The sequence below is a fragment of the Notothenia rossii genome (assembly GCF_949606895.1).
Source record: "Notothenia rossii genome assembly, chromosome: 8".
In the NCBI taxonomy this organism is placed as follows: Eukaryota; Metazoa; Chordata; class Actinopteri; order Perciformes; family Nototheniidae; genus Notothenia; species Notothenia rossii.
Genome location: NC_136906.1, coordinates 53,185,526 through 53,257,614, shown reverse-complemented (window position 1 = coordinate 53,257,614; position 72,089 = coordinate 53,185,526). Strand labels below are relative to the sequence as shown.

The 72,089-nt window shown below is 41.9% G+C and overlaps 1 protein-coding gene and 1 long non-coding RNA gene across 2 annotated transcripts; one reads left to right on the top strand and one right to left on the bottom strand.

The window, feature by feature from the left end:
* The first annotated feature begins 14,340 nt into the window (after window positions 1–14,340).
* Window positions 14,341–15,075, top strand: LOC307017264. The gene is made up of 2 exons (XR_013802101.1): window positions 14,341–14,640; window positions 14,777–15,075. It is a non-coding gene; the product is annotated as an uncharacterized lncRNA (long non-coding RNA).
* Window positions 15,076–23,322: 8,247 nt separating this feature from the next.
* On the bottom strand, window positions 23,323–65,032 carry kcnk10a (potassium channel, subfamily K, member 10a). The gene is made up of 7 exons (XM_079643083.1): window positions 64,551–65,032; window positions 61,136–61,521; window positions 35,176–35,293; window positions 32,483–32,643; window positions 31,771–31,963; window positions 28,421–28,563; window positions 23,323–26,886 (listed from the first exon to the last, which is right to left on the bottom strand). The coding sequence occupies exons 1-7, from the start codon at window positions 64,603–64,605 to the stop codon at window positions 26,218–26,220; spliced, it is 1,725 nt and encodes a 574-aa protein (XP_079499209.1). The 5' UTR covers window positions 64,606–65,032; the 3' UTR covers window positions 23,323–26,217.
* Between the last annotated feature and the right edge of the window lie 7,057 nt (window positions 65,033–72,089).

The window sequence follows — 72,089 nt, the reverse complement described above, 5'->3', positions numbered from 1 at the left end:
ATAAATCCTTCCAACACACATTGTAAAAAATAGCCTACTGTAAGTTAAGAAATCATTCCAATATGTACATCTTCTGATGTAACAACAATAACATTATAAATAGTAACATAGCTGAACATGGTATTGCACATTTAGCTTTGAGTGTTACTGACCTGAGATGTTTTTATTACATGAATTAAGGTGACTGAGGCTTTTTAACATACAGGGATGCAAACTCATCAGCCCCCGGCTCCCCCACCCCACGGAATAACAGAGGATTTTAGCAGTCAGAACAACTAAAGCAGCAGTGTTAATAATAACAGAAACTCCAAAGAGTCACATCTAATAGAAATATATAAAAGCATTTATTTTAAATTGTGTAGCAGTCAGTTTATAATTTTGGCAGCACTGTTGAGCATTTTGAAAATATATTTTCATGCCTCTGTGCAAGGTTTAAGTCTTTTTATCTTTATAGCCACATGGTGTAAAGTAACTAAGTTCATAAACTCAACAAGTACTATACTTGGGCACAATTTTGAGATACTTGTACTTTATTTAAGTATTTCAATGTTTTACTACTTTGTTCTTCTACTCCACTACAGTTCAGAGGTACATGCTGTACTTTGACTCCACTACATGTATTTAATACCTTTAGTTACTTCACAGATCTGGATTAATTAAGTGAAATATAATCAAGTGTTACATCAGACTTTAGTTCCACCTGGAGTAAATCCACAAGCTACCCTGCAGTATACAAAGTCATTCAAACTAGCTGCACCTTTAGCAGCTTTGAGAACACTTTCATGATCAATCATTATAAAACATATCATATATATTATTCTGAAATGGACCAATCTGCACAATGACTACTTTTACTGTCGCTACTTTCACTATATTTTGATGATAATACTTTTCTACTTTTACTTGAGGAACATTTTGAATGCAGGACTTTTACTGTAAGAGAGTATTCCTACACTCTGGGACTATTACTTTTGCTCAATTACAAGATCTGAGTACTTCTACTTTTACTCTAGTACAAGATCTGTGTGCTTCTACTTTTACTCAAGTACAAGATTTGAGTACTTCTACTTTTACTCTAGTACAAGATCTGTGTGCTTCTACTTTTACTCAAGTACAAGATCTGAGTACTTCTACTTTTACTCAAGTACAAGACCTGAGTACTTCTACTTTTACTCAAGTACAAGATCTGAGTACTTCTACTTTTACTCAAGTACAATATATACCACCTCTGTTTATAGCCTATAAAAAAAACTATTAGAAATAGAAGGCTAAAGCTAACGTTAGCAGATAGTGACAATGTATGCTAGCTAGCTAGATCAACGATTCCTTAAATAATATTGCCACAGAAAAACTTTTCAGTTCACATCACGCTCTGCCGCTCCGACAGGGAGCTCTGCTCTGAACACCTGAACGGCCCGTTCTAACAGCTGTTCACCAGCGGTCCAGTCTGTGCCACAGTGACTCCAGACGCACAGTTAATATTAACGAATGCACCCGTAGGTAATGTAGCTGCTGAAGCTAGACAATCATCTCGGAGCAGCAGAGCCTTATTATACATCCATGAGCAGAGCCGACAGGCAGGAAGACTCGAGCACACAGCTCGTACTTCATTATAATATATTAAAAAAAAGAACACCATGCTTGTCATGATGGCACATAACAGCTCACGGCCGCAGATTACTCCGGGTCCCAGCCCCCCCCATACCCCAAAAATATTTGTATTGCAGATCTACATGAATCACACAAACGACTTATTTTGGATTAAAAACGGCGAATTTCGCCGAAAGGTGACAAGTTTGCATCACTGAACATAGACAGAGCACAACTGAAACATAACATCTGAGATGTAACAACATATTACACTTTTCGGGGATGCTTGGGATGTGAGGAGTGAGGGACACGGCTTAGAACGGGCGTGTCGCCTGGCAGGACAGGAGAGTGTGTGCACCAGTCTGCCTTGATCTATGAATTCATGTCCGTGACACTCACTGCTGCCCACAGCTGTTTTATGGAAGGAAATTCCTTCACTTCATGAAAGTGTTTTAACCACACACACCTCTACACACACATGACGGGTGTTATTTTCCCCATAAGGAACAAGTCGCTGCAAATTATCCCGCTTATTACACGGCCACATTCTCAACAAAGTAACGACATGAATCCCAATATTAATTGAAATGCTTTTATGAATTTAGAAAATGTTTTTATTGATTTAAAAAATAGTTGTATGTATTGATTTAAAAAATAGTTGTATGTATTGATTTAAATTGACATGCATCCGCTAAGAAAAATAGTCCATTGTTACAGTTTTTTAAACAGTCTGAATGAAACGGCAGCTCTCAGCTGTGTATTTACACAACTAATGGCCCATCAACCACAGCTCTCTCCCCCCCTCCCCCCTTGATCTTTCTTCTCCAGCAGCTAAATTAACGGTACGTTACTCTGAGTGACAAGCTTACAGTTAGACACAACACTGTCATTGCAAGTGACCCTCAGTTAGTTGACTTTTATGTTCAACTGCTAAATTGGTTACTGATAAAAAAGGGCTTCTACTGTACCTAATTACCTTAACACTAGAACCGCCAGAGGTCTTTGTATAGGCCTACCTAAACCCGTCAAATCCCGCTATTAGAATGCAATTTTTAACAACATAGGGTGCTACATAACACACTTTCAGGAAAAGTCACGGACTGGGAGACTTTAATATTTTATTGAAAAAAAGTTACATTGCACACACACAACACACATCACACAGATTGACCCGATTGGTGGTTCTAGTGTTAAATAATTTCACTAATTAATGAAACCAGTTCAATACGCATTATTCTTATTCTTATCATTCTTTATGAGCGCAGAAATAGTCTTAAAATCAGATCTGTTTTTTAAATGAAATCTGACGGCAGGCAGTTAGCTCTGATCACCTATGATAAATGCGCCGCACCTAATCGCTGGCCATTCAGCCACAGACACTGTTCGAAATGGGGGGGAGCTAGGGGGAGCTTGGCTCCCCCGAAGAGGGAGGGAGCTCGCCTGAAGGCTGACTTTGAGATAAATAGGGGGAGCCCAAAACAATCGTGCATATTTGTGTCACACAGATTAGAAATGTTGAGTTTCTGTAAATAACAGTTCTTGAAATAAATAATAGTTATTGTTCATTACAGTTTCTGAATATTTGTTTTATATTTGTGAATATGTCTGGGTGTTGCCATCTGTACGTGGCGGCGCTGCATTCTTACTTACGTTGCTATGGTTATGGCGGTGATGCCGGCGTGGTATTTGAAATGTTCATATTGATATTTTTTTAACTCTGGCTGTGTAATAAAAAAATATGGCAAAACGAAAACAGCCAAGCGTCACAGCTTTTGGATTCACAAGCAAAGAAGCGAAGGAGTCTAAAAATGACAACGTGAACGGAAAACAACTTTTAGTTGGCCGGCTGTAAGCGGCGTTAGGGTCGAGCTTGACAGCTCCAAATCGAGGGAGAGGCCTGCCGATGCGGAGCCTGAAGAGGCTTCAACAACGGCCACATCCGCCAGTATAGTGACACCGTCTGTATTAGTAGAAGAGTGTTTTTATAGCAATTGATCGCATCCGCGCTGCTGCGCCAGTCAACAGAGCGTGCGTGTGACATATTTAGTAGCAGGATGTGCTCTGAAAAATAGGGCTCCCCGAAAGCAAATGGGTAATTCGAAAACTGACAGAGCTCCCTCTATACAAATCAAACTGTAGACGGTGTGAAAGCACCTATTGTTTTAGATAATGGTCGGAATGTGACCTGTGAGCCTTCTGAATTTCCGTGGGACAGCACCTTCTAAACTAAAATGTTCAATCAATAAAGTAACATCTTATCTTATCTTAATAATATCTTCATATTAATAATAAATCATACAGTATGTGTCCGAAAGGGAGCAGGAGGAAGCAAACACAAAAATATACTGCATATTAAAGCAAACGATTGTAAAGGTTAAAGTATGAGCATAACAAATAAAGAAGTGTAATGTAAACATTCACATTATGATTATGTAATATATAAAGACTATATATTATTGAATTACAAGATTAGATATACTTTAGTTGATCTAAAATATTGATGGGTTCAAATGCTCTTCAAAACACAACTGAAAGTCCATGAAACTTGTCTTTCTGTATTTGTGAATGAAGCGCCATCTCCTGGTTAAAACCTGAAATAGAAAATCTGGCAACGCCCTCTTGGAAAATAGTGGGAGGGCTTAACATTCCTCTATACTGGTATTTGGCAGGTAGTAGGCAGGAAGCTGTAAGCTGGAGTCCGAAATTCAGTGCTACATCTGTACAATAAAAGTAGTTTCTTAGAGTAGCCCACTGGTCTTAAAATATCATAGCATCAGCTTTTAATGTTCCTCTTGGATGTTCTTCTTGACCCTCAGAGAAGGAGAACATGTCGTGTCTTTCAGGCATGACCTTTCCTAACAAAAATTACAGGAAACATAAAAAATATTATTGCAGAACAAGTGTGTTATTTATGAAAGCGGTGTGTTTATGTGAGTAGTAATATTCATCCCGCTTTCGTCTCATTAGTATGCATAAAAAAGTGACAGGTCACACCTCCCCCCATTATGCAAATGAGCTAAGTCCCGCCTCCCCTTTGATCGAGGTGTGAGATCTCAAGTAGGTTTGATATCCCAAGTAGGTGAGATCCGTCGATAGGAGGGGGTTGATGTGTATTCACAGGTGTGAAAAGCCCCCACTGTTGCGCCTTATGGTGTATCATAAAAAATGTTTCAATCACATTAGTATGCATACAAAGTGACAGGTGGGCCCGCCCCCAAGTCTATTAAAACAAAATGCCGCTTCCATCACATTAGTATTCATAAAAGTGACAGAAGGGCCCGCCCCAATTATGTGATGTCAGAAGACCGAGGGGGTGGAGTGAGATAGAAAAAAAAAGAATCCCGTGCAGATAAAAAGCCAGTCATTTCCAATCATCAAGTCATCTTTCCAAAAAGAAAAAATGGCCAAGAGACGCCTCGATATGGGTTTAATCAGCGAGACGCCTGTGACAACTTACCGCCATCCGTCCGGAGCGCCAATCAAGAAACGGATGCAGTATCTGTGCCGGGTTCAAACACCTCCGGTCGAAGATCTTGAAAAAAAATGGCTTCTGGAAAATGAACATGTTTGGGGATACGTATTCAACTATATGGCGAATGAACTGCATTTTTACCATCTGAAGAATGGAGAAACGTATGGACCCCACAGTGTTAAAGCAACGTTGACCTCAACAGATTGGGCTGTGTTAACTCTGGTGTCTTCCAGAGATCTCCACGCAACCATTGTATCGGAAGAAGTAGTGCATCAAGAAAATACTGTGAAACCAGCGGTGTACAAGATATTTGCAACAAAAAGCAAAGAAACGCAAACAAAAAGCGAGATCGGAGAAGAGTTTTCACCGTTACCCCCCAATGTGGAGGAAGAAGAAGGAAATATCCCCCCGCCGCCAGAAGTGAAAAGAGTCCTGACAAGCACCGTCTGGGAAACTAAAAGCGGACCATCTGGGCGATGGTATTACCGCGCAAGCCGTTTGCTGACGCAGGGGGGAGGGGTTCTCTCTAAAACACAGTGTCCTGCCATCTCTCTCTGTTTCTGCTGATGTGTAAAATATACAAAATAACGTTTTATATACTTACTCTCTTGTTAAAAGGTGATGAAGTTTGTAGCGTAAGCCAGCCATCAGTGTTCTAGTTTTAAGGATCGAAGGATCCAATTTATTTTTAAATGGAGCAGAAATAGAACTAGTCTCCCAGTGCAAGTATCTTGAACAGAGAGTGTCATATTGGACTCGCACTTGACTTTTTAAGAAACATATCCAGAAAGTATCCAATACCATGAAATTCAACTTGCAACATTTTAAACAAATTAGACCTTTTTCTGAACTGTCAATGCTGCAAAGTCATACCTCCACTGTATGATTCTATCCCACATTGAATACTGTTTTACAAACTGGTCGTTTGCTTGTGCCACACACCTGAAACCCATAGAACAGCTGTTCAAGAGAGCTATCCAGGTGTTTGACAGAAAGCCACAGTCATACCACCACTGTACCATCCTTGAATATGCTGCTCATGCTCTTTCTGCATATCATGTATTTATTTTTGCTGTATGTATACAAATGTCATGTTCTTATATGCTGTATGTGACGGGGCTATAGATGGAAATTAGCTCAGAGCTAAAATCCGGCTCATTTACACTTGTAAGCATTATATTTGTTTTAAAGTGTTCATCAATGTGCACTACGGTAGCCCTGAAGAAAATTAAACATTAAAATAATATCGATGTCTCCATTCCCAGTTTGTTTTGGGAATAATTGCGATGTTTACTATGTTTTTGGTAGCTCTTAACAAAACAGAATTTTTGTAAAAGACTGCGACTCTAAAAGGCAAGTTTGTGATTTTAACACTGTTTCGATGAAACAATACATTATACAATATTACGACTTTTTGCCATATTTTTAACACAATCTTTTTTTTTTGGTTGTAGGGCTTCAAGATATTTTGCATGTCATGCATAAACACGGTGTCATCTTTTCCTTGAAACTGACGTGCTGCCCGTTTTACAAAACAAGTTATTTTTCTGCTTCTTCATCCTCTGAATTTTCCTCCCCCGTCCCTCTTCCTTCAGCCAGCACAACAAGAATCAAGGTGGATCTGTGAAATGAAACACCTCTTCCTAAAGCGTGACTTCCCTATTGAGAGCATGCGTCTAGGGCAGTAGGGTCTAAACCAATTGGCCAGATATACTAACATGCAGAATGTACGGTATGTTTGAAGACTAACCATTTATCCAGTTCAAGCTGTCTTTAAGATGTGACATTGCGCTCTGACTATCCCCCGTAAAATCGTGACAAACTATTACTTATTCTTAAATTTGACCTCTTGCTGCTTGGTTGAAAATGATAGATGAAAAAATAACTTTAAAAAAAAAGACTCAAACAGCGAGGGACATTATACTGTTGAAAAAACTCTCAACAACGATGTTCAGTCAACGATCAATCAAAATCGAAGGATCCAATGTATTTTTAAATGGAGCAGAAATAGAACTAGTCTCCCAGTGCAAGTATCTTGAACAGGGAGTGTCATATTGGAACTCGCACTTGACTTTTTAAGAAACATATCCAGAAAGTATCCAATACCATTCAATTCAACTTGCAACATTTTAAACAAATTAGAACTTTTTCTTAACTGTCAATGCTGCAAAGTCAAACCTCCACTGTATGATTCTATCCCACATTGAATACTGTTTTACAAACTGGTCGTTTGCTTGTGCCACACACCTGAAACCCATAGAACAGCTGTTCAACAGAGCTATCCAGGTGTTTGATAGAAAGCCACAGTCATACCACCACTGTACCATCCTTGAAAATCACAATTTCTTGAGTTTTTGACATTTTTATGTCTTTTAAAAGTATGTGTTTTTAAAAAAGTAATATTTACATGGGCTGGCCCCCCTCCTCTTGGGGGAATTCATCCACAGAAAACACACTGGACGCAGCACTAGGTCAGAAACCAGAGGAGACTGTGAAGTCCACCACAGACGGACCACCTTTAGACAAAATGTCCTCTCCATTAAAGGCAGCTCATTGTGGAATAGCCCCCCAACTGAGATACGGGATTGTCCCACTCTCAATAGTTTTAAAGGTCAACTTAAAGAATGGTTGAGCAACAAACAGACGTGTATTCACCGCTAAATAAATGCACTTTAACACAGGGGTATCTCCTCTTGCACTTTATGTAGCGCTTTTATCTTATCTTGCACTTTATATATCATAGCTGCTACATTGTACTGCCATGTGGTAAATGCTTATATGCTGCTCATGCTCTTTCTGCATATCATGTATTTTATTTTTGCTGTATATATATATATATAAATGTAATGTTCTTATATGCTGTATGTGACGGGACTACAGATGGAAATTAGCTCAAAGCTAAAATCCTGCTCATTTACACTTGTAAGCATTATTTTTGTTTTAATGTGCACTATGGTAGCCCTGAAGAAAATTAAACATTAAAATATGTTATCGATGTCTCCATTCCCAGTTTGTTTTGGGAATAATTGCGATGTTTACTATGTTTTGGTAGCTCTTAACAAAACAGAATTTTTATAAAAGACTGCGACTCTAAAAGGCAAGTTTGTGATTTTAACACTGTTTCGATGAAACAATACATTATACAATATTACGACTTTTTGCCATATTTTTAACACAATATACTTGTACTTTTTTTTTTTGTGATTGTAGGGCTTCAAGATATTTTGCATGTCATGCATAAACACGGTGTCATCTTTTCCTTCAAACTGACGTGCTTCCCGTTTTACAAAACAAGTTATTTTTCTGCTTCTTCATCCTCTGAATTTTCCTCCCCCCGTCCCTCTTCCTTCAGCCAGCACAACAAGAATCAAGGTGGATCTGTGAAATGAAACAGCTCTTCCCAAAGCGTGAATTCCCTATTGAGAGCATGCGTCTAGGGCAGTAGGGTCTAAACCAATTGGCCAGATAAACTAACATGCAGAACGTACGTTATGTTTGAAGACTAACCATTTATCCAGTTCAAGCTGTCTTTAAGATGTGACATTGCGCTCTGACTATTTCCCGTAAAATGGTGACAAACTATTCCTTATTCTTAAATTTGACATCTTGCTGCTTGGTTGAAAATGATAGTTGAAAAATAACTTTTTAAAAAAAAGACTCAAACAGCGAGGGACATTATACTGGTGAAAAAAACTCTCAATTCTACAGATGACTCCCCCTCCACTCAACGCAATAAGTCCCTCCCTCGACTCAGCAAAGCATCTAAAACTAAGGACCCCACTAAGACGACAGTTTGAAAACTAGCTATGGATCTGAGAAAAACCAAGTCTCCCCCCGTGAGATGCAGCCAGGAACAAACTCCTGGACTACCATCATCACCACCATTCTGGACACCCGAATCTTGCAGTACTACTGCTGCTTATTTTGCTCCTTGGGCCAAGACGTCTCTGTTTATGGACACAGTGAAATCAGTGTTGGTTGATATTGTGGAGGGGGTGATACATCGGTACAGAGAAGAAATCTGTAACGGATGCCGAGTCAGTCACCCCGGCCAGAGGCAACACGATTGTCTGAATGACATGCCCGATTTTTTCTTCAGAAACAATTACAACGCTTTAATGAAAAGACTCTGGCTCACCGACTTCATTACTGAGATCGACCAGACTCTTATTGATAAAGACATTTTCACGGATGATTGGAGGATCCAAGGCGCTTCGGAGGCTTTTCTGCACAATCTCAAAAATTGTAGACGCCTCAAGAAGAGACTTGAAAAGATCCATGCCGAGTTGGATGGAGAAGAAGAAGACTAATAACCTGCGGTTGGTTGAAGCCAGGAATTTTTTCTTTTTCGATACATTGACTTTTTCTTTACAGTAAAATAAAAATGGGGAACTACAATGCAAAACGCTCGGTATATATTGATCAGAATGTAGTCAATACCCTTTTAATAAGTGTGGTGATGAGGACGATTGAAAACAGAGTGAATAGTGATCCCCGTGTATTGGATACTTTCTGGATATGTTTCTTAAAAAGTCAAGTGCGAGTCCAATATGACACTCTCTGTTCAAGATACTTGCACTGGGAGACTAGTTCTATTTCTGCTCCATTTAAAAATACACTGGATCCTTCGATCCTTAAAACTAGAACACTGATGGCTGGCTTACGCTACAAACTTCATCACCTTTTAACAAGAGAGTAAGTATATAAAACGTTATTTTGTATATTTTACACATCAGCAGAAACAGAGAGAGATGGCAGGACACTGTGTTTTAGAGAGAACCCCTCCCCCCTGCGTCAGCAAACGGCTTGCGCGGTAATACCATCGCCCAGATGGTCCGCTTTTAGTTTCCCAGACGGTGCTTGTCAGGACTCTTTTCACTTCTGGCGGCGGGGGGATATTTCCTTCTGCTTCCTCCACATTGGTGGGTAACGGTGAAAACTCTTCTCTGATCTCGCTTTTTGTTTGCGTTTCTTTGCTTTTTGTTGCAAATATCTTGTACACCGCTGGTTTCACAGTATTTTCTTGATGCACTACTTCTTCCGATACAATGGTTGCGTGGAGATCTCTGGAAGACACCAGAGTTAACACAGCCCAATCTGTTGAGGTCAATGTCGCTTTAACACTGTGGGGTCCATACGTTTCTCCATTCTTCAGATAGTAGAAATGCAGTTCATTCGCCATATAGTTGAATACGTATCCCCAAACATGTTCATTTTCCAGAAGCCATTTCTCTTCAAGATCTTCGACCGGAGGTGTTTCCGGCACAGATACTGCATCCGTTTCTTGATTGGCGCTCCGGACGGATGGCAGTAAGTTGTCACAGGCGTCTCGCTGATTAAACCCATATCGAGGTGTCTCTTGGCCATTTTTTCTTTTTGGAAAGATGACTTGATGATTGGAAATGACTGGCTTTTTATCTGCACAGGATTCTTTTTTTTTTATCTCACTCCACCCCCTCGGTCTTCTGACATCACATAATTGGGGCGGGCCCTTCTGTCACTTTTATGCATACTAATGTGATGGAAGCGGCATTTTGTTTTAATAGACTTGGGGGCGGGCCCACCTGTCACTTTGTATGCATACTAATGTGATTGAAACATTTGTTATGATACACCATAAGGCGCAACAGTGGGGGCTTTTCACACCTGTGAATACACATCAACCCCCTCCTATCGACGGATCTCACCTACTTGGGATATCAAACCTACTTAGCTCATTTGCATAATGGGGGGAGGTGTGACCTGTCACTTTTTTATGCATAGTAATGAGACGAAAGCGGGATGAATATTACTACTTGTGTGTTTAGGGGCTGTAGATATAATTATTTTGCAATTGTAATGTTTTTTTTTTATTTCAACAGTGAGCTACAAAGACAATCAGATCATGAATGAACAGTATGAAGTTCATCAATATTGAAATGTATGTTATTATCAAAATAATATTTAACTGTTAGCAAAATGTAGTGCAACTGTAGAAGCTTGCTCTGTTGTCTCACTGAAAGAATAACTTTTACCACTGTTTTTACAGACAATATTGAGAGATAAATAGTAACAGTTCTCACTGTTTGTTAAATATCTTTGCCTTCAATACATTACATTAGAAAGCTGACAAAATAATATGTAAGGGATAATGTGCTGCGACGCGGTCATTATGGGGAAAAGAACAGCGATAGGCTGATCAGGAGCCCGACGCAAAGCGGAGGGATCTAGATCGGCATGAAGGTGTTCTTTTCCCCATAATGACCAAGTCGCTGCACATTATCCCGCTTATTACATGGCCACATTCTCAACAAAGTAACGTTATGACTCCCACTATTAATTGAAATGCTTTTATGGATTTAGAAAATGATTTTATTGATTTAAAAAATAGTTGTATGTATTGATTTAAATTGACATGCATCCGCTAAGAAAAATAGTCCGTTGTTACTGTTTGAACTAACGTAGCAACGGCAGGAACTGCTTCGATAGCGTTTTTGAGGAGCTTTTTGATTACAGATTTGAAAAATCGCTGCTTGCTTTAAAGTAGCACAATTCATTATGTCAAACCTTGGAAAGTATCTAGATATCCCTGCCCTAATGCCAAAGTAACTGGCAACTGAATATGTGTCGCCGTTTGATGTCTATGTCTGGACCGTTGCGTAAAAAGGAGGATTTCTGCCCGTTACTTCTCCGCTGTTTTCTTGTCGCTCTTGTCTTGTCAGTTAGAAAAGCAAACTGTGAGTATTCAACTAAGCCATGTAATAATGCTTGTTATTACATGGCTTTGTTGAATACTCGATTCTGATTGGTCAATTCAGAACACGTGACACGTTGTTAATACCGAACAGACAGACCGCTGTCAAGGAATTATTGACCTTTGTTAAGGACGCTCACATCTGCACAAACAAGTCAGTTCGATTTAAATGTATACAGTTTGGCCGAAAAGCAAACTGCATGCAGTTTGCAAAACCCAGATGAAACAGAACTGTAAACAGATTTACTATTTCTTTATGAATATTTTACAAATCACCCTTTTAAACTGTATTCTTTTTTTAATGTCATATAGCATTTCATACCTGTTTTTCATTTATTCTCTTATTTTTTTATAACTATAATTATCATATAAACGTGTGCCTCGGAAATAATTGTTTACATTCATGGTGACCAAAACGTTTGAGACCCACTGAGATAACACTGAGAGAGTCCTTTAGTTCACTGAGTCTCTCAGTCTGACAGGAGAGGACTCTCCTCCACTTTGTTGTTGAAAAAACTTCTTATATCCGTTAGCGTAGCTCGCTAGCACCAGAAGCTAACAACAACGATCTCCGGTACCGGTGCGCTCTCGCTCTCTCTCGCTCGCACACACACACACACACACACACAAAATGGCTCATTCCACATACACACAGAGCCAAGCTTTAATGAAACACAGAGACCCAGATGTAATAGTACTGTATCATATTATTGTCGAATCAATAATTTTTCAAAATATGAATAATTTTTTTAATTTTAACTTTTTTTGTGTAATAACCATTTCTCTCGCGCCCCCCCTGTCATGCCTCTGCGTCTCCCACTTTGAGAACCACTGCACTAACCCAAGCCTTAACATTCATTACATAGCTGATTAAAATCATTAACACATAAATGAAGTACTCGAATTTCACTTACCGCAAAACCGCATTAATGCACCGTCTGTTTTAACCGCAGAGCGAGTCCCAATAGTCAGATATATAAGCATGAAGAACAAACAACCACGGCCGAATCAAGTTGTGTTCCCTGGATGAACTGAGCATGCAGAGTCCCTTCAGGGAGCAGCTAGCAGAGAGACAAGAAGCTAGCAGCAGCAGTCATTGAGACAGAGCTGTCACTCAATGTGACACGCCCTAATTTATGCATAACTTTAAGACTGAATATTAATTAAACAGATGAGTTGAGAAAAAATTCACTCCAGGATCCATACAGGAAGGGCGAACCTAACTATACTGAGAATAAAATGTTTTGAAACCACGATGTAAACATGTTTATTTCTGCTGTAAAGTTGGGCATTTTAACATGGGGGTCTATGGAAATTGCTCCCTTCTGCAGACTGCTCCTACTGGCCACTAGATGAACTGCAGTTTGAGGCACTTCCTGATTCGTATCCCGGAAGTGGCCCAGAGTTTGCCGCTTGGTCATGATCTGTAGATGTGATTTGCCCCCGAGCACCCCTGTGTAAATTACCGTACAGCCAATCACAATGCGTACAATGCGTGACGTCATTGGTAAGAGACGGCCCCCGAACACATATGGTACCCATGGATGTATAATAAGAACTGGATACAGCGTGGGAGGCGGGGCCTCATTCATTCCTATGAGAGTTGCTCATTAGCGCATGATGATAAAATGGCCCAACTTTCGAGAGAGCGAAACGTCACAGATTACCCGGCATGCCTGAGAAGTACCCGTATGTGCACTCATAGCGCATGCGCAACTTTAACCATGCCCCCAAAATACTCGTTCACATCAAGCACGTCAATTTGCATACACGTAACAGCACCGCGCGTTCATGACAGCATGGCACTGGATTGTTATATGATGGAGTTTGATATTAACGAGGCGGCCTTGGCAGTTAGCAGCTAGCGGCTAGCTAGTAATTAGCTCTTAGTAGCTCTGTACACGTTTTCTTTTTCTTATGACTGTTGTAAGTAAACATATTTATTCTATATTTCCTTCTATATGTGGATTTGAATGTATGTCACAGTCCTCTGTTTATTTATTGTTAAGAAACGCAACACATGGTTTTCAACAGTGGAACGATTTATGTGAATGTCAACAGCAAGATCCCAAGCTTCTTTCTAGCCAATATTCATTATGTTGTATCTGTACCTTCAACTAACTGACCAATTTGGTGTATTCTGTTTGCAAGTCTGTGTTCAACATACTACTTGGAGTACGCTTAACGCGGCACAAGTCTGTACTGAACATGGACACGCAAAACTCTCAACAGGTCAGTTTTTTTTCCATATCTGATTCCAAATCTTGCTGAAATATTGCCACACTGGAGATGTATAGTGTATGTAGTTAGGGGTTTAGTTATTGTACATTTCAATTGTGTTATTTATGTTAAATGTATTCAATGTATTCAATTTGTTCAATGTATTCAATGTATTCAATGTATTAAAATAACTACCCAAACATTGTATTTGTTAAATGTTCATTGTTCATTGTTATGTAAGTTATTTATATGTATGTAAGTGTTGTCTCGTGCGTATGTACTGTTTGTGATCGTTGTTGTGCCCTCACTCGTGGCCTGCACCTTGACGTGGTGAGTGGGCTTTAAACTAAGACAGGCCATTTATGTTTGAAATATCATGCTAATAAACCTGCAATTACAGAATTGAATGATAGTGGTTAAATATGTTCATGTCTTGCTGACATTATTTGTTATCCTTTTCCACATAGCCTCTCAGATGGATTCCTGTTTCATCTGTTGGTTTGCCACTGTCCAGTGTCTGCCAGCTGGCTCCCTCTCAGAAAAGTTCCATCTTCTGTCAACAGGAAGAAGTGTTGAACACTTGTCACTATATGAAGCTCAGCGCAAGTTCTTTCAGGAAGACTGGGTATGTATACATTCACTCCGCAGCTGCTTATAATCAGCTCATCACGGGCGCTGTCTTTATTAAATTCACCTCATTCTCCAGCAGCCAATCACCGTGCTGCAGCCAAACTTTAAAATGGTTCTCCTCTCTCCTGCAGTCAGCTGTGATTGCAGGTGTTCATGCTGCCGCCCGCCTCCTCTCCACCCACCTCTGTTCATCATATCCAGAGCCATGAGAGCTAATGCAAAGACCTCATCACACCTCCTCTTCATCCCATCTCCTCATCAAATCCAGATCTTCAGCATCATCATCATCACCAGTGTCTAGACCCCGGGGGGTTCCCTATACGCTCACGGCTTTTCCCCCTTTAGATATAAGATTTCAGGATCAGGGTCTAATCGCCAAAGACTTAACATTTATCATATGACATGTGTCAATAAATGTTCTTTAAATGTTCTCCTGATTGAACTGTCTGGACCCCATCCTCAACTTTTTTTCAAACCATGAAATGCCTTCAGAGGGCTTTCCTGTTGATCATGTTTGGTGGATTTTTTTATATAATAATTGCAATCAATATTATATATATTACCTTTTAATCTATATAAATTGTATTTACATTTGTTGTCACTATTTGTTCCACCTATGCGAGCCATCAGAGGTATACATGTGTTAACTGTGTTAATCTCTTTTAGGTTTCATTTCTTATTTTTGTAAATTTCTATATAAAATGCTGATTTCTACCTGAAATGCTTATGTATTTTTAATTACATTTTCGTAGAGCTTTGACTTTTTCAGCTGAATAAATATTATAACTCTAGATGGTTTTGTTCAGCATTGCCAGCTTCACTGTTGAGCTTTATGTTGTGCCCAGCATTCTCCTGTGCTCTGAAATCAAAATGTGGATAAGCATAAAACAACACTAAAATAAACACTACAATACAACTTGTTATTTGACACACACAAGGTTGTTAATTTGTGTGTATAGATATACAACACAGGCTATATATATATATATATATACAAGTATAATTAATACAACTGTTAATTTGATTAGAGCTTTGACACATATATATTTATATATCTATAAGTATGACGACTTCCTCGGGTGATATCATATGGTATAGCTAATTTATCTGGGTCAAATCGTGTTGTGCCCACATGGGCAAAACTGGAATATTCAAGGTAAAACTAATTCAGTACTGAACACGTCACATCACATCAACGTGCCGGGCGGCGCGGTCCCGTGGGTTAGATGCGCGTTCATAATGCAGAGGGAAATAACTCTCAGAATAACGTTATTAGCACATTTTTACAACTTGAGGAACGAATGTTTTTAATAAGGGCTATACAAGTGTTCATACTGGATAGTTTATTTAGTTTAAAAAAAATTATCCAACGATTTACAGACCATTCTTTCCCCATGTAAGTGTAGTACCGCCGTTTGGCCAGCACGAATATTTTCATCTGAGTTCGGCGCACTTCCTGGGGGCTTGATGGTACCCCGAACACATCTGATACCGACACCGGCGCCACGAGGGGGCAAAAGGGGGCATTGCCCCCTCAGTTGTATTATTTGCCCCCTCACTTTGAGCATCATTCATCCATCAAAAAGTACGATAAATGTCACAATTATTAAATAACTTTAAATAATTATTTTCCCCAATATACGTTACTATGTTTGGATCAGATATGTGGGCAGGCAGTCAAGCAACGTGTAAAAAAGCCTCAACCTCAAGTGAGCTTGTAGTCTTAATTCATGTTAGCGTGTGTGCTAGCTGTAAACACAGTCCACAGTCCACAGACCAAAACGTCCCCGTTTTCCGGGCAAAGTCCCCGTTTTCCGTGGCCGGTACCCGGTTGAAACTCCGGAAAATGCTCCCGTTTTTGAATGTGCATTAAAAAACATAAAGCAAGGTGAAATAAAATGTTAGATGTCAGTAAAAACCAGTCTATGGTAAAAACAGAGTAACAGAGTTGTGCCTGTTTGTAGCGTTAGCGTATTTCTTCTTCTACTACTTTTTCTTCTACCTCTACTTCTTCTTCTACTTGTAATTCAATGTAGTGATGTGTCGGTCGCCAACGAGCCGATTCCTTTGAACGGCCCTTTGGTACGAACGAGGGGAACCGAGTCCTACTTGGTGAAAGCCGTTCTTGTCATCGTTCAATCGTTGGTCCGCACTCACTGCCTGGCAAAATCCACTCGCCTTTTAAAAAGCTTGCTTTTGTTCCCCGAACGTATTATGTGAAGACCCGCCCCTACTCTGATTGGTAGGTTTCAGTTTCAGCACGAGGAGTGAGATGGGTTTGGTTTTAAGCAGTGGTGTAGTGGGGAGGGGGGGGACCTCTGTGTCGCCTGTCAGCGCAGCCTATATGATGCCGTTTAGACAATATATTAATAAAGGGCGGTGTCGGCTGTCAGCGAACCGACCCGGACTTTCTGCGCGACTATCACTCAAATGCGGGACATAGTCTCAATTTGTGGGACGCGGGACAAATAATAAAAATGCTGTGTGTGCAGTCCCGCACTGTGCGGGACACCTGGTCACCCTACCTACACACACACACAAGGTGCTGCCCCTCACACACACACACATGCTTCAAATCAAGTTGCATAAATGCTTGAGCTACGTTTTTTGTATAATTACTGTGAAATCTGCCTATTATGTTTTCGTCATTATGACAACAAACACACACTTGCAACTGATAACACTGACAATGATTTTAGATTGATTAGACTATTACAAAAATAAATCATCCTTCAAATAAGTGGGGGTACGGCGTACCCCTGCGTCCAACGCCCACTACACCACTGGTTTTAACGGAATACGCGAGAGAGAGAAGTCATAACAAGTGGTACAGGACAGGTAGACAACGTGTTTTTCTGGTGGAAAATGAGCCAAACGAAGCAGCATTTGGATGCACTTCAACAAAACCTAGGCTGTGATAAAGCGCACCATTTGTAAAGGCAAAATATCCTTTAAAGCAGGGTCAACAAATAATCTCCATCGCCACTTAAAAACACAGTCTAATTTTAAGAGTTGCATGAATTTCATTCAAGGCAAGGCAACTTTTGGGCCCAATTCAATTCAATTCTGAAAATAAAAAATCAACCATTTAATGATGATTAATGATTCATTTTTCTTTAATCCTGACGTGACTAGAGTAGATAGTAATTAAGTAAGTCAATCTGTATAGGAAGATGAGTTAAGGGATAGAGGAGAAAAGGTTATGGTATAATTACAGAGCCTGTCAATTTATGAATTGAGGAAATCAAAGTTAGTCTGTTAACCAAAGTGAAGCCATCTAATAATGTAATATCTGTTATTAAAGATCAGAGGAAAAGAACAGAATGAGAGGGGTAAATCCGGAATAAAGAAGCAAAGAGATTGTAGAGCAGTAAGAAGGAAAGGAAGAAAGAGATGACACGTTTAGGTCAGGATGGATACCCGAAAGTGGTTGTCCAACAAGAAGGCTGGTAGTTCTGGCAGCAGCAAAGATATTGTGGAGGCCGAGCTTCCACAGAGGAATTTAGTTCAGAGCGAATTAACTCCACCAGCCAGAGAAGATGTCCCGGCGGCGGCCGGAGCATCTTGTTCCACAATAAGCACTAGAATGGGTCAACAGCCTCCTCCAGCTCCACCTTTTAATGCCACTGCGCCTGTCGATCTTGGGACAGAGGGGCCAGCCCAGGTTATCCTGCAGTCCTACCCTGTCCGAATAGTTAATGGCCAAAAACGCACCTTAATGGAAGAAAGTGGCTGGAATATTCATTTGTGGCTGATGCTGCATTTTGCTTTCCATGTAGAAAGTTTAACATAGGGTGTAGTGCTAATGCAGACAAAGCCTTCACACAAACCGGCTTCTGTAATTGAAAATGTGCAACTGATAGCACCAAAGGTTTTTCAAGACATGCATCCAGCAAGGAACATTTGAAATGCAACGCTCTCTGGATCGAATATGGTGCTCGTAGTGCTACAGGATCTGAGGGCTCCACGCTTGTTAATGAGGGGCAACTGGCAAGAAATTGCCAATATTTAAGAACAATCGTGGACATCATTGAGTTCCTTGTGTCACACCAGCAACCGCTCAGGGTGACGTTGGATGCTGTGTAGTCAAGAGAAGACGTGGAAAGTGGACTGTTTTTGTCTATGATGGAATATACACTGAGGAAAGACCCGGCCTTAGCAAAGGCATTCAGCACTATTCCGAAAAATGCCGCATACACATCACATTACATTCAAAACGAAATAATAGGGCTCATGAGTGAAATAGTGACCAGTGAAATAGTTGAAGAAATAGGAGACAGCTGGTACACTTTAAAGGTGGACGGGACCAAGGATCCAATAGGTTGTGAAAATGTGTCAATCGTGGTCCGTTATCTAAATAAGAACAATGATATTCGTGAGAGACTGCTGGTAATGGCCACTACGAAGCATTGTGATGCCCTAAGTCTGACAGACCTTGTCATTTCTGAGCTAAGAAAGGCAGGCTTAACAACAGACGAAATCCTCAGCCAGCTATGATGGTGCAAGTGTGATGTCAGGGAAAAGAGGAGGCGTACAGAAAATACTGCAGGAGAAAGTTGAGAGAGAGGTCCCATACAGTATGTGCATTGCTTCAACCACCAATTACATCTGGTGGTTATTCATACCATGTCCTCAGAGAACACTCTGCAAGTCTTTTTTGATGTGTGTGACATCGGTTTCTGAAAAAAACAACCATGTCCGCAGTGTACACAGGACAACGCCTGAAAAGGTTATTGGACCAAAGGTGGACCGGTCACCTAGGTACCGTGTCAGTCATAGTCAACAGTTATGACGCTGTCGAGCAGTTCCTTGCGGAGATTGACAGCAGTGGCCTTCCCACCCAACTAAGAGTAGAGGCAGCAGGTCTCCTAAAAGCAGTTCAAGAGCCCCACTTCAAATTTACTGCGGTTATGGTCCTGAAAAATCCTCGCCCTTCTGGACCCTCCTAACAAAGTCTTGCAGGATAAAAAAACAGACCTCTAGACTGGAGTGAAGGTTGTTAAAAGTGCGTTGGATTGTGTGGAGCATCTCAGGAGTGACTCGGAGTTCCAAGCCATTTGGGCACAGTGTTCCACTGGCAGCTCAGCTGATGCATCAGAACCAGCAGCTCCTCCACCAATGAAGAGAGTTTGCCGAGTCCCTACACACCTGAAGCAGTACGTGGTGGAGAGTACTATAGGTCAGCAGGACATAGGAAGTGAGACTTCAAGTGGAGTGCAAGCGACTCTTCTTCAGCACATTGGACAGTGTCATTGGGGAAATGAACAGGAGATTTTCTGAACGAAACAGCCAGCTGGTCGAGGCGATTTGTGCCCTTGACCCAGAAAATCCTCACTTTTTGGATGTGCAGAAGGTGACACCGCTGCTTGAGCTCACGAAAACCACTTTGGTGGAATCTGAGTTTGCTGTAGCTCGAGACTTTTTGCAGTCTGAAATGGCCCGCTCTACTGGGGATGTGTGGACCCCCACTTCCATCCTGCAGCGCTTCTCCAGGCCTCTTGCCGCTATGCCAACCGTGCTTACCGCACTGAAACATAGAGGGACTTTTGGGGCATCCTCGGCTACGTGAGAGCACCTTCTCAACGCTAACGAATGTCTTCAGTCAGCACAGACAAAGCATGCTGCACCCAAGAAAAGCCTGCATGATACAATTGGGGTGTGAGCCGGATCTCTCAAAACAATTTCGGGAAAAAGACTGGAAGGAGCGCTTATTCAGAGAGTTCAATAAGCAAACAAGGAGGCTGCAACTTTACTGAAATAAGGTAAGATACAATTCTGCAGATTTATCTTGTTAAAAAAATGTGTCAATTAATTGCCAGTATTTTTCGTTGCTATGTGACGACCCCTACTTTACCTGTTGTGTATGTCCCTTTAACGTTCAGCACTGATTGAGGGCACCTGGCTGTCGGTATGGTCATGAGGAGTGAAAGGCCCGAGCCAGAGACTGGCTTGCTCTCTCTGTTGGAGGATCTTTTTTGGAGAACAGCTACCTGATTTATGATTTTGTTTCCCTTCACCTTAGTTTGGCATTCAACACTTTGCACAACCACACCATGTTCACAAACCCACACATACACTACTGATCTTACTGATGAACACATCCCATTGTGGTAGCTCTGTTTAGTTTAATGGTAATAATAAATATCTTTCCTTACATCGCGTCCGTTCTACGTTTTTGTTATGGCCAAGAGCCAGGCCGTGACAGTTGTGAAAAAAAAATCGCCCCCTCTGATTTTCTAACAGCCCCCTCAGTCATTTCATCCTGGAGCCTGGCCTGTATCAAACTCTTAAACCTTTTCAATTATTTTGAAGTGTGGTTTTGTGTATGTTAATGGTCTGCAAAGGCTAAAACCCCTGAGTTTCTCTCCCACACAAACAACTCAATTCCAACTTTGGTCATGAAGAATATGTTTCTCTGTTATCCATGTTCATAAAGCATAAAGCAACAGCATCAGAGCACATCTAGATGAGTCCCTCGTTCTTATTAAACATCCATGTTGTAGTCCGCTGTATAGAAAACTGTAGTTTCCATAGTTTCCCCACAGCAGCAGACGCACAAAATGACGTCCGCTGGCGCATCATAAACACGTCGGATAGTGAAAGTGCAGTCGGGTTGCGTTCAGATAGTTTAAAAATCAGGTCTTAAGTTCTAACCCTATCTCCTATTCCTTGACCTCTGAGTGAAACGTCAAGGGGTTAAGGGATAGTGGATAGGAGAATTCAAAAGGATTTAGGAGAAGGGACTGCGGTACTTTAGAGAATCCGAATGCACTTTCACTATCCGACGTGTTTATTATGTACCAGCGGACGTCATTTTGTGCGTCTGCTGCTGTGGGGAAACTATGGAAACTACAGTTTTCTATACAGCTGACTACAACATGGATTTTTAATAAGAACGACGGACTCATCTAGAGACTGCACCGTTCTCTGATGCTGTTGCTTTATGCTTTATGAACAACAGAGAAACATATTCTTCATGACCAAAGTTGGAATTGAAATAAAAAAGTGAAACTTATGCTCATCACCCTCTCCCTCCAGTCCACATTAATACAAACGATCCCAATACGTATGATTGTATGAACTATGAAAAGATCTTAAAATCAATACAAATGTATTTATTATAAACGTTAGTCTTTAACACCTATATCACCATTCAAACATCTTTTAAAAGTTGAACAAACCCCACACAGCTCAGTGAAATGTTGACTTTATTTGATCATTTCAGTAAAAACTAACGTTCATATTTCTCTTTTTGATTATAATACTGATGAACGTTAAAAAAAAAAACACTTTGGCAACTTACCACATACGTTTTTAAAATGCTTAATAAGCACCGTAACTTTCATGATATAATTTCTCCGTCATAATCGTTTGTGTCCGTGAACGGCCGACTGTTGTGTGACGTCAAATGCTGCGGCTGCAAGGCATTTTGGGGCAGCATTTTCTCCTCTCCTTTCGGTTAGGGAGGTCCAGTGGTTCCTAAGCTAAAGGAGGTTATACTGTAAAGGAAGTTTGAAACCTCCTTTCCTATAATTCTAGAGAATTCGAACGGCACTTATCATGGCTGCCACTGAGGCACTTCCGGGTCATTTCACTCGGTTAGGAAGGTTCCTAAGCTAAATGGACTATTCTACTGCAGCCTCAGATTCTATAAAATATTGCAGTCTCTTCTCCTAAGTCCTTTTGAATTCTCCTATCCACTATCCCTTAACCCCGTGACGTTTCACTCAGAGGTCAAGGGATAGGCGATAGGGTTAGACGATAGGAGCTGATTTTTGGTTTATCCGACCACAACCTTGCACTTATATTGGCTAGTGCCAATAAAATTGTATGTGATAGGCTAAGCGGTTGACCAATCACAACAGAGCCGGCCAGCGAACCAATCAGAACAGACTGGGCTCTTGTTTAGACAGAGGGTGACAAGAGGCGCTGCAGCACAGGCAGTATGAGACAAATAAAGAGCTTTTTGATCATTAAAGCATGGAGACATGTCACAGTAGAAATGCAAATTACAAATATGAACCTGAATATTTGCATATTATGTCATAAAAGTGCTTTAGAAAACATTCCAACTTTCGGTATTATTATACTGATGCTATAAAGGCTGCCAAACGGCTCATCAGGACCGTAAAACGTCTGTGTCCTGCTAAAAACAACATATACACTACCTGGGGTGTATCAATACAGAAAGGCAATTTCACTGGAGTATTTATAGCATCAAACTCTATCCTAGCCTTCACATTAACGTCACACAGGGTTTCACACCTATTCTGCAATGGCTCATTCCAACAAATGCTGTTTTGTTTTTAATAACTTGCTACACAGGGGTTCTCCCTAATCTGATGCCTTGGTGAATCACAAAGGTGCATGTAATGAAAATGAACAAAAACCAAGCTGTTGTTGCATTATTTAAAACAAAAAGGGTTTTTAAATCAGACACAGAGTCAGGATGTTTTGGGACTGTTTCCTAGGACTTTCCAGATGTATAAAAAGGAAAGAACGGCTAAAACCAGGGGATCATTTCAGTGTAGTGGAGGTCACAGGCAGTGACCGTGAAACTGATCTATCTTACTTTCTATCCTGATAAAAGCTACTGATAGAAGAAATAAAAGACAGAGGTGCATGACTCAAAACAACCACAATGACTTTGAAATGTACTGACAAATACACAACAATATATCTTAATTCTTCAATTTTTATTTCCAAACGGCAATCACTTAATTTAATGTAATGGTTGCACAACATTTACTTTAAGCAGTGTTCAAGTACAGAGCATGTGCTGTGTGTGCATCTTAACAAGGGTAGTTAAAAAACAAATTGCCATGGAAAGCAGCATCCTCTAAGCATGTGGTGGTATACAATCAACACCATATACACCGTGGTATAGTTTCGCAATTTAGCATGCCTTTTTTGTTCCATGTACTGGTTTTCTTTTTAAGATTTTGAAATGTTTTGGTCCTTTTAAAAAGTCTTGCGTTTTTGCCGCATTCACACTTGCTACAGCTTTTATGCAAGTGGTGTCAATTCCCTCAATGGTACATTTCAAGTATGAAACTGGACATGACCTTGTGTGAATAGCATTGTCCACTAGTAGCCATGGCTGAAAGCTGCAGTCCATACCCAAATGCCAATGCATAAATAATCACACTGCATAGAATTCCACTCAAAATGTTTTTTTCTGCAGGATTACAGCTTTTTTTCTCATTAAGTTTGGTTCTCAAAAGCGAATTATCCTTCCTCTTTGAATCATCAGGGTGAGTTTGAGAATCCATCAAAGAAATATTAAGGCTTTATGATAGCATTTGTTTGTCTCAGCTCTGATGGTTGCCGCATGCTTGTCTCCTTATGTGTTCTTCATATTTGGATGTTCCAGGTTGTAGTTGAAGGGTAAATTCGATCTACTAAATGTCCCTTCAGGAATTTCAGTTTGCTAAGCATCTGGCTCTGTTCATGCCAAGTATGCCCAAAAGTAGACCATACCTTCTCATAATAACTGCAGTGCACTCTTTAATCTCCAAATCATCCATTGGTTGGTTGACGTCCTATGTATAGTATGGAGCAGTCCATCCTTTTTTGCATTATGGCTTGTCTTCCATTCGGTGGTCATTCATTCCCAGGTGCAGTCAGTATCCCCTCTCAAAGTGTGAATGCAGCACTTGTTAGACAATAACAACAAGCCCTGAGAAAGTAATGAAAGAGGTTGTGATCTAGGTAGCCTTTTTGGATATTGTACGGAGACAACAGCTTAGCTTGGGTGCAACATGTGTCATGTTTTGAATAGTGTTCATAAACATCAAATTGCACATTTTAACATTTTAGTTCCAGTAGGAAACTTGGAAATAGCATGACAACATCACATATAGTAAGTGTTACATTTAATTAACTTGCCATGTGTAACTATTCTACACATCCAAAGCAACTTTTTTTGGGTGACCTCATTATTCTTATGTAATAGTTATGTTCTGATCGGAGCCATATTAAGTATTTCAAATACTTCCAAAGATCTCATTGGCAATACATTATTATGACACTTCATATTAGGGACTTTTTGAAATTGTAATAATAGCATGCATTTCTGATTTCAGATATTTTTTATACTGCAGTGATTTTATGCATCCCCATACAAATATTTCCACATTTATTATAACTTGGGTTTTGTTATGTGATGATAACTTAATTGCTCAAACTCCAAGATCACTACAACAAAGTCAGACAAGGCAAGACACAGGAAATACAACATTTTGTTCTTCATTCATTCGCCACCAAAGGCAACCAGGTCAGTTTTGCTAAACAAAGAATGAGCCTGACACAATTTAAAAAGGACAAATAACCTCATCATAGAGTTAGACTCTTATGAATATGCTTCCTGACTGCTATTTTTTTCCACAACAGTTTTTCCTCTTTTATTACTTTTAAGCTACATTCACATTATACCCAATTTTCTCTTGGCCCACCTTGCGGTTAAAAAGCCAGTTACATTTTGTTTCTGTTGTTTCTTCGTCTGTTAGCATGCGCCACTATAAACAGTTATCTGATTGGTTTCACGTCGAAAGTTCAGCCTAACAAGGTCAAAGTTTAAAACATTTGCATAGAAACACAACGGGAACGTCAGCGCAGAGCAGCTTTACCACATATCATGTCAATGCAGCTTTAGTATTGACTCATTACTAAGCAGTGTGTATATCCAGGAAGAATTACCGGTAAGACGTTTGATGTAATGTAAGATAAAAAATACATGGCGGACTCAAAGCTATAAGGAATTTAAAACAATGTGCAGGACATTACACAGAAGGGTTATTCAAAAGTGCTCTCTAAAAATGGTTAAGCATTCCAAAATGCAAGTGACTGAGGGTTTAAAACAGCAGCCTGTTATACAAAAATGTGCCAGATATGTTCCAAAATGGTCTGACAATGGGCAAACACTTAATTTTTGACACATTGGTTGTCAGCACCGAAAGTACAGCCTTGCCTTATTTTAGTCCACTTTATGTGGACCCAAAAAGTTAATTTTATACTTAAAAGTACCAAAGACGGTGGCTTTCTTGTGTACAAGAAATCTGCGTGTAATGTTCAGATGAGTTGCTTGGTGCTTATGAGCCCCGTGATATTGTGTTTATTATTTCCGCTAGAAAGTCGAATGTATTCAGTGAGCACAAGACTAGGTACCAATGAATATTGAATGAAGAAATACTGACGGATAAAACAATTGCCGTCCCCTATCCCACATCAAGAGTATCTGGATGTATTGCCATGTTAACAAAACTAAGATAAATAATGGCCAAAGCTGCAAAACTAAGACTCATGTTGATTTTATTTTAACACCTATTAGTTGACAACTTTTTTTTTCCTTTTTTTAATATGACCATTCAACCAGACCAGATCAATTTAAAAAACAACTACCAGGTCTTGCATTTATATAACACAACGTGTGTCCATGACATCCAGAGGGCACAGTGAATATGTGGACAATACAGTATGTAGCACAAAGGGACACATTTCATCCCTGCTCAAGCACACACAACAGAGACCTAAGGCACTAATGGTGGTGTTTTAAGAGAGGACTACACTCTAACTATGGTCCCATTTGAATATGCAGCTCTTTTGTTTCAAGTGTTTTCTCTTTGTCATTCTCTTTGGTCAGCTCCGGAATAAACCCATTGCAAGCATCTACAAACAGTGGGAATTCAGACAAGCTAGTGTTGCACTCTTTGTCTTCAGTGTCCTCTTCTCCTTCGTCCTTCCTCTTCCCCTCATCTGCGGTGGATGTGCTGCAGTCGAAAGTGGGCGTGCTGCAGCCGTACGCCTCGCTGTGAGGCCGGCGTGCCTCAGCCGGGATGTTCTTCTTCAGGTCCCGATTCCTGTTGCGCTTGGCCAGCTTGGTGACGGAGCCCAGGCGGTTGAAAATGTTGTCCTCGGATGTGGTCTGGTGGCTGGCGCCCCGATCACAGTGCTCGGCCCCTCGCAGCCGGAGGTTGTTCAGCTTGGTGTCGATGCTCTCCTGGGAGGAGGTCTTGTAGCTGTTGGTGTCCAGGCTGTTGAAGATGGCACGGTGTTCTGGGGAGAGCATGTCCAGGGACAAGGCACGCTGGTCCAGGCCCAGCTGACGGCGCTCCATGCTCCGGATGGTGGCTGCTCGCTGCAGCTTGTCATGGACCTCGACGCTCATACGCCGACGTGTCTCTCGAAACTCTGCCCGAACATTCGCCTTCCATTCTGCTGCATGAGCCTTAATGCCACCAACCTTGGCCAAAGAAAGTAATTGCAGATTAGTATGTCAGTTATGATTGGAATTATCTTTGGTCAACAATAATGCTGCGCCGCAATGATAATGTCCTTTTCAAGATAAATAAAAGTACTAATTAATACAATTTATCTGAATTTAGTGACCACCCTTAATGTTTTCCCAATAAGGTCTGTCACACATTACTTTGAATAACTTTGCCTTTTTTCTCGTGAATAACCAGATCATTTTAAATGTTAAACATCTATAAATCATTCTAATTTAACATTCTACCGCTTTTTAGTATACTGAATCCAAGACGGGTAGACTAGGGTTAGCTTTGTTTTAAGGGGACACAAAACAATATGTAGAGATCCAGGTTGAGGTTTAGAGTCTAAAAGACAAAACATTCATTTGTACGATGTGAGGGTCTAAGGACAGAGGGTGTCGTATTGTCATACTGATATTCTGTACAAACTGTGAAGTCCACTGAGACAAATGTAACATTTGTGATATTGGGCTATATAAATAAACATTGATTGATTGATTGATTGATTGATTGATTCACAACAAAGCAAACTATGAAACATGATATTCGGCTGAAAGCATAGATTAATCAGGATAATGACAGAAATGTGGGGATTATCAAATCTTAAGTAACACCCCAATATGCATACACCAAATGGGTTGCATTTTAATTGGTTTGAATTAGTTTCAAAGTCAGTTTTGGCTTTTGTAATGAATCCATTATTCAAATTCATATTTTATTTGAAATACAATATGTCTCTGGATACAGTGCCTGAAAGATGTTAGTAGGTGTAACAGGTGTTTTTTATATGATTTTTCACAAGCTTTTACGGCTGTATGTGTTCCCTTTTTTCCCTCTGGTAGATATGCCCAGGTGTGCTGCATTGCTGCAACGAGGTGCACTACAAGGTGCACCTGAAAGGAAGTGATTCAGGTGTCATCAGGAGAAGAGAATGCCTCTTTTCCTGATGCCTGGGGACTGCAAGTGGTTCAGCCTCTCAGTCCAGAATTCTGATAGTATATTTTGTCTGTTTGCTTGTAATATGGATATGATTGTTTTAAAGGTGTGTTAATGTGTGTTTTTTGTGTGGGTCAGTGGTGGAATACTCTTAGCCCTATAGGGTCTGTATAAGAATATTCTAATATTAGATTTTTACTTTAATATACATGTCCATTTAGTTGTATTTTGCTATCCATGTGTCTTTCACATAGGTGGAACATTCCGTCGTTCCCACATAACACAATGATATGTTTTCATTTCAAACTAACTGTGTGGTTCTTTGTTACCACGCAGGGAGAGGTTTTTGCCTGGTTGGCAGTCTCAAGGAGGTTCCACGTTGAACATGTGACTCTGTAATGTTTGGATCCTTTTTTGCGCCGAAAAGCTTATTACATATGCATGGCAATCTCTTGCCTTGAATATTTATTTCCATGAGATATTTCCACCACAGATCCACAAAGGGTGGGGCGTAACAATGACCCTATTCAGGTAAAGAATATAACATAGTATTAACATCATTCCGCATACCTCTTCTTTTGTCTTTTTGGACAGCACCCTCAGCCAGTCCCCGATCATGTTCAGCACTGCAGCAAAGTAGGCCAGACCCCCCAGGATCCAGAACCACACCAGTGGTCTGTACCACTTCCGGTACTCAATCCTTCTGTCTCCCCCTAATCAGAAAACAAGACATAAATGACTGAAGAAATGTACTGTAATCACTCTGCTGCTGCCAGTGTCGGTTCCACCTGAACGAGAGTTAAGGTCAGAGAAATTCACAGATAGTTGTGTTTTCTTTTGAAGTCAGGGTCAGTAATTGTGGTAACCTGTGTAAGGTTGTATGATTACGGACATAGCTATAGAATAGGAAGATGCGGTGGAGCCTACCAGGGACCTAAACTCAACTAAATGACCCCTTTTCCACTGGAAAGAGTTCCTTTCAAGTTCCATGCCGGCAGTAGTTTGGATCAGTCGGTTTAGCGTATGACCCAACTGCAACCAGTTCGCTTTTCCACCAACTAGAGCCTGGTAGGAGCCACGTCATCATGTCATCGTTTACGACACTGTTTTCCTTAGCAATGCTTGTTAAAGCTGTAATCAAGTGGTTTTTATTATTATGCAGCCAGATTGAATAGAAGAATGACTTCTCCATCTGTATCCTGTTCTCAAGAGTGAGATGGTCTCAATTAGTTGCTTCTGTGGTTCGTGGCTGAATTTGCCAATCTCTAGAGTGGTAGCTCACACTGCTGATGTTCCACTCACTTATAGCCTACCATTTTCCAACCGCAGCTCAGCTAGAAAGTAGTAATTCACTGTCTGACTGGCACACAAGTAAGATCCCCTGATGCATATTTCCCATTACATTGATATGTATTTTCAGTTTTAATTGACAATGTTTGGCAACATGGTGATGTATATAAAGTTGTCTTGAATTACAGTTTTTCTTGATTGCTAACACACATTTTTTTTTTAATTGCTCAGTTTCTCAGAACACTAAACACAATTCACAAAACCACACACCCAAAGTGCAAAACACCTAATTTCTCCTGCTAAGTGAAGAACTGCACTCAAAACTACATTAACACTTACCAAATGCAAACTTTTGCACCAAATATAACACACTTCATTCATAATACTGGATTGTTTGACCACCCAACTACACTCTGCTGAGCATAATCTAAAGCACTTTCATCTTGTATGGGCTAGGCTCTGTACATAGAGGTTTCTGCAGAGAAAGATTGCTTGAGTTTACAGAAATACAGTAAATGAAAAAATACAAATGAGTTGTTGAAAAAAATCCAATTTTATTCAAAAATAACATTGTGCAACATGCATCTCAGCACATAGTTACTATGCTTCAGATCTCTCTAAGTGTGATGCATTGTTTGCCAAAACCCAGTTAGTAACTGCTGCTTCCTGTGCCTCATTGAAAAACCTTAGCCTTCCACCAGCTCTTTGTTTCTCAGTCCTTCAGATAAACAACAAAGATATAGTGGTTGGTCAGTGTCTGTGTTTAATAAAAGTAAGTCTACCACAGTCAATTGTGCAGGATTTTTGTACAGTTATAGTATGCAACATGCCAACAATTCAATTACAGTAATGAAATAAATACGTTTCACACAACCGATATAAGTACTGATATATCATGAATTATGCAGAGCTAAAAACTGGTAACTAACCTCTTTTCAAGTCTAAGTGTCCAGATTACAGAGGCAACAGTAAATCGGCTTAGATTAGGCTGAACCCTCTGAACGTCCTCTCCCTCCAGCTCTACCTCTACCTCTCATTCTTCCTCTTCTCACTCTCACCCACCTCTTCCTCCTCCTCTCACTCTCAGCCCAGCTCTTCCTCTTCCTCTTGTTCTTGCTTCCATGTTGGCTTCCATTGATGCTGTAAGAAAGTACTCACCTGTGGTCTTTTTATAGTGCTAACATCCTGATTGATGAGCCAACGATTATGCTATCAGGTGTTTGGTCAGGTGGAACGTGTTTCTTGATCATTGGTCCATGTGTGAGGCATTTTGAATATCAGTGTTTTAAACCTGCTAACACGTGACTTTATGTCAGATTTCTGTGTCTTACATGGAGAAACGTGTGCAGTGGTTTGCGAAAAGTGCCATGTTGATTTGCAAATTGTGTGAAAAGCTGAAAACGTGTTTAGAGTTTTGGAGATTTGAGCTGGTGTTTTGCTCTTTGAGTGTCAGTTAAAATAATTGTGTTTTATGTATAATTTTAGTGTGTTAGCAATAGAGAAAAACTGTAAGTGGATGATGTTAGCATAGCTACCTAAACAAGTCTCATAAATCAGTACCAAGATTTAAAGCCAACAAAGTAAATAAACTGCTTGTAATACAAATGCATTACACATTATATACAATTTCACATCGCTGAACATTAACCAGGTTTATGTATTGTTACATGTTAGACGCTTTTATCGAAAGCGACTTACATACTCAATACTGTGGACAATCCCCACAGGAGCAATTTCGGGTGAAGTGTCTTGCCCAGGGACACAACGACATGCTGACTGCAGTGGGGTTTGAACCTGTGCTCCCCTGATCAGAACACCAACGCACTAGTCCACTGCGCCACACACCTCCTATTGTATATTGATTATTGACCATAAATGCTTTGAATGAGTATGTACTTGTTGCTATCATTGTGGCATCATTTACCTGCATATTTTCCTTAGGATAGTCTGATAGGACCACCTGTGTATGTAGAGATACACCTGCTGGGTGGCTATATGTGTGTTGGATTTCTAGTGATTGTTGTGTCTCGTCAAATGTGTTAGTTATGTTTATGTATTTTGTCCGTCATTTCCTGTTTTATTTTGTATTTACCTCTTGTCTTTCATTTCAGGCCCTGTTTTCTTCCTCCCCTTGTGTGTTTTTCCCGCCATCATCAGTGTCTGCCACTGATTGTTTCCACCAATTCCCACTCACCTCATGTTTAAATAGTCCTGTCTCTCCCATGTCCTGTGTCAGTTCGTCTTGTTTGTTTCCCTGAATGGCCGTGCCAAGCCTCAGCTCTGAAAGGATCGCTTTTCACTCATGTCAGGTTTTGTTATGTTTTGTTAGACTTACGTTTTTATTAAGTTCTCTTTTTGTTACGCTAGTTTTTTCCTCCTTGTGAGCGCTTTCTGTTATTTCCACTACCTACTCTGTTAAGAGGGATTACCTGATCTTTTTAAATAAATACACTTTTTTATTACATTCAAGACTTCTTGTCTCTGGGTCGTGCATTTGGGTTCATCAGTTTGTGTCGAGGTACGGAACTGTGCTAAGATATTTTTTGGGGTGATTTATAATACGCAAAAAAAAAAGAAGGTGATCAGGACATTTACATTCATTAATGTTTTTGTGAATGGTAAGCTCTCACCTGCCACATAGTCACCTATTCCGACTGTTGTCAGAGTGATGACAACAAAATATGTTGACTCCAGAGCCGTCCAGCCCTCAATGTGTTTAAATATTACAGCCGGGACAGTGACGAACAAGATGCAACCAGCCAGTATGAAGAGGAGGGTGGAGGCCACGCGGATTTTGGTCTGACTGATCTGGTTGTGCTTATTCTGAAGGAATACAAAGTCACAGTAACAAAATATAAGGATAGTGATAACAATAATACATACTTATTTCTGGGTGTTGAAATGGTAAGTTCTTGAGCATGGACTCGAAAAACAATGAGAACACAGGAGAGCTCAACTTGATGGCAGAAACTGAAGAATGTATTGGAAGTCACGGCCAAAGAACTGACAAAGACATTTGCTGCAGCCACAAGGTGACAGAGCTCCTGCCTAACCAATTCTGAAGATATTCCAAAATCCCATGTATTTATCTAGTTCTAGACAAAACTATTTATAAAGAGAGAAAGTGGCTACCGAGGTCGCATGTCTGAACGCTGACTATAGAAGAAGAGTGATAAACTGGGTAAAAGGCAGTGGAAAATATTTTCCTCAACAGGTTTCATGTGCTCTCTTTTACTCTTGTCCTTATGTAAAACCAATGGACCAAATAAAAAAAGTAAATTCCTTAAGTATATTATTTTTACAAAGCACATTTAATGATAGGATATTTATTTTGAGACTCACCCGGAACATTTTCTCCACCTTGGCAATGCTTTTGACAAATATGGTACCAAGCTGATCCCCGACGCCTGCCAGGAGAAATCCAAACAGCGGGATTCCAAATATTGCATACAGAATGCAGAAGATTTTCCCTCCTTCAGTGCTTGGGGCAATGTTACCATAACCTGGTGAAATAAACGGAGACAACAAGAGGGTTTACACGACAACATGATGCAAACAAAATAACTAGATGTTTGATCCCAATTACCCAAGAGCAAGCAGCCTGCTGTTAAGTCAATCTTAAAACCAGTCATTGCCTACTATTTCTCCATATTAGAGTCAGGGCAGGACTATGCACTGTGACAAACCAGGGGACATTTGGAAAGTACAGCACAGGGGTTAGTTCCCAAAGTTTTTACCCAGACAAGGTATTGCAGCCACATGGCACAAGGCTTAGGAAGTGCAACCTAGAGATGACCTTCCACTGCCTGTGATGACCTTTAATAAATCAGATGCGTTGAAAGTGTTCAACTGCTCAATAGGCTTTGTGTCCCCTATCACAGTTATCTGCATCATGGAGAGTCCCAGAAGTACAACACCAGTGTAACCAAGTACAAACCACAAGGGCCACCTGCGAGTGAATTGTTGAGGAAAAATTATCCAGCGGGGTCCTGCCCCTTTATTTTAAAGTATTTTTGGGCCCATAACCGATGACACCATTCTAGAAGAACTGAAGCACTCGGAAAGACAGATGGTCCTTGAATGGGCAGCAGCCTCTGGGAGACAGGTGTTGATTGTCCTCCCCGAGAAGAGACCAATGGGGAAGAAGACCCTGGGCTAGATGAGAGTTTGATGAGCAAAAGGGTTGGCTGTCCTTTAAATGACCCCAACTTGGAAAAATGCAACTAAGCGACTCGTCAAATTATTCCTTGGACTTGTTGGCTAATACCATTTCAATCAGGAGAGACTTATTCCGTAAGTTTGATAACATATTTATTGCCCAAGGGGTAATATATATTTTGGAGATTAGACCCCATCATACTGTGATGGATTTAGGGGGAGGAGAAGCCGACTAGGAAAAGAGAACCCCCATCCCGGGGTCTAGACACTAGTGGTGGTGAAGTGCTGAAGGGGGATTACAATCCTTAGTGATGTGGGCTCTTCTGGGCTAGCCTTGCCCTGGATCTGATGAAACTGGAGGTGGAGGAGTGTTGCATCAATTCTCCTGAACAATGCTGGCAGGGGAGAAAAAGAGCAGATTTAAAGGTTTGCCGGGTGTGCTGTGATTAGCTTTTGGGGGATGAGACGGACTGATTGGTTTAGCTGGGGGTATGATGCGCCCTTGGTTATTGAAGGAAAGGGCGAGTGAGTGAGAGAGAATTGTGAATGAGTGCATGGGAAACAGTCTTCCTGAAATAACTTGCGCTGAGCTTCATTTGCTACATTTGTAGCCCCCTTGCATGAAATTATGATTACAAAAAAACACATATAATGTCAGTTGAAGTGTTGAAGCAGTGGAACAAGCAGCGAGCCCGTCCTGAGTAGACACAACTTTAAGGAACCTTCATTGTCTAAGCTGACACTTAGGGTACAGGTCTTGGAGAAGTGCTATCTCAGGCCAGGCTAGCCACAACATGATAAAACATTACATTATTTATTCTATATTTTCTATTCTAGTGAAGGAATGTCTGGCTATTAAATGGGATTCGACCAAGTTGCAAATGTCCCTCCTTGGGTGGAAACTTTCCCTGGTGACAGATTAATGCACCTCTAAAGAGGATGTCACAGCATAAGTCAGATGTTGTTTTTGGAATTGCAAACACTTTTTATTTTAATGTTGAGCATATTGAAAGGGCCTGTCCAGGAGAGGACAGGTGGCAAACCAGCTGAAGGTAAATCAGTTCAGCTCAGGGGGGGAGAGGTGACAGATGGAGTGTTCTACGCCGTCAATGTTTTGCAGCCACTTGGCACATAGCCTGGTGATACCTGGAGTCCGACAGGTCATCATTGATCAGTTGCTGAGCTACCACACAGCATGGTTTTGCCACTTGTGAACAGCAGAGCTAGAATTATTTACTTCCTTGACTACAAAAAAGAGGCTGTTATGATAAATGTCAGTGCAAGTGAGTTTATGTATTGCGAACATAACACAATCCTCAACAAGGCTGGAAATCATTGGAAGTATTGTCCATGCTTTCTTTGTTTCTTTTCCTGGCTGGTCCCAACAAAGGTGAAGAGAAAGACCATGCTCTGCCCACAGGACAAATAAACAGCCTTATACTTTGCAGAGGACAAGAGACAAAGACCCCAGGTGGGAAGAGTTATTTTCCCAATATTCTTTATTGAAGACACTTGCTGTCAAACTGTCTCAGAGTCTCATATTACTGTATATTGTACATTTTGCCTACGTCTCCTATGGTCTGCCACAGCACATCTTATTTAGAAGACTAACATTGAATGAAAATAATGAACATTTGAATACCTATGGCATTCATCAAACTACATATAAAACATACTCATACCACTGGTCACGTACTAATCCTGCTGCTGCACTCAGTTGGCACATATCCAAATGTATACATTTACAGAAATAAGTACAGGAATACTAATCTTGTACAGCCATCACGCAAAGCAAGAAACAGTAAATTCCCTACAGAAAACTGAATGAACCTGTTAAATGTGAGCCAATGAATAATGCCATAGTTACAGTAACCTACCTATTGTTGTGATGACAGTCCCAGCAAAGAAGAAGGCACTTCCCAGATCCCAGTGGCTGGAGTTGTAGGAGGTATCACCTATGGGGCTCACTCCAGCATTCACAGCCTCCACAGAGTGCTGGGGAGAGAAGCAGAGATAGAGGCACATCACATCTTGGTCTCACTGTGGTTGTTGAGGATTCTGTCTTTCTGTCATTTGGATTCAGCTTCTTGAAGGGATGGGCCAGCATTTAAGGGAATTACAACATGCAGGTTTATAACATTTAGCTTATAATATAGTTTCCAATCAGTATACTCTGAGCATCATGCTATGTTTGTATGTATTTCTCTTGAGCACAGCCAAGATACGGTCTAATTTAATTGCAGGGCTTTGCTAGCATCCATGGAGGATTGAAGTGTGCATGTTGAATTGATTCAAGATGGCAGGTCACAGTGGCTCTTTTCCTTGGAAATGTCCTTGAAATCACTGCTGAAAGTTATTAGGCAACAAGCTACCATTATGTGTTTCAGAGTTTGTTCTCTCAGCAGAATCTAACATTGATTGTTCTGGAGCCAGGACAATGAGTAATACTTTGTTGTTTTACTCACTGTTCTATTTGTCATTGAAAAGAAAACCTGGAACTGTATGCTGGTGTGTTTTCAATGAAAATCATCAGTATGTTGTTTTTTCACGTCACTCTTTAACAATTACATTTGAATTCAAATGCATTATTACAAACCACAGACAATGTCTCCATCGAGTTCACCTAGAACTCCAAACCTATGATATACTTGACAGTAAGGTAACATTAGGCTATGAAAAAAAAAAAAAAAAACACAACTACTCATCAAAAGCAAATACTGTATGTCCACCACGCTGCTAGTCTTTTTGTACCAGATGCTAAACCGTCTTCTTCAATGACACACTGCAACAGTCAGGTATTTGTATAGATCTTGCAAATTCATTTGTTATTCAATATAAGTAGATTACCATCATTTAAAGAAGTTGAATAGAACATGTGTCATCACCACCCTGCCCAGGTTTAACTTTCTCAGAGTATTTATCCAGATCATCCTGCTACACAACATGGTGGCTTCTTTTCTGCAGTGAGTGCATCTGCACAGTGAATGAGTTTTGCTGAGGTGACGGGAAAGGGCACAGGCTAATATCAGGAGTAAGCATAACACATCATCTGCCCTGCAAGTGTCCATTGTAGCAGATGGACTCTCAGTGTAAAATGCCACACTCTGTGCTGGGCTCTGTGGCCGGCTGAAGGGCAATCACACAAGGACAAACCAGATCAACTTTATTTACAGAGAGTCAAACTCTGATTGGGAAGTTCCAACTTGTCATTAAGATTTGCCACAAATGTTAAGTCCTAGCCTTGACATTTTTACAATACATCGAAAAAATGATCATACAAAAAGTATGGTAACACTTTATATATATTAAGGTACACAAATTAACCATCAACTAGTTGTTAATTAACTTGCATATTAGCAGTATATTGGCTCTTTATTAGTCATTATAACACACTTATTAGTGCCTTATTCTACAAGTAATAAGCCAGAGAGTTTTTCCTCATTAACCCTCTAATTAGTGCTTATTTATTGCAAGTAAGGAAGTTGTTGTACATGAGTTTTGGTCTCAATATGCTCTGCTCAATATGGGCCTAATAAGGCATAGTACCACAAGAATAGTAATTCTACAATAATAACACTTATTAACAAGACATGAAACTATAAGTGTTAATTGTGTCTAAATAACTCAAAATTAGGTATTTCTATTTAAGAATATGTTCCCTGTTTTAAAGTGAAGTCTTGTTCATAACCAATAAGCTATTAGTTTGACTCTAATTGACCTGAACATGTTCCCTATTCTAAAGTTGCCTCCTCTTCACACTTTGTATACATTATAGCACACAACTACTGAAATTAACCTCAACAGTACATGAACAAAGTAGGCTCACGTTAAAATATGTTTTATTAACCACTAAAGACAGGTTCAGACACATACCAAAACATGTCAAGTTTGACCAAGGCTGAGAACACATAATGCAGCCTGTACGTTTTAATAAAAACAGATTGTATGTATTTGTGATCATACTGTGTGACCTGCTTGTACTTAAACAACAGGTGTACTGTTACTCTCTATCTTAGTGTGAACATAGATTAAACAGCCAGCCAAACTGTTTTGAGAGCCAGGGAATGAGTAGCCATGCTCCTTTATTGACTTATTTGCAGTCCACTGACATTCAAACGTGTGTGAAACTATAAACAAATAAGTTACAAGGCACTTGATCTCTTACATGAGGTAAATATAGCTAATACTAGCTGTGCAATAAGCACGCAGGCTAGTATGGGTAACGCTAGGATGTATGCTAACGCTACCGTGTATGCTAACGCTAGCGCGAATGCTAACGCAAATGCTAGCGCAAATACTAACGCATTTTCTCATTAGAGGTTTCTCGATACTCAAATCCCTTGAATATTATATTGGTAACTGCTTTCATCGCAACGCGATGTTTACAGGGAGAACAGCTGTGAGGTCTGTGCAGAAAGCAGAGCAGTGTGTACACAATATATATCACTCAGTATAACAGGCCTACTACATTACTTTCTGTATTTGTATGCTGTAGTTTAGTAGATATCTACAAACAAAGAGTCGATATTTTTCTAAGACCATTTAGTGATTCACATAATAAAATATACAACGGCTGTAGCCTGATTATGCTTTAGGAGCAGTAGGTGTGTGTGTAGGTCAGGGGTCTCCAACCTTTTTCTAACCGGGAGCTACTTTTGAAAAAAGAAAGTGGCCAAGAGCTACTCATGTTATTTTATATAGATTTCAGTGCACATATCACATTCGTGACTCAAGAGCAGAAACATTAACATTAACATGAATAAACTTGACTTTCTCATGAAGAGAAAAAAAGACAAATAATCACCATGCAATACTGAGTTCTGCTTTAACATCAATAACTACAGTAAACAGTTTTACAGATAAGAGTGCAAAGTTCCTAATTGTAATAATAACATTTCTAGCTCTATAATTTAAATTATTTCAAGCATTTCACAAATTTGTTTCACATGTAAAAGGGGAATATGGCTTGTGCTTTTCTCAACTTGCATCAAGCAAACATATGTCTTCAAACATTCAGTCTGTCACTGCATTGTTGTCTTTCTCCTGACTCAGCTAATGTGACACCTGGCACTGCATAGCATCCACCAGAGCACTGTACTGGGGTGTGTATCCTGACAAATTCACTCTGATTGAGTCATTGAGGTGTTCATCAGTAAGTCTTGTCCTGAATTTGGATTTGATAAAGTTCATATCAGAGAATGCTGATTCACAGCGATATGTTGACCCAAATAAGCAGGACAGTTTCAGTGCAGCAGTTTGAATGTTTTTGAATTTCTCTGGGTCCAATAGCCTCCAGAAATCTTTGTCCATCTGATGTGCTTTCAGCTGAATGTCATTCTGGAGATTGATTATCTCCAGCTCCAACTCTGAAGCACTGAGACTGAAAAGGCTGGCCAGTTGCTCAGACATGTCAGTAACATCCACGATGTTGAATGGGTTAGCAAGGAAACGTGCACAGGGCTCAAGCTGTTTAAAGTCAAGAAACCTGTCCTCAAATTCCTGCCCAAGCTTAGTTAAGCAGTCACAGTACTTTGATAAGTCAAGAAAGCCAGCAGCAGCTTTATTCTCCTTCAGTACTTTTTGAACAGAGGGGAAATGATGCAATTTATTTCCCTTTACTTGCTGGAGATATAGACACAGATTTGCTTTAAAGGCCTTTACAGCACTAATCATGTCACATACTGTTTTGCCATTGCCTTGTAGCTGGAGGTTAAGCTGGTTTAATTTTCCTGTCAGATCAGTCAAAAAGGCCAGGTCAAGTACCCAACCAGCATCAGATAAGATGGAGGTGTCCTCCCCCCTCTCTTCCATGAAGAGCTTTACCTCATTCAGCAAGGAGAGGAAGCGCTGTAGGATTTTCCCTCTACTCAACCACCTCACCTCAGCATGGAGAAGGAGATCTCCATATTCAGCTGACAGTTCCTCAAGAAAAACTTTGAAGCTCCTGTGTTGCTTTGCCTTCGCTCGGATAGAGTTTATTATTTGTATCACAGGTTTCATGACGTGATTGAAGTCCATAACTTTGGCACAAAGTGCTTCTTGGTGAATGATGCAATGGTAACTCAGGAAACGTGGGAAATATGGATCTGACTTACAATTTGCGATAAAACCGTTGTGGCGACCTCTCATAGCCGGGGCTCCATCAGTTGTTATGGATACAAGCTTCTCCATTTGCACGCCTTTATTTATGAAATAATTCTTAATAGAATTATACACGTCCACACCTCTTGTTGTTGTTTTGAGTGGAAGCAGTGTCAGAAATTCCTCTTTCGCCGTAAAATCCTCAAACACCATCCGGATGAACACAGACAGCTGAGCTGTGTCGCTCGCATCCACCGACTCGTCGCACTGTATGGAGAACCACTTGCACCTGACCATGTCCCGCTCCAACTGTCCCATGGCATCCACTGACAGCGCCGACACTCTCCTCGCCACAGTGTTGTTTCCCAGTTGCACATCGTCAATGGCAGACATTATCTCCGACTTGCTCTTGTGGTCTCTGAACAAAGTCTCTGCCATAACAGACATCGCTCCCTTAAGAACACCTCCATCAGTGAAAGCTTTTTTGTTCTTTGCCAAATACTGAGCGACTCGGAACGATGCTTCTGTAGCTAGGCTAGCTTTCTTGGCAGGCTTCGTGAACAATGACTGCTGCCTTTGTAGCGTAGCTTTTAATTGTTGTACCTTCTCAACGCGAAGGCAACTGCCGGCGGGATACTCCTTTGAAAAGTTTTCGTGAAGTTTTGTGAAGTGCCGCTCGACATTTCCCTTCTTCCCCACCGCAACACTCGAGCCACAAATTAAACACACACACTTGTCTTTGATGCTCGTAAATAAAAATTCATGTTCCCACTCGTCATGAAAGTAGTATATTTTAGATTTCTTCTTTGACGGACCTTCCTCAGTTGTCATGACTGCATCTTACATCTCTTTTTCTCTATCTTTCTTACTCTCAAAATATACTACATAAATAAATATGTCTCAACATGTCAACTGCACTTTAGCGCCCTCTGGTGAGCTACTCGGAAAACCTCCGCGAGCTACTGGTAGCTCGCGATCGACGTGTTGGCAACCCCTGGTGTAGGTGTTTGAGACCTCAGAAATCGGGAGCATTTCAAAACGGGGGGGGGGGGGGGGGGGGGGGGGGATGCGGGAGAAATACGACCCCGGGAGGAAACCGGGAGAGGGCAGTGCGAAAATCGGGAGGGTTGGCAAGTATGGTGGTACCAAAGCCGGCACGACCCATTAAGCGACATAAGCGGCCGCTTAGGGCCCCGCAGCCACAAGGGCCCCCTAGCAAAAAAAAATGAGAAAAATAAATAAATAATAATAATCTCAGTACACTGTCGCCGTGATAAATATGTTTAATTAATTGTGTTAATATGCCTAGATTGCCTACTCTCAAAGTCATGTATTATATTATTGAGTCAATCATATAATACATCCACCATGCTTTACCTGAACCTCATCATGACACTAGAGAGGACGGCAGAAATGTAATTTCCCGTATTCAGTGAATGCAACAGAGGCAAGACACTAGACCAGGGGTCTGCAACCTTTTTGACCAAAAGAGCCATTTTGCTCCTTTTTCTCCCAAATTTTTTTGTCTGGAGCCGCAAAACATATTTCATAGCTTGATAGCTAATAAAGTTGTATTTATTGTTATATCAGACAAAAACTACAGTTTTTTTGCATTTATTAGGCAATTTATTACATTATATACAACTGTTAACCTCAAATAAGAAACAAAGAACTCCTATAAGGAGAATTACAAATAATACACAGGCCTACTTTAAAATAAGTAAACACAGCACTTGGGGAGTCCTCTGAACATTTGAAGGAAAAAAAAATATTATTAAAATGGGCCCACTTTGAAATAAATAAAACATATAGCTGCACCCTAAAAAAGAGTTAAAGGTAGGGTAGGTAAGAATGGAGAAACCAGCTCGAGCGCGCTAGAATTTGAAAATAAACAACCGGAAAAAATAGGCCTCTTCCTTCAGACTTTCTTACAGAGTCCCTCCTCCAACACATACGAACGTGCATCATCAATGAGGCCACGAGATAAGTTTGTGCACAGATGGAACAGAGATGGAAGGCTGACAGGCAGGTAGGCCGTCCAGTTATAGTTCGCTCATCGAGCCGGGGGTTCCCGCGCGAGTGCCTCCAAGAAAAGGCGCTCGCGCGGGACCGTAGCAGGATGTGACGCATATTTTAGTTGACCTAATTAAAACCGTTTTTTTTTTAATTTATGTGTCACAGTATCACCTCAAAATACAAGATACGAAACATTTTCAACCGTGCAACAAAATATAAATAGTCCAACAAGTACTTTTATTTTATTTGCTTCTTATTTTTGTCTAAGCTCAAGGGAGCCAGAGCAGAGGGCTTAAAGGGCCGTATGCGGCCCGTGGGCCACGGGTTGCCGACCCCTGCACTAGACCAACCAGAGAGTTGAATGGAAATAAACATCTGTGTTATTGGCTGACAGGTACCTATCGTGTGAGCTGTGACAATGTTTAAACTGCCAGTCGGACTCAAAGATGGACATAAGAACATATTTTCTTAAAAAAGACGACAATTCTCAAGTGGTGGCTCACACAACAACCCCAGAGCCACCAATTGAGCCAGGTAAATGGTATGTAAATGTCAGTAAACTTCCAAGATATGCGAACATGTAAGCAAAGCATAAATTACAGCTACGTTGAAGTTACTTTGAATTGCGGGAGTAAGCTAAACCGTTAGCAAGTAGCTATAGCTAGCCAGATATATTAAATAAACACTTAGTCATACAATCTAAATGTAATGTTTTTTAGCGTTACCTGGTGATTTCAAAGAAAGCGCTCTGGAAAATGTTGACTTACTGTTCGATGAAGCTAGAAGCTACCTTACAGTACACAGTTGATACTGAGTTCTGTCAGTTAAAGCGTTTCATAGTTAGCTTAGCTAAGCATCAACCTAGCAATGAAATTATGTTATGTGACAGTATTTCTGAGAAAAGGTCAGCCGAAATGGTGCTTTACGTGTCGACAGCATGTTTGAACGTATTTGCAGTAGTAAATGTGGCTGTTTGGCCACTGACGTTACCATAACAACACCTGAATTTAAATGTGCAACCTCTTTTTGTGACAGATTTTTACATGAAATTATAATTCTTCTGAATGATATTCCTATTGACAGCGACAGGAAGAACAAGAATACAGTTTAAAAGGGGAGTGATTTGTAAAATATAAGAAAAATAAAATCTGTTTACAGTTCTGTTTCATATGGATGTTGAGAGATGTATCCATAGATCTCTTAATTTTGCTCTCAAAGTGCACCAGATTGATGCTTTTAACTTCATTATTTAAAAAAATATCTTCCTGGGGGAGCAGGCCCCCGGACCCCCCTAGCGGAGATGAGGAACCCCCCTAGAGGATGTTAGGTCCACAGAGTTTACATGCTTATTTATACAATATGTGTGCTCATGCTAACTTCATAAGACAAAAGTTGGTTCCGTGTTGTGTGTAGTGAGAACGCGCTAGAGTGAGGGGGGCCCCCAAGCCAAAGCTCGCTTAGGGCCCCCAAAAGTCTAGGGCCGGCCCTGGGTGGTACAGTGTGTAGGTATGTGTTGTACAGTGCGTAGATGCGGCGGACAGATGGGTCTCAGTTGGTTTGGTGTCCTATGCTTACTTTTAATACTTGTACAACTTTTGGCCCGTAATTTCAATTCCCCATTTCAGCGACCAGAGAGAGGGGGGGGGGGGGGGGGGGATATATCCAGTCTCTGATTGTGTTACGTTATTATGAGAGTGCTCTCATACTCGTTGGATTCTGAAATTGTATATATTTATATAAATATATGTGTGTGTGTATATGTCCGCATCTGTAGCCTGCTATTGTCTCATTATATCATTATTGTCAATGAATTAAAAGTAAATATATATAAGTTGTCATGAACACATCTGTCCATCAGAGTGCTGCTGTGCCTCCTGTCATCATTAATGGACGTCTCTTTAAAATGACCGCTCAGAGGAGAGGAGTTCTCATTTCTCTAACCGCCTGCTGCTTCCACTCCTCTCTCCTCGGTTCCCCTCCTCAGTCCTCCGCTCGCATCTCCTGTGGGCGGCACCAAGTCTCGAGGAGAGGTGTCGAGGAGGGGAAATTTGAGTATTGAGAAACCTCTCTTGTGTTTAAACCGTTTAAACATATCCAAATGTCATCACAAACTCAAAACATGTTACTAATCCTTACATTGTAAGTGTAAGGCTTACACTTACACTTACAGTCATTGCTTTCGGAAGGACTTGACCCTTTTACTCTTCAGGTTCCAAAGGGAAAATTAGTAGCATTCTACTCATGGATGGCCCTGTCTCAGGTCGACTATTTTCATTTCCTCGCTCCTCGGTCTCACCGGAAGTTGATTTGTCTGCGCCACCTTGAGTACCGTCCCATGGCTCTTATTTCTGCCGGAGGACCGAGGATTGAGGAGCGAGGAGCGATAATGGAGGAGCGATAATCGAGGAACCACCAGTCCATCCTCCGATGAAATCCTCAGATACTCGCCCCGCCCCCTTACTGTGTATCGCTCACTGATTGGACGATGCAGTGCATGCACTGATCTCATGCTTCTTGTTCTTGACATGAGAGCAGCGGAGTGAAGAAAATAGATGAAACTCACGAGAGTCACTCATCAGTTTAAACTGTGTTTTGTTTCAATTCATGTATCATTTAGTTACAAATGTGTGATCTGAACAACAAAGTGGTCAAACATAATTTTATTCACTTATTGGAAAAAATTTCATGATCGCTTTTTTCGTTTTATATTTTCATTTACTGTCATTTCCATTCAGTCAGTCATTAAGTGCTATTAAAATGTTAATGTGCTACATATCCACACAAACAACCAAAGTGTGCAATCCAATGAATGTTAATCTAACTGGGTTTTGATAGATAATATATATCTTTTTCTTCTCTCGATTATTTTATTTCTATTGTGCACTCTAATCAATATTAATCAAACAATTGTTCGTTTATGCATTTTAAGAATGGCGTTTATCTTTTTTGAGAATGAGTTCTTATTTGATTTTATTTATTGGGGTCTACAACAGATGATACAAATGTTTGTGTCAGTAAATGTGTGGCAGGGGTCAGACCCGACGCCAGAACACATCTAAAGGGAGGGCATATTATTTTCATGGGGGGGCACACAAAACCGTCATGTGCTGCGGGCCTGCGGCACAATATATATCAAACAGCAAGGCCAACAGCATTGCGTAAAGACCTATGGTAAAGACGCACACTTATCGCAAATACATACAAATATAAAGGGCAACATAGAAACCACTCTTGAAACATTGTGTGCGTGGCAGCACAAATACTGGTAAATCACGAGCAAGGCACACTGGTTAAGGATGGCAGCTTCCTCATCGTTGCACTCAGAAAGAAATAGACGGAGAGGATGAAATGTTTAGCCCACCTTGGGCATGGTTTATTTCTATGCACTGCACTCGGACATGCTGTGGAGTGAATCGAGTCACCTCAGAGAGGGAGTTGATTGACAGCTAAAAAAGCTATAATATCAACGACAGCTGACTAGGGGTTTCACCAACTAATCGACTAGTCGACTAGTCGACTACCTTAACCACTAGTCGGCGCTGTAGGCCCTAGTCAACTAGTCGTGAAAAAAATGGAGGTAAATGAGGTGCTGCAAAAAAAATGTTTTAGTTACTATCTGACATCACATACATCGTAGCATAAAAGTTCACCGTTTATTTATAATTAAAAAAATAAAATATATATATTTTTTAATTTTTATAAATAATAAAATACGTGTTTATTGGGGGAGGGCAGGAATGTCAAATGGGAGGGCCTGGGAGGGAAAACGACGCAAGTGATGGAAGCAAGGATTTCATTTTACCGACCTGAGACGGGGCCGGTGTCTACTGCCATGCTATTCAGTTCACTTTCTCCTACTTCCTGTAGGCCCTACCCGGTTTCCTGTCTAACCTTCAGTACAATTTTTACAAATATATAAATGTGCAAATATGAAATATGGTCAATATCACCTTGCTATTGGTAGCTGAACTGTCAATACCCCAAAACATATTCTTAGATATATAAATACCTAATTTTGAATTATTTAGACACAATTAACACTTATAGTTTCGTATGGTGTCAGGTTGGGAGTTGGCAGGCAGGGAGCTAGCATGCCTGGGGCTAGCAGGCCGGGAATCACACACCGAGAGGAAGTCAGAGCAGCCTCTCGCTGCTGAACTCCAGACGCTCCCCTCCACTTATCAGAGCAGCCAGCCAAAGAAAAGGAAAAACTGAGTAATTCCAACTCAAAAGGATCTGCTGGGCCCATCCTTGGTGAGTTCCTTCTGTCAGGGTAGAGTGAGGTAAGCAGGACCCAAATACAGATAAACAGAAATACCTTTATTTTAAGGCTTAAATACAGAACTCTTCCCAGTGAACACAGTCCAACAACAACAAGGAACTCACAAAGACTTCTTCTTCTTCTCTTTAATGGCAAATCGCTTCCACTTGGAGCATATATCGCCACCTACTGTTGAGTTATTAAATGTTCATACTAAATCCTTGTCCTCAGATCAGTGCTTTTGAGGAATTTGAAGATCAGCTTGTTTGCTTCATTTCTTGATTTACTTTCGTATATTGACTTGAAATCCATGTCCTTGACGTTGAGTTGTTCCAGTGCAGTTTTCAGAATGAATCTTTGTCTGTTATAATCCGGGCAGCTAAAAAAATCAGGATGTATTGTCTCTGGTTGTTGGCAACCATCACAATTGCCATTTGGATGTTTTCCAATCAGATGCAGTGATGAGTTTAATCCTGAGTGTCCCAATTTTATCCTGCTGTTGATGCTCTGCTCTCTTCTACTACTCCCCCAAGTTTTTCCTGTTCCTACTTCCCTTTGTAGCTGTTATACATGTCTTCCTTTGGTGTTACTGTCCCATAGTTTTTGCCATTGTTGCTTGATAACCACTTTTGTAAAAGATTTGACTTCTGCTCTACTGATGGGTACCATAATATCAATCTGGTTTTTTTTCAAACCACATTTTGCCAGTTGATCCACTACTTCATTCCCTCTAATACCCACATGCGCTGGAACCCACACATATTGCACAACAATTCCCAGATGAACTAACCTAAACATGATGTGTAAAATGTCATGTAAAATATCCTGACGACATTCTGAAGAGAAGTTGTTTATACTCTCCAGAGCTGACTCACAAAGACTAACAGAAAACACAGAACCTAAATGCACACAGGACTAATCAAACAAACAAGAGACAGGTGAGGAGGGAGGAGAAAACACAGGGGCACCAGGTGAACACAATCAGGTAATCAAGTAGGAGGGAAAACTGAGGTTACCTACTGTAACCCCAGCTTCTATGAGTAAATGGCACAGCCCTCTAAGGCTATCGCAATTGGGTAATCCCCCTGCGCCCCCGCGCAGCACTGAAACACTTGTAGTCCACGCCCACCCGCAAGGTGGGCCCCACCCTCGGGCCTCCTTCCGGTATAAATAGGAAGGAGGCCCGGCAATCTGCTTCCATACCAAATAACTTTTCTTCAGCTATTCGTGGAGCCAGTGGGGCCCAGCGCTTAGAGGGCTGCGCCATTTACTCATAGAAGCTGGGGTTACAGTAGGTAACCTCAGTTCTATTTCGTATATGGCTTCGCCCTCTAAGGCTATCGCTATTGGGTTAAGGGCGAAGCATGAATTAGTCTGCGCCCCACTGGGTCCGCCCGGCACTAGAAGCACAGACACACCTGCTAAATAACACCCCATGCCTGTTGTGCCATGCGTAATGGCGCATCACCGTCCCTGGAACATAGCAAAACATGCCTATCTTCCCGACGGGGTGAAGGCTGGGAACAATACATACCGGCCGCTGTGAGAAAGTAGAGACAAAGGTCCCACCTTGTGCAGCGACCATAGAAGGGGAACAGCAGCTCTCTGTGTGTCAGACAGGTAGGAGAGCGCCCAGCTGGATCCCTGACGTCACTCACTCTGACCAGGCACTCCGTACAAAGTACGTCAGAGGAAAAAGGAACATCCCTCCTATAAGAGGGGAAAAGGGCCGCTCTCCGCATGCCGAGAGGCAGAAGAGTGGCGCACAGCTGGCTCCCTGACGTCATTCACTCCGACAGGACACCCAGTACAGGGTGTGTCAGAGAGGAATGGGAGACATCTCTCAAATAAAAATGAATAAACAAACAGGGGGAAGACCAAGATGCAGCAGTGCAAATATCTTCCACTCCACATTCCTCCGTGCAAAGCCGTGGAGGAGGAAATTCCTCTGGTGGAGTGCGCATTGATGTTCTCCGGGGGCTCCACCCCAGAGGAGACATGCCTGTGACACAGCCTCACACAACCTGTGTGACAGCCGTTGTGCAGAAAGAGGTTGCCCGATCGAGTGCTCTCTATAGTGCACAAACAGGCGCTGAGAATGGCGCAAGGCAGCCGTGCGCGCCACATAGCAAGACAGCGCGCACACAGGACAGAGGAGATTTAGAAAAATAGCGGGGGTAAAAACCGCGCAAGACACTGTTCCTGGGATGACAGGAGTGTTTCTTGTATCCCATGGAACTGCTGGGGGGAGAGGCTTCTCTGTGATGTGCTGTAATGGTCGTCATGGTGACAAGCCACGCCATTGCCCTCGCCGCCGCTGCCCATGAGGCGAAAGGGCTGCGAGGAAACCTCCACACGCTGCGTTTCACTCCGGCTGTCATCATGAGGCGTGTACACGCTCAGGGAATGAGTGGAGGTGTGTGCAGTGCTGTCCACATGAGGTGTTATACTGGCGCTCATGGGTTATTATGACCGTGTGTAGGAGGCGTATCTCAGACAGGGGAATGCCGCGAGCTCTGCAGGTTTATTAACCGATAGGTTAAAACCAGCAGGCTTCTGCAGGGAGCCCTGCTGTCTACTTAATCAACAGATTAGTGGCAGCCGGCTTAATTACCGGCTCCGCTTCCTCGGAGGCTCTCGCGGAGCAGACCAGGAGCGGGGGAGCCTCACTCCCCTTTGACTCGCCGCCGGGAGACCCTGTCTCTGGGGTGGCGGGGGAGCGGAGACGTGGGACGGAGCCCCTGCAGCCGCCGGGGCGGTTGCTGTGGGCGTCTCTCCGCCTGCGGCCTCCTGTAGCCGGCGTGGACGCCGCGGCTGCTGCGGGCGTTGGTGCCGCTGTGGCAGCTCAGCCGACTGGAGCCAGCTGTAGGCCTACATGCTGGCGAATGCCGTCCACCTGTTCCGCGGCCGTCTTCATGGACTCCACCATGGCGTGGAACTGGGGTCCGAACAGCCCGTCCGGGCTGATTGGAGCGTCCAGTAGCACTTTTCTGGCCGTCTCCGTAACAGACGCCGCCGCGCTGTGGTGACGGAGAGGGGGAAAGCATGTTCGGCCGCCAAGCTGGCACCCTGCTCCGACTCTGTCTCCCCCGTCCGGGGGAGAGGAGGGAGGGGAGAACCGAATGGTGAACCGTGGAGGGAGGCGGGGCAGGTGTTGCTTCAGACTCCTGCCCGGCACTCTGCCCCGGGGACACGAGGCCCCGTCCGCGGGCTCGTAAGCCTGGACTGGCCAATCGTCCTCCTCGGCCACAGCAGCAAGAGTGTCCGCTCTCCGCTTCCTGTCGCCCGAGGGGAGACGAGCGCAGTGCATGCTACCTGCTGGTTTAGAGCCGCGTACGCGTGCTCTGACCCCCGGCAGGATTCGCATACTGCTTTTATCTCTGCAGGTCATAACTCATTATGAACCCAGAGCCACATGAGGGACAATCACGGACGCAGGTGTTGCTCATGATGATTCTCAATTGCTGTGCTTCAGTAACTGTGCTGGTTTGCTGAAAAAAAGAGGTTATTTTATATGGGAGCAGATTGCCGGGCCTCCTTCCTATTTATACCGGAAGGAGGCCCGAGGGTGGGGCCCACCTTGCGGGTGGGCGTGGACTACAAGTGTTTCAGTGCTGCGCGGGGGCGCAGGGGGATTACCCAATAGCGATAGCCTTAGAGGGCGAAGCCATATACGAAATAGAACTGTGTCAGATCCTTGTCGACTCAACACTGGGGTCCCTCAAGGTTCCATCCTGGGTCCTTTCCTATTTTCTCTGTTAACCATTTGACTTGGCTCTGTCATTTATTTAGCCAGTGAGAAAGGGGGGAGACACATCATATAATTAAATGATGATTAAGGATAACAAATAACAGTGAAGAGCTTAGCCTAGAAGTTAGCAACAACTTTGGCTCAGGCTCACTTAAAGGGGACCTATCATGCAAAATGCACTTTTGTACGTATTTTATACATGAATATGTGTACCCAAATCTATAAAAACGGGGGTACAACGGATCTGATACAGATTGATACAGATTTTAAATATCTCTGACGTCAGAAACGAGGAACTCCGCCTATATGGGTAACTCTCCACCTATCAGGAGGAGACAGCCACGGCCATTGCCGCTCGAAAGCGCTGGAGACGCTGTAGTACATATGCCAGGCCTGTAGGTGGCGCTGTAGTCTGCCACAAAAGCAGCGAAGAACACTTCTCACAGATTCAGCCCTTGCAAAAACAGGGCTAAAAAATAGAAAATAGAGCGAAATGAGGCATGGCTAAAATGCATGATCTGTTTGGTATTTTGAAAAAAAACTTTGCAGACATGTTTTATATAGGTATGGCCCTACAATATATTATTCAAATATAGCATGATAGGTCCATTTTAAGGTATGCTGAGCAGCTATTCTCATTTTAGAGTTGATAATGGGACAATGTGGTAAGTGCATTTTACTGCAAGAGCATTTGATTAAGCATCGTTACAGGTCTCAGCATGATCGTCTCTCAGTATGTGAGTTGCATGCAGCGTCTTCTTTCAGGAAACAGCACTCATTCTACAGCAGGTCTTTTCTTCAATGTAAATTGATCAGATACTGTAATGCAGAATGTGTCTAAAAGTTATTCATAGCCACATCAGTGTTTGCTAGACACACTTCTGCACCTCCAATCGTGACAAATGTTATATATGTTATTTACAGAGGTGGATGGATACTATGCAGCTCTAGATTTATGGGTTTCTATTCTGTATTGTTAAATGCGTCAGGGAAAAGGAGCTGGCACTGATCCTAGCAGCTCTCTGGATTCAGCTGCAGTGGCTGTACTCTACATTATCCTGTCCATTATCGTACAGGGTTTCACTACTGCTGAGGTCAATAACTGTTCATGCCGAACAACTGGGTGTTACTCCGCAGCTTTATGAGTGGTTGTGAGCAATTGGCTGTGAAAAGCCCTGGTGCTTGCAAAAGTGAGTACTGCAGTACAAGTCGAATTAAGATCTATTCATAAGATATGGCTTTCGTGCCTGATGCATGTTCTCTGGTATTAATAATCAAAGTCTGCCCCGGGGAGTTTTTAGAAATCTTGTTTTTTAAAACCATTTTCTCAAATGGACTCTAAAAGGTTTTCGCAGCTAACCTGAACAGGGGCCAGACAAAATATACAGAAGATGTAGGATACCTTTAAATAACTGACTACATTCAGCAGCTTCTTTCACACGCTACTCATGGCAATTATACATGTTGCAACCTTTTCATATGCAAAAAATCAGCAAAACAAAACATATATTCATTGTCTCTGCTACTTAAGTTAAAAAAAAAATTGTTTAAGAATTCCTATCAATAATTGTTTTTATAATTGGGGTATTAAAGCTTCAGATAATAATAAATAATAATAATAGATTTAATTTGTTAGTACTTTTACAGGTGCTCAAAGACGCTTTACAGATAATAGTGAAGAGAAAAGAAAAGAGAAGAAAGGAACAACAAATAAATATAAAATAATACAAAAACAATCACATATTAAAAGCCAGATTGAAGAGGTGAGTTTTTGTGAGGTTTTTGAAGGTGGTGAGGTCGATGCAGTCTCTGATGGGTTGTGGGAGTGAGTTCCAGAGGGAGGGGGCAGCGACGGAGAAGGCTCTGTCCCCCCAGGTCCAGTGATTGGTGCGGGTGGGGATGGATAGGAGGTTGGCTTCTGATGAGCGGAGGCAGCGGGAAGGGGTGTGGTGGTGCAGCAGGTCTGTGAGGTAGGGGGGGGGTCCTGATTGTTGAGGGCTTTGTGAGTAATGAGGAGGACTTTGAAGTGGATTATTTGACGGACGGGGAGCCAGTGGAGGTTCTGGAGGATGGGAGTGATGTGGTCTCGGGAGCGGGTGTGGGTGAGGAGGCGGGCAGCAGAGTTCTGGATATGTTGGAGTTTATTGAGGAGGTTGGATGGTATGCCATAGGATGCTATTGCAGTAGTCGAGTCGTGAAGTGATGAATGCATGAATCAGGGTTTCAGCAGCAGAGGAGGAGAGTGATGGGCGGAGACGGGCAATGTTTTTGAGGTGGAAAAAGGCGGTCCTGGTGATGTGATTTATGTGGTGGTTGAATTTGAGCTGACTGTCGGAAATGACTCCGAGGTTGCGGATGTGAGGGGGAGGAGATAGAGTGTGGCTGTCAATGGTGAAGTTGAAATTCTGGATGTCTTTGATACGGGATGGGGGGCCGATGATGATGATGTCTGATTTGGCACTGTTCAATTGGAGATAGTTTGTTTGCATCCATGCTTTTATTTCTGAGAGACAGTTGGTAAGAGTGGAGTGTGTTATGGGGGTGATGGTTTTTGTTGAGATATAAAGTTGGATGTCATCGGCGTAGCAGTGAAAGTGATGGTTGTGGCGACTAATTATTTTGCCAAGGGGGAGCATGTTGAGGATGAAGAGGAGGGGGCCAAGCACCGAACCCTGGGGAATGCCTTGGGACAGAGGAGCAGTGGAGGAGGTGCAGATGTTGATAAACTGATGTCTGTCGGTGAGGTAGGATTTCAGCCAGGAGAGTGCAGTGTCAGTGATGTTGAGTGATGATTTGAGGAGGGACAGCAGGATGGTGTGGTTGATGGTGTCGAATGCTGCGGTGAGGTCGAGGAGGATGAGGATGTTCAGGTTGCCGGAGTCAGAGGAGAGGAGGAAGTCGTTTTTGATTTTCAGAAGAGCTGATTCGGTGCTTTGTTTTGATCGGAAACCGGATTGAAATGGCTCAAAGAGGTCATTGGAGCTGAGGTGGGGTTTTAGTTGTGAGGCAATGACAGGTTCAAGTATTTTTGACAGAAAGGGGAGATTTGAGATGGGCCGGAAGTTGGACATGATGTCAAGTGTGAGTCCAGGTCTTTTGAGAATGGGTGTGACAGCAGCCAGTTTGAGAGAGTGGGGAACTGATCCAGATCTGAGGGAGGAGTTAATGATGGTGGCGATGAGCTGGGAGATGGCAGGGAGGCTCTCTTTAACAAATTTGGAGGGCATTGGGTCAAGTGTGCAGGTGGAGTTAATTCCAGTCATGAAGTGGGACAGTTGCATGGGGGTCACAGGGGAGAAGTGGGACAGGGGCTGTGAGGTGAAGGGGGGGAGCCAGGAGGGGAGGTGGGGGGTGCTGATGTGGGTGTCAGATTGCTGTAAATGTTGCTGATTTTGGTTTGGAAAAACGAAAGGAAGGAGTTGCACTGTTCGGTGGTGAAGGACGAGGTGGCGTTGTCACAGGGTTTGAGAAGTTTGCTGATGGTGGAGAAGAGACGCTTGGGGTTGCTGGAGCCAGACTGAATGAGTTGTGAGTAGTATTTAGACCGGGCTGCTTTGAGTGCATTACTGTACTGCTGGAGATAGTCTTTGTAGATTTGAAGATGGACTGTTAGTGTGGTTTTCTTGTGTTGGCGTTCAAGTTGACGTTTCCTTGATTTCATTTGGCGGAGTTCGGGGGTATACCAGGGGGCGGAGTGTATGAAAGAGACATTTTTAGTTTTTGTGGGGGCCAGTTCATTGAGACAGAAGGAGAGGGTGCTGTTATAATAGTCCACAAGTTCAGATGGGTTTTCAGAAAGTGTGGGGGGGAGACAGACATCTTGCAGGTAATGGAGGCAGTGATGGCTGAAGGTGAGATGGATTTGAGGTTTCTGTAGGTTATTGTGTGTTTTGCTTTTGGGCGGGGATGTTGATGTCCATGATGATGGCCAGGTGATCAGAGATGTGGAGATTGAGGCTGGACAGATGATGGATGGTGAGACCAGTGGAGCAGACCAAGTCCAGGATGTGACCACGGCTGTGTGTTGGGAAGTTGATGTGTTGAGAGAAGTTGCAGCAGTGAAGGGTTTCCTTAAATTCAGAGGCATATTTGCAGGTCGGGTCGTCAACATGAATGTTAAAATCAACTAAGAGGAGAACAGATGGGGATATGGCAGAAAGCTGAGTGAGAATGTCAGAGAGGTCGGAGAGAAAGGAGGGTTTTGGCTTTGGGGGACGGTAGATGATGGCTGTGACCAGGGGAGTGGGACCAGAGAGTTTAAAGATCAGGTGTTCAAATGAAGAAGCATCAGGGATGGGGATTATGGTAGCTTTTATTTCCTTTCTGATAATAGCAGCTATACCACCACCCCGCCTTTGTGGACAAGGTTTGTCAATGTATGTGAATCCTGCTGGGGTGATTTGATTTAAAGAAAAATAGTCCAGGGGTTTTTGCCATGTTTCGGTCAGATACAGATGCGGAACATTTCGCCTTCCGGAATTTGTTGATTTGTATTTTCCTTGACTTTTGTGCTTGAACCACAAGTGTGTGGTAAAGTAGTAGAACGTTTAATTTGTCTGTTTTTATTGTATGGCCTTCAGAGAAAGGTAATATGGTTAGAAGTAAAAATTATGAATCACATGGATCTTGAAATTAAAGCAATTGGGGATGGGAATATCAGAAATGTCAACTTTAAAACATGAACATTTGTTAATGCTCCCAAGTTAATGTCCAGAAAATATCTCTCTGTCTATTGCTGCAGCACCCTTTTCCCTCCTCCGTCTGAAACAGACTGTTTTGATTGGTCAGAGTTTAAGATCTTCTGCACCTGCTTTGCCATCATCTTTGTGGCCAATGAATCAATCTAATTGAGTTTAACTGGGACGGTGTGTACAACCATGTGTACAACACCACATTAACAACTACTTGTAAATACCAAAAATATATGAATGTATGTAGTATATTTATATGACTATATATATGATTTAATACATTGTAGCACCCGTAATGTTTGAATTCCCAAAACATATACCTGATTAGTTGTGACGTATCAGTGAAGTAATTCAATAGCTTGTGAGCATTAACATTTATTGAAAGAAGACTGAGGTCATCACTTCCAAGATTTCTAACATGTTTTTGTTTGATGGACAATCATGGCTTAAACAATATTGGTGAGTGTTAACAGTGGCGACTGGTCATTAGGCGCAGGTGGGACAAAACCTGATCATGCCCCTCCCTCTCACTGTCTAAATGAATGGTGACTGTAAAAACTACACTGCGCATGCTCAGAGTATTTTCCTATTTAATGTGTGTGGCAAAAAAATAATGACCATAGGGGCATTGAGCTGCCATCCCCACCATACGTCATCTCACATAATTCAGAGCTGATTGGCTGCGAAAAGTGTAGTGTGTGAAGAGGAGACCAGAGAGCTGCAGTGACGCGTCCTAAAACCCGGAAGTAAGCTGCGCATGGGTTCCCTCGACAAAAAAGCAATGAGATTTCTCCATAGGATTTTAGAAAATAGCTCAAAATAAGATCTGTGGGAAACGTAGCTGTTAGATAAATGCACGTTTTGTTCAGCTGGATAATATCCACATGTCTACCCTACTTTTATAATTTTCTAATCATAAATCTATCGATTACATGATAGACTTTTGAAGCTACAAGAAGATAAGGAGGACTTTTACAAAAAAGTAATAGAGATTTTTGTCCAGAAGGATAGGCAAATGGACTTCATCTTCAAGTCAAGGTAAGACCGCAATTGTATTGAAAATGGGATCTTACTAAGAGAGAACAATCCAATATTTAAATGATAAAATAAAAATGTTGGGGTATCCTTTAGTTGAACTGTCTGTTTAAAATTAATTGAAGTATCAGACAAAAAAAGCTTTGGAAAATAATATTATATTTTGATTTAGGTCAAAAATATAATATTTGTAAACCTGAAGGTCAGTGCCAGTTCCTCACCAGCCATGAACCTCACTGCAGAAGCTTATATAGACATCTAAGTTTTTTGTGCCCCACCACTTTTGTACATAAAAACGCCACTGAGTGTTAACCATTCAAAGCAAACATTTTCAGTGTTTAAATATGGTCATATAAAGTAGAATTTGCCTTTCATATAGCTCTACCTAACAACAGTACTATACCATTCAATGAAAAAACAACATAAAACAGTCATTTCTACCCCATTACTTGCCTAAAATCATGGTTACATTACATGTTTCAGCTCTTTAATAGATCAGTTTAATATTCTTTAAAAATACTGCAAGATTGTTGCATAATTCATGTCATATCGCTCAATACCCTAATAAAGTTTGATTGTGAAACAGAGAATTATAATACACACAAGGCACAGTAGTAGCAAGTAGCAGAGCCATGAGTTTTAGAAAAGCTGTCCAGGGGCCCCATGTATAACGCCGTGCGTTGGATTCACGTGGGAAGGTTGCTTACGTAGTAGAAATCCGAAAAATAGGTAGCCTACATACATTTTCCGACATTATACGATTCACCGAACATTGCGTTCCGGCGAGGAAAGTGCGTACGGCACTTCCTACGCCGGTTTCCCTTTATAAATCCCAATCTAGTCGAAATGCGGTGCAGCTTTTGCGGGCTTCACGTAATGCCCATATTTGCCTATAAATAGTCAAAGAAACGCCCTTTCATTCATTGATTTTGACTGACTTTATGAAGAAGATAGCAGGAAATGACGACAGAACAGCTAAAAGAGACAACTCACACCTTGTCAGATTTTGGTTATTTTGGGGAGGTCGAGATAAATCATATTGTTTGGTGGATGCAGTTTGAACCAGAGTAGCAGCATGGAGGTCGGATCCTCACCAAAATAAATAAATAAATAAGTGGTCCGAAAAAGGTTAATGACAAAAATAATACACATAGCCTTCCTCAGGCAGTGTGTTTGCACCGGGGACAGGAGACCCCCCCCCCTTGATGAGAAACTGTAAGAAATGATCGGGGAATCCCTCCGGAGTGGAGTCATGACGACTGGATCTGAATTATTTGTTTGTATTTGGTGGTTTGTGTTCCAGCTGTCGATCAGCAACTATATATCCATAATCCACCAGTTAAAGGAAATACAACTAATGAGTTGTGTGTTATATTAGCTGTACAATTTACCATATATGGTGTTCTTAGTTTCCATACCTCCTGTGTTTTACGACTGACTTATCAAGTAGGCGGCGAACGGCATAAAACATGATTAAACATGATAGTAGGCTATATAAAACCATGCTCGTATCTTCAACCTATAGAAATGCAAAACGGCGTCAGTTTAGACGTAATTCTGTCCTCCTGCTTACCACATCATTTATGAGAAAACATATTCGAGGTGGTTTTAAATAACATATCCGTATTTATTTATTTCTCCAAGTTATGCTTTTGTGTGCACTGAGGAGTCGCAAAAAGGCGTTTGTTTAATCATTTTAAGATTGGCTTTAATCAATGTTTGAAAATGAATTCTTCATATATGATAAATGAGAGGTAACATTTTATTTATAGTATTATTTCCACATGTTTCTCTCCATTCTTCCTTCTGCCAACGGTGTCGCAGTTTCTCGTCTCTCCCGTATTTGTGCTTAGTGCGTACGCATGGGTTAGACTTTGCGTGGAGGACCGCACGTTTTCCCGTCAAGTTAGTATTTTATAAATCGCAAACATTGCGTTGAAACTGGTGTACGCCATTTTTTGAGCGTATATCACTTTATAAATGAGGCCCCAGATCATGGCCTCCATCGGAGTAAAGGGTTTCTTGTGTCAGCGGGTAATGGAGCTCCCAGGTCACATTGGTCATCCTGACACGTTTTCTTGTGGATACTGAGACCTTCCTGCTACTGGTGGCCGGTGTGTTTTCTTCAGACCACGGTTTTAGTGAAGCTTAACACCTGCCTGCCAATAATTGGCAGGTCCAGGAACAGATGATAAGTAAGTAAACCTTTATTTATATAGCACCCTTCTCAACACGAATGTACAAAGTGCTTGTTATGGACAGATCATCAGATCAATCAGATGATCTGTAAGGAATGGCAGATTAAGTATAAACCGCCATGTCATTGTGTGGTCTTGAATTTAGGATTGTAGGCTACAGGGTGTGTGATGACCAAAATAATAGGAGGTAACAGTAAGTTACAAATGAATAATTAATCCCAATAAAGAGTTGTGAAAAGAAAATCTGAAGCTCTTCTTATATCACCGTATGTGCTAAATCTTCTGCTGTGTTGCAAAATTAATGTACGCACTTCAGCACAGCAGCTAAAATAATCCTTACGTGAAACACTGCAGTATGGTGTGGCCACTGCTTTGTCTCAGAATGGAAGCAAAAGGTGGTGAAACCTTTCTAAAGCATTGAAGCGTTAGTTACGGGTGTCTATGGTCACTATTCCCCCCGCCTACAGACTAGGTGATCTACACCCAGTGGTTAATTTGAGCCGGATCCTGCCGGAACAGGATCCGGCACCTCTTCATTTTGGCCACCCTGTGTTCCGGCACCTATTTGGGCAGATCCGGTACCTCTCACAAAAAATAAAAAATGGTTAAAATGAAATAAAATATGCAGATATTAATTTACAGAAAAAATCCCAAGAATTTTATGTCGTTTATTAAGATTAAGATTTGAAAGAGTCGAAGATCTGTGTTGACGCACTGAAAAGCTGGACCAACGGACAAACGTCTTTCACTTTTGAAATTCGCCACATGAGGAGCACGTCGTAGAGAGGAAGAAACGGTGATTCAATGCAAGCATGTCAAAAAGACAGTTACATTTACTGTCTTTCTTCAAAAAGAAGGAAGAGGTAATAGACACTTCAAAACGAGTCAGAAAAGCCTCCACAAGCAGCGACGAGGGCAGCTGCAGCGGTCATGTTGATGGTCAAAACCAGGAGGAGGTTAGCGCCGCAACAGCTAGCCAGCTAGCTAACCGACAGCTAGCCAAGCCCGGGCAGCGGGTCAGGTTCACCGCCAGCCGGAACAAGAGCCAGCTACCGTCAGCCAGGTGGACCACCAACAGCAACGGGTGGGTACCCTGGCATCAACTAGCCCGGTACAACAGCCGGAGCAAGAGGCGAGCGGAACCGCGACATCAGCTGGCTTACAGCAGGAAGATTCAGTAAGAGAGGAGAGCGCATTGAGCGTAGAAGAGTGTGGGACGTCCAGCGACAGGTCAGTTTTTTCTAACTGTGGCCAAGAACTTGGAGGACCGTATGTTATCTCAAGGAGGACGGATGCCAGATAAAACTGGATATAACAAGTTCATTGAGGAGTTGAAGGTGCTTTACGCACAATACTGGCCCGAGGACGCAGGTGCGCTGTATGGAGAGACTGAGGTCGAATCACTGTGTCAGCGCTTCAACATTGCCAACCCGCGCGCAGTCATACGGGCCTACAGAACGTACAGAGACTCAGATGGTAAAGACACCCCCGATGAGCTGATGGAGTTACTTGTTGCTGTCAACAGCATTCCCATTGCAAGTGCTGAATGTGAGCGCGGATTTTCTCAAATGAACTTGATTTGCACTCCCAACCGTAGCTCTTTGCTCACATCCACCATGTCATCTTTACTCTTCCTAAATCTTGTTGGACCCCCCCTGGCTAAATTCAATCCAGTCCCGTACGTGAGGTCCTGGGTGGCCAAAGGACACAGAACTGCCACAGACACACGCAGTAAAAGCAGAAAAAAAGAGATAGAGGACAATCCGGACATGCTCGTGATGTGGGGTGTTTTAAACAACTAAATATGGTGAGCAAACATACTGTCTATTAATAGGCCGCCGTGCCAATCTTTGAATAGGCCTAATAAATATTTTTTTTACACATTAAACCTGTTGAGAAATTAATTGCTGGCTGTATACTGAAGTCCCACCTGTGGTGATGTGGGCATTTGCCTATGTTGTGCGTAGGCCTACTAGCCTAAAAAATTATAAATTATCGTCATAACATTTATACCATAGATACTATTTGAAATTGAGGCTTGTAAGTCCCACAGCGTTGCAAGTGGACATTTTCATGTTGTTTTCAGCACCTTTTCTGTATACGTTCCGGGACCTGTACGCGTCTCGTCATCCCTGAGCTGTCATATGTACTTTGCGTTCCGGCACCTTATGATTTACAAATTAAGCACTGTCTACACCCCTCTGGGTGCCACTACAGCACTCTCTGGTACCAAACCACCAGGCTCATGAACAGCCTCTGCACCTCAGCTGCCACCTTGCTGAACTCTGAATCTTGGTAGTCCAGAGGTTTCTTTTGTACATACTCTGTACTACTCTGCACTTAGATGGGTTGGATGCTAAACTGCATTTACATGTCTGATTACACTTACTGCTATGAAAACGAAGTTGAATCTAAACTAAGAACTGCAACACATGTGCTATAGTTTGCCGTTAATACCAGTATTGTAAGTACTTGTAGGCTATAGTGTATATTCTTGAATACAAGCAAGTTAGCAACAGGGTGCTAACGCTAATCAAGATTAGACACACATACGCAAAGGAATCACAGTTTCCTTACAGGTTGTGTTTTACATGTCTATCTTAGGGGTATGTCTATTAGGTACATTTACTGTATACATTGGTGAGGATCACGGAGCAAAGCACAACATAAAACTGGCTAAGCTTGATTTTTTCCAGAAAGAGCTACATGAAAAGAACTTAACACCAGCACCACATTAATCCTACCAATCTCATTACCCAGTTTATGTCATTATCACATCCCTTGACATTCCTTAAGTGTGTGAATCTACGATGGAAGCTAGACATACATATAAGCATTTTGAACAAGTTCTACCCAATGTTTATAAGGCTTAAATGTAAAACAAACTTTCAAGTCAGTATCAATCCATCCTTGAGTTTCATTTTTCACGTGAATTCCGGCTTTGTTATAGTCTTCATTGAGAAACACTTTTCCTGTTTGAGTTGGCTCATTTGAAGGACACATAATGATGAAAAACCACTTCAAAAAGTGCACCCTTGTTTCATAGAAATGTCTTGTGAGACAAAGAAGTAGCCCTTTGCTGCAACCTTGGAACTCTATTAGAACTTTAAGTCTTATGTTAGTGTTATTGGTAGAATGTTTTGCATTTATTTATCTATTTATTTGATGGATGTTCTCATTAACATCATCATTATTAAATAACTGAACATTATTACAAAGCTAAGTTTGATCCTCTTTGCAGCTGAAACATGTGGCGCCTTCTCATTAGAACCACTTAAACATATCAGCTTGGGAAACAACTAATAATCATTATTTGTTATTTTCTTTATTAATGTGTATTTCTTTAATGAAATAATGGATTCAAATTATTAATGTCAAAGAGAAATAGTTGAAAATACTCATCCCAAGAGTTTCCATAGGGCAGTCTCAGAGTGAAATCACAACCTACATGTTTTCTTTGTCCATCCAACGTACAAAAACAGTAAAGATACAGTAAGTCGAAAAATAGTAAAGTTGAGACCTTCAATTTATAAAATCACATCTCAGTGGAAAATTATTCTCAAATTCACACAACCTCAAGAAGTTTCAAGGATGTAGAGCCATCAGGACTCTACACTGTGTGTACTAGACAGCTCAGTGTGGTTTGTATCTATTTCCAGGGGGCTGGCAGTGTGCGGGGTGTGTTTGCCGCTTGAAAAGAGTCTAATCGATATAAAGCTCAGGTTTCAGTAGACCTTATTCCCCACTGGGATCCACATTCGGGTCTAGGGAAAGGCTGCAGTATCGAACGACGGCTGCTCTTACCTTGATGAGCGCCTCCAGCTCGTCCGGGGACACACACTGGTGTTTCAGCAGGAAGGCGGCCTTCTCTGCTGTGATGGTGATCTTCTGGTTGTTTTCGAAGGGCTGCTCCAGCGCCCGGAACACCAAGCCCCCCACAACCAGGTACGCAACCACCACCACGAACACTGCCAGCACCGTCTTCAGCTTCATCATGGTGAAGGTGGCTGAACCGTCCACCACCCCCTCCATGTTGGCCACCACGCTGGGGGGGCGGGGGGCGACAGAGAGCCGCGGCAGAGTGCAGCCCATCGGGTTCTGCATGGTGGCCACACTGGCATGCACCAGGCTGCACTGAAGCATGCCTGCATGCACCTTCTTTGGGGGGACCAGGTTGGTCTGGACTTCCACTGAAACACAAGACAAGTCAACAATTGTGTGTGTGTTGCAACATCTCAAGGTTTATTAAGTGTCTATGTAGAACTAAAGGTGGTAACTTAAGGCTCAAGAAAAACACAACTTAAATTAAAAAAAAGTATTTTATTCTCGCAGTGCGTTTTAATTGGCATGAGTTAGGGAAGTTAACAGAAAAAACATGATAAATTCTACTGACGGATAATAAGACTGCCATCTTAGCATTAAGAATTCAACATCAGGAAAATGTTATCTGTCAACTTTCGATTTTGTTAGAGCACCATTCATTATCGGCACAAAACAGTTATATTTTCTGCTGATAAATGACATGCAACAGGTGAGTATGTATTTCCGTTCATTAAAGCATGCATGTTTAATTAAAAACAATTTAAAATGCCTTTAAGCAAAACAGATTTGGGAGGAGAAATAAAGAGGGGAAAATCAATCTTACACAATACACCATGTAGGGACTATAAAGTTACCAGAGACAGTCTAAATGCTTTTTAAAAACATATTATATCGGCAAACTCTGAAGCGAGACCATAAAGAAATGAAAACGACTATTAAAGCCTTTTATGCAATCTCTGGAACGCTATTTATTCCCAGGATTCATATTTTGCAGGATGTTTGCTGACAGGCAAAAGAGAGAAGACTCTAATCTTCTACCAACAGACTCTAATGTTTACCCAGAGATGCAGATATAACACATAGCTGCAACACCAACTGTTGTACAACAAAAACAACCGGAGAAAACCCTGAACGCAAAAACATAACTTCCAAGAGTAAGCCTCTTGCTAAACTTGTAAACTCATAAACAACCTTTTATCCATTTTACTTTATCTATAACTCATGCAAGTTTAGATCTGTGAAGCACTCGCTGCATATCCTACATGTAAATCAAAAAGTTCAGTGGGTCAAAGATAATAAGTCTGTACCAACGGGAGGTAAAGATGCGTCGTTTTCCAGGAAGGGTGAAAACACCTGTGGCCATCTTTTTCCAAGTAATCCTACGCTAGCCATTTCTTGACTTTAATTATTTCTGGTTAGAGAGCTGCGGGTTATTCTGAATGCTGATGCTGGAGTCCTCACTAACACTAAGAAATTGGATAATATCACTCAATTTCTGAGGTCTTAACACCGGAATTTACTTCATTTCTGATCTTCCAGAACTCTCAGGTCTTTTGGGAGGGGTCTGCTCTCTGTCCCCAGATTCAGACCTAAACATGATGAAGCAGCGTTCAGTTATTATGCTCCAAATATCTGGAACAAACTACCAGAAAACTGCAGGTCCTCTCCAATAAAGTAGTTTATATCAAGACTGAAGGCTTTTTCTGTCTTGCCACTGCCTTCTTTAAATCTAAGTAATATCTTACACTGTAACTTTATAGTTGTATTTCATATATTTTTTATTCTATTGTGTGTATTTTAATTTGTATTCTCTTGGCTTTGTAATGACTGTTTTTACATGTATTTCAATAAAACTGTGTAATGTGTTTCATTGCCCTGTATCTTAATGCATTTAATGTCCATTGTAAAGCACTTGTGTTAAAATGAACCTTTCTGGGAATGGTATACAACTTTAAGCAATTTACTAATCCACTGAATCATTTTGACAACAGGGTTCAAACTCAAGGAGCTTGGGATAATAAAACGTATTTTTAAGTTTTACTTCTATTGGTCAGAAAAAATAAGAAATGTTTGAGTGCCTTGGCAGCTACGCATGCATTAAATTGCAACAACCCACTATCGTTTCAAGTTTTGGGACATTTGTTGCATGTACCATCCCTCTCCTGAATGCACTATCAAATAACAAACTTAAAAAGAAGCAATTTCAAGATGTCACCTCTGCCTTTTACTATTATTTTATTACAATATAGAACCAAGGATACATCAGTTAACAGGGTGATCACTGGCAGATTGAGCAATAATGGCAAATTCTTGACCTTGAAAATAGTATTTACACAGAAGTTCTTTTGGGTGTGCTTACTTTCTTTCTTTCAGACATTAGGTGCAGGTGGAGGATGCGTTGCATTGGATTTAGTCTTTAATAAAAACTAATTTCCAATGGTAAAAACAACTGAATAGATGTGTAAACTGTGTTTTTAAAATGGCTTTACGTGGCTTCAACCCATTTGTGTACGTCATTAAAAGTGTACAGTGGTCCTTCTCCTGGAACAAACCCAGGCTGTTGAATATGATTAGACTGATGTGTGTGGGTTTATCCCCCGGTGTGACCCTTTGTTTTTTACATTTCTCAGTCTTAAATAATGTTGTGTAACAGTGGAATCGTGACCAGTGACATATCTCACTGACGCTGAGCACACTTATAGATACCGATAGAATTGTCTGCTTTGTTATGTAACCAATGTGTATAGAAAACCGCTTTATTTTCAGATGTGATGATGAACAGTACAAAATCATAGATTTAACGGTGCAGAAGCAAGACTTGGAAATGATTGTCATACATCTCCAAAATGTCATGTGCTGAATCACCAGCTGGGTAAACAGATGTTGAAGCTACGCTATAGGAGGACGTGACACCCATGCAAGATTTCGGTGGGGGGGGGGGATCTTCCCAGTGGTGAGAGAATGTTTAAAAAGACTGACAGTCTAGTTAATTTTTCCTGGAATCATTTGGTAATACAAATTTTCCCTCCCATTGAATCATTCCGCAGGTATAGACACATCAAAACAAGCCCCCCCTTTGTGTTTCCATCAGTGGGAATGGCACAGGCTGCAGTAGCCTATTCTCCCATAGTGACGTTCAGCATGCAGCATCAGCCTCCACTACCACATTTCTCTGAAAAGTCATTTTTGGTCAGCATTAATCTTTCAGTGGAAAGCTTGCTGGAGCTTTCAGGCAGAAGCAATCACAGTGGGTGCAGACCAGGTAAACACTGTAGAGGGGCAATTACCCAGACTGCAGCATTTCAATTCAATATACGCAGTGATGAGATGAGGCATTTTAATGGGATTCAATGGGAAAATGCAGATTGGATGGCAATATTAAAAATGACAGTCTAACCTGGTGGAGGGTTCATGCTCCCGAGCTTTCTTGGATTCTCAATCGGAAATTTCATCTTGGATCTCCTGGTTCTTGATGCTGCTGCAGGGGGGGATACATGTATTTAATGGATCATGGTCCTTTCGGTCGATTCCGTCGGCTTTAACCTGGAGAGGATGGAGAACGGCAGGGAGTAAAAACACATTATCCGAGGTGGGTGGAGATGCTGGGTGAAGCTGCTCTTCTCTGTTGACTCGCGGCGGGTCTTCAGGAGCGCACACCCACTGTTCGCCGCATCACCGTCCGCATTGTCCAGCAGGTTAATACTGTGCAGCGGGGAGACGATGCTCCATTACAAGTGTGTATCGTTTACATACTGATGGGTTTGTTGCTGTTGTGCGTCCACGTCAGGATCGGGATGCAGCGGATCGTCGACTCTGCGCTACCAGTGTCGATCCACTCCTCTCCGACGCAGACCGCTTCTGGTTCCACCGCTGCGCATCGTTGTGACAGGCGGCATGCGCAACAGTTCACATGACATGACGTCCGTTTACAGAAAGATAACAGTTTCCCTGGGGAATAGGGAGAGAAGGAGGTAGATGGAAGGATGGAATAATAATGTTATTTAAAAAAACTCCCACTGAGCACCAATATGGATTTCAATTTGAATTTCGAGTTAAATCTTAATGATATTGAAAATGTGATGTGACTTTTACCTATGGATTAGGCCATACCTCAATATCAAATGCAATGCAAGCAAATACAATAAAAGACACATTTCAATAGGATGTTTTTTACTTAAGTGTATTATAACAGAACAATATGTCCTTAGAAAAAATAAGAAACCAAGATATTTAGTATGAAAAAGGATTTTATTTATAGGAAAACCTGCTTTTCATAAAGCACATTCTGGCAGTAGCCCAGTGACGGTTCTAGAGCAATTTAGGAAACGGCACACTGGGGCCAGTTATTTTAGAGAGGGGCATATGGGCATAGATGTGTCTCATAATTATTTGTGTGAACATAAATATAATTGCTGTGTAAATATGCGATTTGTAAATGTAAAACACGATCCACAAATGCATTTAAAAGATTTGCAAACTCACAAATAAATTTGCAAATGTAAAACGGATCTGCAAATAGCCTACGCTAAATGTTTTTACAAATAAAAAAAAGATCTGTGAATATCTCTTTTAAAATGGACAACTTTCGATCAGGCATTTGTGAATCCATTTTGTATTTGTCAACCAAAAATGCGCTTGCGGATCTCAAATCTCTACTTGTGCATCTCAAATCTCTGCTTGGGGATCGTCTTTTTACACACACAGAGTTTTGAGACAAACTTTCCGCCGGTCTCGGCTAAAATCTACTCGTGTCACTCGGTTATTTTCGGAAACCACGTGATGGCCTGATGATGACTGAATACACAAAAAACAATGAAGAAAGAGTTATCTCTGGGGCTGCTTCACTGCTGTAGCTCCCCGGGACCCGAAAGTGGCGTAGCCTTCAACATCAATGCATATGAAAGTGCTCGATATAGCCTATACTGTATTGAACAAATAAACTTACACAAACTAACTGTATCACTATGATGATGGTGATAAAGAATGCATCGAACGTCCCTCTGTTCATCATAATACAAAAACTGTTTAAAAACATATATTGTTATGTTGATGTGTTGGCAGCGTATTAGGCAATTATTTCTAAAATGGTGACTATGGGGTAAAGTGAACCATGGGTCTTGGGCTAAGTTGAGCCAGTGGAGTAGCACAGTGGTTCTCAACCTTTTTACACACCAAGTACCACCTGAGAAAATAGTTGGCTCTCCAATTACCACCATATGTTAAAATACAGTCTATGCACAGTTCATGCAGGACTCGGAGGCCAATGTATTCATAATAACATTATTTCTTGTCAGCCACAGCTACATGTACAAAGGGCAGTCTCTCTCTGTCTCACTCACTCACTCACTCACTCACTCACTCACACCACAAGTGAGAACATAAAGAACAAAATAATAACTCATTCTCACACAACAAATGACAACTGTACATACATGTCATTTCCTATACCAAAGTTTGAATGTAGGCCTCCTGCAACAACCTACATTGTAACAGAAAATGTCCTATTGGGAATTCAGTTCCACAATAATAATGAAAGCCTCCAGGAGCAGATGAGCCTAAGGGCGAATAGCTCATCGTCAGTCTGCTGATGTTTGCTATTGCCATTTCTGTGGTGGCAAAAAAGAAAAGAAAGAAGATAACAATTAAGGAAAAGTGTGTGTTTTTTTTCAGCTTTTGAAAAAAAACCTTCTCTCCATTCTTTGAGCAAATGCCTTCTCCCTGAGTCACTTCTCTCCTCCATCACAGCATTGTGGCTGTGCATATATCTTTTGCGTTGCTGCGCTTGTGCTCGGTTGATGACTGTCCTCCTCCTCATTCACTTGTTCACTTTCGCTGGTAATATTCTCCTCTGTACCTCTCTTCTGAATACCTCCCGTTTTGAGCCACGTTTTTAACATCATTCAGCGTTCTTCTTTCTTTAGCTTGCTTGCAACGTTCGCTAATCGTTTGCGGGTAGTGTGGTCGTCATTAGCAACGCCAGAAATATAAAAAAATGTGTTTCTAAATCTAAAAACAACAATAGCCTATTAGAACTTATTTAAACCACAGTTTCAATTATCTCAAGCTTATTTTCATTCGTTGTAGTATTTTGATAGTATGATTTATTTTTGAATTAATGTTATTCAATCAAGCCTCAAACTGATGGAACTTGTCCCTACAGCCTGTTTTAAATTGAAGTTGTCTGAGGTCCTTAACACCAGCTGCTCTTGCAGTAATAAGTAGTGTACCTTACTGTCCCAAATGTGTACAATGTAGGGACTGCTTTTCGTCTTTCTGTTTACTTAGTTGTGTTTTCTGGATTTTTTACGTCTGTGTTACAGTATGTGTAAGAACCGTTGCTGCCTTCTTGGCCAGGTCAGCATTGAAAATGAGATTTTGTCTCAATGTTTTCATCTGGTTGAATAAAATGTAAAAAAATAAAAGTTCTTAAAAAAAAAAAAAAAAATTTATATTTCAGATTCCTCCGCGTACCACTAGCGGGAGCTGGCGTTCCACCAGTGGTAAACAAATCAATCAATTTAATCGAAATGTATATTCAAATATTTGAATTAAACTTGTATTTGGTTTGTTATTTATTGTTTAAAGTTACCTTTAAGATTTTTTGTAGGTAGGCCTATGCCCAGGTTTAAAAAGTGAAGTGGTTCAATTGACCTCCTGACCTGGATCAACTTACCCCTACACTGTGGCAAGTTGAGCCACAAGACCACTTTTTTTAGATTTAATATTTTCACTGCCCTTGATCAAATATTAATTCTTATCATTGCCATTGATAGGAGACATCCTGAATTATAGGTGTGTGCTTTCATTTTACTATGTGTCATTTCTCCTTGCTTAGAGGACAGCATAACGCCGGGTTACATATTGTAACCCTTGTTATATTAGCATATTTCTTTTCTTGGACAGAGCTTTTCCAGTCACCCCGCCCCCGAAGCACACAAACAGCTGTTCAGTGCGTCTCAGGGTAGCTGTGCGCTCTACATAACATGCTAACGCGCGCACCCGGGCCCCACCATGGAGTAGAAGACTAAATCCCCCCAACTGAATACCCCTCGACCTGAACGCACTCCTTAGGCTCTTGGGCACAAAGGAAGGGTTCCGTCTGAGTGTCGCCCCGCTCCGGTCACCCCGGATCCACAGGCAACTCGGGTGTACCGACAGAGCGGTCAGTTCAGACATTCTCTAGGCCGAAGTCAGGGCCAGCAGCAACGCTGTTTTTTATGACAGCGCCTTCAAGGAGGAGAGCTCCAGAGGCTCAAATGGTTCTGTGACCAGAGCCTCGAGCACCAACGGCATGTCCCATTGCGGGGCGGAGTCGTGCACTACTGGGCGCTGCCTCCTGACCCCCCGCAAAAACCGTGACATAAGCGGCTGACAAAAGGCTGACCTGCCGCCAAATCCCTCATGGAGGGAGCCTGGATAGTCTGAATAACCCTATCAGATAGTCCCCTCTGTCTCAGCCTGTCCCTCTCAGGAACCAAGCCTGGAGAGGTTGGCCCAGAGAGGGTAACGCCCCTATTGCACCAGCCCCCTGCGACATCGCCCCCCAGGCCTGAGGAATTGCCCAGGGCTGGCCCACCATCATCTGTGTCACCTCCGCGAACCACGGCGCCACGCGGCGGTCTGGGGCCACTAGGATGACTGACAGATGTTCTCGTCTCACCCTCTCCAGGAGGGGGAGAATGAGGCGCAGCGGTGGAAAGGCGTAGAGCAGCTTTCTTGGCCATGGCTCGTGTGAAAACGCGTCCACCCCCAAGGGCGGATTGTCCCGCCTAGCCATGGTTTGCGAACGGGTCCACCTCCGCTCTCCCGAACTGGGCCCAGATCTGCTCCACCACCTCCGGGTGAAGCACCCACTCATCTGGCAGGGGCCTGCCTCTTGACATGAGGTCGGCACCCCCATTCTCCGGTGCGGGATGTGGAGGGCTCTCAGAGACAACACAATCTTTGAGGCCCATAACCACTGCTGTGGTCAACAAGGCGGTGGAGCAGACTCCGCCCTGCCTGTTGATGTACGGCACTGTGGTTCGGTTGTCGCTCCTCACCAACACATGTTTGCCCTGTATTACGTGCTTGAAGTGCTGAAGTGCCAACCCTACTGCCCGCAGCTCTAGAAGGTTGCTGTGTTGAGTCTCCGTCAGAGACCAGCGACCACCTATAGCTCTCTCCAGGCAGCCCCCCCCCCATCATGTCACGGATGCATCTGTGAACACCGTGATGTAGGAGGTCACTCGCCCCAGTGGAGTTCCCCTCCGGAGATGCACTGTACCAGTACCGGAGGTTGCCCACCACTCAGGGGAGGATGGTCACCAGACGTCGTTTGTGCCTCTTGGGATCTAAACGAAGGCCGGCAAGCCATCAGTGCAGGTGGCGCATGTGCAGCAACCCCAGCGGCACCACGGAGTGAGCAGCCGCCATGAGACCCAGAGTCTGCATGATGGTCAAAGCTGTCACTGTTGCCCCATGTCGCAGTCTGCAAACTGCCCACAGCAGGGACGCCTGTCTGCTTTCTGACAGGGTGGCGTGCAGCCTGCCTGCATCGAGCACCATCCCTAGATACTGCACCTGCTGGTGAGGTATGGGATTGCTTCTCTTCCAATTGACGTTTGGAAAAAAAATCTATTAGATCTGTGACACTAAAAGGAGAAAATCCCGTTGTAAAATGCCGAAAAAGAACATTGGAAAAGCTGGTTCTCTTTTTAGCAGGCTAGATCTCCATGGTAACTTATGCTGAGCGGCTAACCTGCCCCGGAGCAGGTTAGGTTGCAGGCTAAGAGATCAACTCAGTGAAAGCACTGCCTGCTGACCTTTCAGAGCTCCGTGTGCGGAGTTTAAAGCGATCAAGTCACATTACAGGAGAAAGGCAATACAGAAAAACTGCCGTTGCAGGAAAGACGGCCGGCAAGAATCAACTGACTGTGAACGTGAACATTTATCGAATATCACCTCCCATCTTCAGAGCAATCTGACTATTATAACATTTGCGTTAAGAAAGCTTACTTAAATATCTGCCACAACATAAGTAACCGGATCAAAGTAACAGTACAGTCTGCGGCATATCACATCATAATTAGGGCCGGGACTCGATTAAAAAAATTAATCTAATTAATTAGAGGTTTTGTAATTAATTAATCGAAATTAATCGCATTTTTAATCGCGTATAAATATTTGACCTGAGAACAGTGAGAAGATGTCAATAAAGTGTGCCGTCACACAGAGGTAATTTGAATTGCTTACCGAGGTACAATGATCCCCAGTCAGGGCAACACATATGGCTTTCTCCAATAAATTCTCTTTATCTTCCTTTTCATTGTCATAAAGCTGCTGGATTCTTTTTGTCACTGTCTTTCTGCATGGCAGCTAATATGTTGTGTCAGACGATGCAATCTGTAGTACCTTTTGCAGCCAGTTCTCTTCTACCACTCCAAGTGGTCTACAGTCGAGTGCAATCCAGTGAGCTGGTTATTTTTTCAGACGTGGACTTAGTTATCCTGGCCCTGAAACCAGTCATCTGGTTGAGTGTGGGTCATACTTGTCAACCCTTCCGATTTTCGCAGGAGACTCCCGATTTCACTGCCCTCTCCCGGTTTCCTCCCGGGGTCATATTTCTCCCGCATTTCTCCCGATTTCTGACAAAATCAGATTTACACACGACTGTTTCCACTCGGACTTTAATACAGCTACACCATTGTTTGGTTTCCATGGTAACACGTCTCTTTAGTAGCGCGCGCCACTCAAAGTCTGAGAGGGTGAGGCAGATATTCACAGAAAACAGAACAAGAATCGACAACTGCTCTACTCTCTGCTCACTCCTTTCCTGTAAAATGCAGGTCCAGTCCACACATATGCTCCATCAAGGACGGTGCTACAGGCCGCAAGGCAGTGCACTTACAACTACAATAAGCATGTTAATGTTAATCTAACAGCTCCGGCGATCCACTAGAACCCCCGCGCCCCCCCCCCCCCCCCCCCCCCCCAATTGTGCATTTTGAAATGCTCCCGATTTCTGAGGGCAACTATGGTGTGGGTCCTTGTACTCGGAGTCGGGCTAACGTCCACGCTAGCTTCCACGCTAGCTGCTATATGTTTTGCATTGAGGTGATACTTGAGGCTTGATGTGCTGCGGTGATATGCAAATTCCTTTTTGCATAATTTGCATACAACCGTGCTCTTATCGACGCTTCCATCCGTCCGTTTTTAAAACAAAATGTCCCATCCACGGGTGCCAACCAAAGCGGTCTCATCAGCTTCTTCGTTCATGTTTGACTATTGTTCACTGTGGTTTGTTGTTGTCTGAAGTCATGAACGTTAGTTGGTGCTCCAGTATAATCGGTACGCCTGAAACTCATCCAGTGAGAAACGTTCCGCAGGGCAAAAATAAGTGCGATTAAAATGCGTTAATTTTTTTAACGCGTTAATTTTTGTGTAATTAATTAATCTTAATTAACGCGTTAAAGTGCCGGCCCTAATCATAATGTATCATTATTTCCTTATCTGAGTCAGCTGAGCCGTATCTTGCCGTGCAATACTCACAGTGTCACATACTGTATGAAGAAGTATTATTTTAAGCAACACATTAAGTTGACGAAACACTTGAGTCAAATGTAATTAAAGTCAGATCGTGTCTTAGACGGGGCATTGATATCATAAACCTTTTTCTTTTACCAGCTGTATTCACCTTGCAGGTGCAGCTATGTGGCTTTGATCCTGGATAAAGTGTTTAAGTCATGGATGTTTAAAGTTTAACGTCTTCATATTTGTCTAATATTATAGTTGACTTTTCATTCGAGAAATATGACGCTGCGCTGTCAGTACGCTTGTCCATGTTTGTGATTGGTCGAATGCTCCAAATACCACCCCTTTCATGTGAACGCACACCTAACTAGATAGGGCACGGCTGGCTTGAGCGATCCACTTGATAAACCGTGTCGTAGGACCG

Excerpts from the sequence above, each read along its gene's own strand:
- kcnk10a (XM_079643083.1), bottom strand. The coding sequence starts at position 64,605 with ATGAAATTTCCGATTGAGAATCCAAGAAAGCTCGGGAGCATGAACCCT. Across the intron at positions 35,294-61,135 it reads AGCTGGAGGCGCTCATCAAG|CACTCTGTGGAGGCTGTGAA; the intron begins GTAAGAGCAGCC and ends TTCTCTCCCCAG. Across the intron at positions 26,887-28,420 it reads CCAAAAAGACAAAAGAAGAG|GTTGGTGGCATTAAGGCTCA; the intron begins GTATGCGGAATG and ends TCTTTGGCCAAG.